Source organism: Halichoerus grypus, chromosome 7 (genome assembly GCF_964656455.1).
Source record: "Halichoerus grypus chromosome 7, mHalGry1.hap1.1, whole genome shotgun sequence".
NCBI lineage: Eukaryota > Metazoa > Chordata > Mammalia > Carnivora > Phocidae > Halichoerus > Halichoerus grypus.
The window spans coordinates 149,428,217-149,500,305 of NC_135718.1; the positions used below are offsets into that span (position 1 = coordinate 149,428,217).

A 72,089-nucleotide genomic window follows, 5' to 3' on the forward strand; every position below is an offset into this window, starting at 1 on the left:
GAATTACGTTAACTGATTTTCAAATGTTAAGCCAACCATGCATTTCTAGGATAAACTCCACTTTATTATAAAACATCATTCATTTTATAGATCACTAGATTTGATTTACTAAAACTTTTTAAAGAATTTCACATCTCTTTGTGGTAGACAGCCTCTATGATGATCAGCCTAATGATCTCTGCCTCCCTTGAGTTAACCAATACAATATTGTAGAAGAGTTGCTATGTCACTTCTGACAAATTAGCTTATAAAAAACACCATGGCTTCCACCTTGCTTGCTCTCTCTCTTGCTTGGATCACTCATGTTGAGAAAAGCCAGCTTCCATGTCATGAGCTGCCCTATGCAGAGGCCTACATGGTGAATACACTAAGGCCTTTGCCAATAGCCATATGAGTGAGATTAGCATCAGATTCTCTAGCCCTAGTCAAACCTACAGATGATTGCCATCTTGGCTATCTGATTGCAACCTCGGGAGAACCTGAGCCAGAACCATCCAGCTAAGCCATTCCATGGATTACTAATCCCTAGAAACTGTAAGAAAATAAATGTGTAGTATGCAGCAATAAAAAAATAATAATACAGGCACCATTAAATTACACAGAAACAGTTTAATCCTTTCAGGCCTTGCTTTTAAGCTTTGTTAGGTTGGACAGGAACTGCATTTAGTCTAGGCAGGTCCCTTCTTTGTACTCTACCCAACACCCTGTGAATTACAAGGTTTTCCACTCCAGACACTGTTCAATCTTTTCAGACAGTTCTTTCCTCAGCCTCAAGTGTTTTGTTCTTCACCATTTATTTTTATATTGAAGTACAGTTGACATACAATATCCCATTTTTAGGTGCACAATTTAGTGATTCAACAATTCAGACAGAAAAAGACAAATGTTACATGATTTCACTTATATGTGGAAACAAATAGCTTCTTTACACACGTGTATGCAGATCATACTCAACTGAATATTCAAAGGGGTGCTTTTGCAGATCTCTAGCCTTTTCTTCACACACCTCTCTCTTCTCTAGTATGCTACCCTATGAACTCTAGCCACCTTGGCTTCCCCGAGCTCCATCCTCTCAACTCAGGGAGATGGCCAGGTATTTCCTTTCCTCCATGCTGTGGTATGGCCTGAAAATTCTCTACAGGCAGCAACTTGGGACAACCATAGAGCTTACTTCACTTGTGCCATCTTCCAGGAATCACAGACCTTCATTGCCTGATGTCCAATGTCTTCAGTACCATTGTTTCATTTATTTTATCTGGTTTATCAGTTGTTTCAGATGGGAGGGGCAAATCTAGTCTCTGTTTATTCTGTCTTCATTAGAAATGGAAGTTCCAATAAGTTTCCCTTAAGCTCCAGAGAAAAAGAACCAAAAGGATGTGGGTATATAGAAATTTATTTTAAGGAATCAACTCCTGTAATTGTGAAGACTGGTTAAGTCCAAAATCTGCAGGTTAGTCCAGCAGGCTGGAGACCCAGGGAAGAGCCAATGTTGCAATTCAAGTTCAAAGGCCATCTGCTAACAGAAATCCTTCTTGTCCAGAAGTCAGTCTTTGTTTTACTAAGGTCTTCAACTGATTAAACAAGGCCCACCTCCATAGTGAAGGCCAATCTGCTTTACTCAAAACCCAACAATTTAAATGTTAAACTTACCCAAAAGACCCCCACAGAAACATCCAGAATGTTTGGCCAACTATCTGGGCACCATGGTCCAACCAAGTTGACACACAAAATTAACCATCACAGTAATATTTTGAAAATAAATAATTACAGGGGTTCATGGGTGACTCAGTTGGTTAAGCATCTGCCTTTGGTTCAGGTCATGATCTCAGGGTCTTGGGATTGAGCCCCACATCAGGCTCCCTGCTCAGCGGGGAGTCTGCTTCTCCCTCTGTCCCTCCCCCCCCCATAAAATCTTAAAAAACAAATACTTTGCTAGGAACCAAGATTTTCATCTTAAAAAGAGATATAAACATAAAATCAGAGAAGTATGTTATTTTTAAAAATTGGAATTAATCAGTATAAACTCATATATTTTTCTTTTTCAAAACAAACAAGATGTATTTTCTAGCTCAGTCCTCTAAAAAGGCCTAAAACCTCTAGCAATATTCCTAGTGCCCAGATTATAGCATCTAAATACCATACCCTATTATAAGGAACCAAAGTTTTTTGGAGAAATGGCTTCCTTTGTCAAGTTGGACTCCTTTCCAGTGCTGGGCACCACTGAGTACCTCTCTCTGGAAAGGGCTTACAGTCTCATTTGAAGTTTGTAGGAATTATCCACATTCAACTTGCACTAGGTTGAGTCACAGACTCTGGGAACATGGAGAGAAGAGTGTGGGTACCATGGTTCCTAGAAACTGACTCCTGGCACATCCCCTGACTACAGTCATTATTTATACTCTCATCTCAAAGAGGACTGGATCTTTCTAGAATGTGGTCTCAGCCCTGTGGTCCAAGAGTGCAGACTTAATTACACAAATTTGGATTTATAAATCTAAATTTTCATTGCAAGGATTTCCCCTAAAGTCAAAAAAGTAAATGTGTCACAATAAATGAGTTAATATATTTTATAAAGTATCTAAACTGGTATTCAAAAAAAAAAAATCTGTCTAAGGTAGGTCTGGAAATGTTCAAGTTGATCCTGAGACATCTCACCACACCAGAAGGCAAAGAAGCTACAAGGAATACTAGAGTTATGTCAGGACACAGGAGCCAAATCGGAGGGGTTCACTGGCCAAAACTAATAATGTCTGTAATGGATGGAAACACATCAAACATATTTTTAAAAATCACTGAGTTCATAATAATATTCAGGATTAGGCAGGACTTCACTGGCCACCTTTGAAGAGTGCTGGGGCAGAGCGCTTTATTCTGGAAACTGGTAAAAGGAAACATTCAAGCATTTATCCTGCTTCTGCCATATTAGGTAATCAAACAATTGATGGAAGTGTTTCTTTATAAATAATTCTTGCTAATAAATACAAAAGAAGTGATAGGAAAATCTCATTCTTCAGCCCCTAATGAAATAATGGATCTTGGAACCAGGCTCAGTAGTTGCTAAGACATTAGATGAAAGGTAGGTGGGGACTTTATGATGGCTGGATCAGGCCTACGTTAAGAACGCCAATCAGAGTGCCTGGGTGGCTCAGTCAGTTAAGCATCTGCCTTCGGCTCGGGTCATGATCTCAGGGTCCTGGGTTCGAGCCCCCTGTAGGGCTCCCCACTGAGCAGGGAGCCTGCTTCTCCCTCGAGGCTCCCCCTGCTCGTGCTCTCTTTCAGATAAATAAAAACTTAAAAAACAAAACACCAACCAATCTTCATGTCACAAAGACACTTACGTGCCTTCCAGTCAGATTCAATAGAAAATACACAGAACCATCTATAAAGTGTTTTTATGGGGGGAAAAAAAATGAACCTGAAACTGATCCTCAGATACAACTAGTTTTCATGAAATATGGAAGATAGAGGAAGCTGTTAACATGGAAATGAAATCCAAAATCTACAAAACAACACTGGAAGAATTACCAGTTTTTGCCAAAGAAATAAATACATATATTAAAAAAAAAAGGGAGGACCTGCACAAGTTAAGAAACATTTAAGAGATATAACAGTCAAGACAGTAAGTGGACTTTAAAACCTGATTCAAATGAACCAATATTAAAAAGAAATTTATGTCAACTCAGGGACATTTGAACACTTGCTGGATCTTATTTGATGACGTCTTAGTCCATTCAGGCTGCTGTAACAAAAACACCACAGACTGAGTGACTTCTAAACAGAACTTTATTTCTCCCGGTCCTGGAGGCTGGGAAGTCCAAGATCACGGCACTGGCAGATTTGGTGTCTGGTGAGTGTCCACTTCCTGGTTCACAGATGGATGGTCATCATCTCGTTGTGTCCTCAAACGGTGGAAGCAATAAGGGAGCTCCCTGGGGTCTCTTTTATAAGGACACTGATTCCATTTATGAGGACTCCACCTCCATGACCTCCCAAATACCCCACCTCCTAATATCCCATTAAGGGTTAGTGTTCAACATATGAATGCGGTGGAGGGTGGGGGGGATACAAACATTCAGTGCGTGGCAGATGATGTTAAGCATTAATTATTAAGGTTTTTAAGTTGTGTGTATATATATGCACAAACAAGGTTCTATCTTAGATGTATACTGCAGTATTACATCCAACACACAGAATTGATTATAAAATAATTCCATGGGGGCACTGAAGGTGAGAATTAAATGAAACAGGATTGGCCAATGTCAATTGTTAGAACTAACAGGTCATTATTCTATTCTCTACTACTGTGTATATTTTAAATTTTTAAGTAACAAAGTGAAAAAGAATAGGTCTCTGGATTCAGACTTTGGGTTCAATTTCCAGCTCGGCTTCTTACTAGTTTATGGACTAGACAATAAAAGTTCACACCTCATAGGAAAGTAATAAGGATTAAATGAGATGATACAGATAAACCGCTTCGAGCAGGGCCTGGCACTTGGTTAGGGCCCTCAGGTATGGGCCACAGTCACCTCTACTGGATACTCACTATGTTATGTTCATGGGATTTAATCTCTGTCAAATTTCAATCCTTTTAGAAGTATATAAATTAGGAGAAATTTTAAACTTTAAAAGGAAATCTATCAAGTCTCAGTTCAATCTCCTACACATCACCTATGTTACTCTAGATTTTGCTGTGTAAAATATGCACATTGTGAGTTCTACACATCACTGTGTAAAACAAAACAAAACTTTGCCCACTAGAAGAAAATGTGAGAAAGAACACTTCCTGAGAAGTAGAATCACTGAGATAGAAATGACAGCGCATGTGGAAACAGTGAGTCATGAGACTGTAATAATAGACTTTCTGTTCTTACGTTGTCCTGCTAACTTGGTTCAGAACTTTTAAAACACTGTCTATGTGAACATATTTGGTGTCACCACTGACTCACTGAGCTTCTGGCAAGCCTCTTAGGCCTCTCATCTTTAAGAGCGTGTAACGTAATCCTGAATTCATATATTCCGCCAGAGAACTCCTGTTAAGCCTCCTGCAGAAAGGCTTTCTCTCAAAGCGCATTACCTTGAATTCACACAGTATATTTGCTTTGTACGTCCCTCCAAATTAAGACATTATCATAAGTCACAACTGAGGACACTCCAAGTAAGAGCCAAGGTCAGAGATAACAGCATATAAGACCGAGTTGCCTCCCACTCCAATGGTGCCCTGTCCACATTCCGTTATCTGAAGGTACACCTGTATTCCCCTCCCCCCCACCTCACCACAGCCAATTTTACCCCCAAGTTCTCTTGCAGCTGCACCTAACTGGTTAATGTGACTACCCTTGGTTTATTTATACTTTGAGCCTTTACAAAAGATAAAACTTTTTATCATAAAATTCCAAAGAATGCATCATCCAAAGATTTATGAAATTCAGAGGAAAAACCCACCCGTCATGCCATCACCTTACCACAATATTTTCCTTTTTATTTCTCATTCAGCCTGAAACTCCTATTTTTAAACCAAATTATTCAGTCACTTTCTCTTTTCCCCTACACCACCCTCACTCTAGCTTTAGGAAATGCTATGAATCGGAAGGGATACAATTTAGAAAGAGCCCAATTAGGGTGGTTCTTTCCGCAGTCCGAGGTCTTTGCAAAATGGAATCATCCCCAGAATACGTGTTCCTGGGCCCCAGCTTCCTTTCCTGTTTGTGCTATTCTTCTCAAGTGAAATGTTCTTCACTCTTCGCCTCCCTTGTCTGATTTTTCAAAGCCAGAACACATCCAAACTCCTTTTCCCCTCGTCCTTGACTGCTGATTTCTAAATCAAGTCGTGATTCTCACTCCTAGCTGCACTCTGGAATCATCTAGTGCTTTTTATAAAATTAGCTACTCAGGCTCTCACCAGACTGAGAATCACCACCTCTACAACTAGAGTGTTTGTTTGTTTTAATCTCTCCAAGTGATTCAGAGAATCCGAAGTGTTTAGAAACCATTGTCCTAGCAATTCCAACAGTCCTGGTCAGGTCTTGCTAGCGCCATCTTCACTCTTACTACCATCAGTACCATTCCCTCGGTATTTCAGAGTAAAGCTCACATAAGACATACCTATTTGGTTTCCAGCTTACCCTACTCCTGGCCTCACGAACACTGGCCTCTCTGTTTTCCCCTAGTGTGTGTTCTCTTTTTTGTAACATTCCTGATCTTTTGGTTGGCCTACTTAGAGCAGTGGTTCCCAAACTTTGGTGTACATCAGAATCACCTGGAGGGTTCATGTGAACACAAGTTTCTAGGCCTCACCTACAAATGTGTGATGCAGGGATTCTGCAAATGTGCGTTTTTAACAAGTTTCCAGGTGACACTGATGTACCCAGTCAGGGGAACACACTCAGAAAATCACTGTTACAGGTCTGTTCACTAACCCTACAACTTGGGCATCACCTGGCAACTCTGATGCAGCTAAGTAACCCTTCTCCCCACAATAACCAAACTCCCTTTAATAATCCGTATCTGAATCACAATATGCATTTGATTTTAAGGCAACTAAATCCAATAGATCAGAGTTAAATTATTTGAGAGCTTACTATGAGCAAAACATGGTTCTGATTAGTAAAAACCTCACTGGTTTTTCATAATACATGTTAGAATTATTAAGGTACCTTTTTCTGTTAGAACATAAACCTCTGACCCTAATTTGAGAAAGGCATAGTAGCTCTACTCGCAAAATGACAGGGTTCTTTGTTGAGAAGTTCTGCTTTACCAAACTCCAGTTCATAATGATGACCTTTGTTTAACTTCCACTGAAGTTGATTCCTTACATTTTAGTACTAAATTATCTTTGCCTTGTTTAAGTGGGTTCGTTTTATCCCCTGAACCAGAATGCAGGCTGTGGAAGGAGAGGGCTCTGTGTGCCCAGAGTGCTGGGCATGTGATCTGCACTCGGCCCTCATTGGCTGACTCACCCCATCACTTCCCAACATGCCTTTCCTAAACTGGGGCTCTCAAGAGGGCCACGAAGTGCAAAAGCATCAGTCTCGGCCAGTAGGAAAACAGACTTCCAAGCCAACAGAATGACTTGTGTTTTAGTCACTCTCTTGGATTATGCCTTTTTCCTTGCCTCATTTTACCTGGATAACTGAGATCTGACCGTACCATGACGAATTATCAAGAGGAAACACTGCAGATAGTAAGCTGGGGTTAGCAATGAGCCCACACTGTTGCCAATAACAGCCCAAATTTTGTGGGAGAGAAGGGCTAGAAATTGGAAAATAAAATTCTTTTTGTTCATCTTCCTGTAAATGTCCCTAGTAATTCCTTTATAGATGTCAAAACTGGATCAATTTCAAGAAGCAAGAGGGAAACTGAGGAACAAAAATCAAATATATGTTCATTTGTGACTATCAGTAAAGTTCCTGACACATTTGCAAGGGTGATTTCAACCAGACTCAAGGAGATTAACTCTCATGTAAATTCTACCACACTGCTGCCAAATGATTCTAATTCATATTTTTATAACCATTTTACCCAATTCTGTATTTTCCGAATTAGAACAATTATTCAACAAGGACTCCTGAAGTTGCATCATGCTGCCACCTGGTAATTTCACAGCCCCGAGGCTACCAGACTCTCCACCCTCACTGGACCCAGTGTCCCTGGGCCGCCACTCTTCTCCAGCAAAGCCACGACCCCCATCCCATGCCGCCCGCCATCCCTTCCTGGTTTGGTGCAAGCTTAAAGATGGGGAGAGGGGAAACCGCAGATGAAGGTCCAGAAAAAATGAAATGAAGCGTACCGTTCAGGTGCTACCACCCTGTGGTTGTGTCCTCACAATCCATGTGGAGCTTGTTCTGATGGAGAACCCAAACCTCACAAGTCTTTTTGAGAAATGGAATGGACAACAACAGCAAAACTGGGCTGTTATTGAAATAAAAAGAGAAAATATGCTAGACACACTACCTACACCTTAGGACAAAAAATAAATTTAGATACAAATATCATATACTTTCTAAAAAGTGATCCTTAAAATCTATACTTTCAGAGAGAAAAGACCCACCTATAACATTCCATCTAGTGACAACTGGTCAGTGAAAGACAAAATTGACTAATTTCTTCTCTAGACATAATTTTTAGAATTTTTCATTTATTCAGAAGTTAAATTTTATGCTTTGGTCAATACTTAAATGCTATACAAAATGCACTTATAAAGCTCAATATTTTCATGCAAACTACATTTTTAACCCTTACGAATGACCAATGATCTATGGCACATATTTTAAGGAACCCTCCCCGCCCCCCCCCCCCCCCCCCCCGCCCACCTCGCCGTTTTTTCATCCTCTAGATGAACAAAGAAAACCTGAAGTGGGAGTGATTAACTCCCCGGGGGAAAGGCCAGAACTGTGTTCTTCTGAATTCCTAAGTGCCACCAAATATTTGGGTAAGAGAATAAACCAATGATATGAAACAAGGTTTCTCAACCTCAACAGTACTGACAGTGTGAGCCAGATAATTCTTTGCTGCGGGAGTCTGCCCTCTGCACCGCAGGACGTCTAGGATCATCCCTGGCCTCTCTCGTTACACGTCAGAACCACCATCCCACCATCTCGGTTGCGACATTGCCAAATGCCTCTTGCAGGGGGCATGTCATCTCTGGTTCAGAGCCACTGTTATAAAGTGATAGGAGGATACAATCCAAAGATAGGGATTCCTTCAAAACCTGTGGGGCCACCATCTCCCTGGAGTGCCAATTTGGTTTCTTGTACTATCTCAAAGTTTCTCCCAAGTTTCATATTTCCTAGTGGAATAACTTCCTCAAGGTACAAATGACACTCCAGAGACAAGAAGAAATGTTTATTTTACTGTCCAATTATTTTCTTAAAAAAATTTAATTTTTGATAAAATAAAACAAACTTTTAGTACCATAGAAACCTTTCAACACATACAAGGACATATTATTACTATGTACAACTTCAAAAACAAATGTTTCCAGCTCCAAGTACAGTGATGTTGAACACCCTGACTATACCCAAGTTGTAGGAAATTTCCTGGATGGCCAATGTTTTCCTTGGCTTGGAAAAAAATCACACAGTTAAAAAATATAAATAAGACCTTCAATGAGTTGAAAATCATAAAAATGCTTTCTGAAGCTCGGTCATCTGGATCTTGGGGAATATGGAGTAGTTGTAAGAGTTCAACAAGCAAGGTGAAACCCTGTGGATATTCAAACGTGAGTATTCCAGGAGAGGTCCTGAGGTTCACAGTTGGTCTATCAAAAATAAAAGCTATTCTTACTGTGGTGAACTTGGTTTCTGGTTCATATACCATTCTTCACCAGCTCGTGAACTCCATTCTCATCAATGATTAAAGGTGCATGGAATTCTTTATCTGCCACATAACTTTCTATTCCCTGAAAAAAGGGTTAAAATGAAACATAGTTAGAAAATTAGTGGGCACTAGTCATACAAGACTGGACTTAGTGACTATAACAAAGATTTAAAGCATAGATGCCAAAAAGTTGGATGAGATGTAGAATTTAAAACCTATTTCGTATACTTTTTAAACTGAGCTTAATGACCAATTTATAGAAGCATAAAACAAACAACAAAGAAAGGAAAATTACTCTGATTATAATTTCTAAAGTTCATAAGATGTTAGTCATTCTCCCTATCACCATTACCCAATAGAGTTAACTTTCTAAGCAGTGTGGCTGTCTCTGATGCGGAAATTAAGCAATCTGACAAGAATCTCCAGAAAAAATATTACATTATTAGAAGAGTAGGAATGCCTAAATCTCCCAGTCCTAAGTGTATGAACAAAATAACCCTTTGAGAGGAAAAATTACACTACGTTTTAAAAAGCCAGACAACCCATAAATAAAGAGAACAATCTGATGGTGGCCAGAGGGGACGGGATAAGGGGATGGGCAAAATGGATGAAGGAAAGTGGTAGGCAGAGACTTCTGGTTCCGGGATGAATAAGTCATGGGGATAAAAGGCACAGCCTAGAGAATATATACAGTCAGTGATCCCGTAATCACGTTGTGTGGTGACAGATGGTAGCTACACTTGTGAGCACAGAATGTGTAGACTTCGGGAATCACTATGTTGCACACCTGAAATTAACACTGTGGGTCAACTATATTTCAACCAAAAAAAAAAAAAGAACTAGATGATTTATCTAAAACACAAGGCTGATTTTTTTTGAAAGACCACTGCATTTCAATATGTCAATGAAATGGATAAAATATTAAACATTCTGTTCATGGCAACTAACCCACTTGTGGGACAGATGCAAAGTTGTAACAGGAATTCTCAAAAAAAAAAAGAAAAATTTCAGAACAAATGCAACTTCTTTGTTCATTCCCAGGATCAGCAGGGCAGGGCACTGGGAAATGGGCAATTCTACTTAAATATGAAACAGTCTCTGGATTCTACTTTCAAAAGAATAGGGAAAAAACAAATTGAACTTACTTCTCCAGCATAGGAGATAAGAGGAGAGATTTCACACTGAATTGGTACATCATTGGCGTCCTTCAAGCTAAGGAAAAAAAGCAAACATGTTAAAGGTTTTGCTTCTCACATTATTGCCAGAGTGAAAGTACAGACCATCACTTTCCTCTGAGAAGCTTGCAGATAATCAAATTCTCCCAGTTAGACAAACAGAATAGACTCTATCCTGATGGTCACCAAATTCCCTGAGCATCAAGTAGACACGAATTTGTCATGGTCCAGAAGACACTATTTGGATCACTTCTCGGCCTTTGGCTAAGATCAAGTGCAGAAGACACTATCTGGGACAAGTGCCAGTAATTACCAGTAGGTTTTCAAAGCACTCCACCTATACTGATATACTTATCTGCTAATGTACATCTCATTTCTTATCATTTCCAACTTTTAATGTGATAAGGAAGGGACTATTTATGGAATATAAACTATGGTTCAGGCCCACTGTTAGCTACTTTGAATCCTTCCTATTTCCTTTCAATCCTTGCCACAACCTTGAGAGTTTAAATACTACTATGGACAAACGTTCTAAAGCTGCACTATCCAAAATACACTGGCCACTAGCCACATGTGGTTACCTAAACTTAAATTAATTAAAATTTTTTAAATGAACTAAAATTTTAAAATTCAGTTCCTCAGTCATAAAAACCACATTTCAAGTGCTCAGTAGCTGCCGACTCGGACAGCAGAGCTATAGAGGATTTCCTTCCCTACAGGAAGTTCTACTGGACAGTACTATTCTTTTTTTTTTTTTTTTTTAAGATGTTATTCATTTATTTGACAGAGACACAGGGAGAGAGGGAACACAAGCAGGGGGAGTGGGAGAGGGAGAAGCAGGCTTCCCGCTGAGCAGGGAGCCCGATGTGGGGCTCGATCCCAGGGCCCTTCCTCCAGGTCACATTCTAACACATATAGCCACTCAATCCTGAGTTTCTAAAAGTTTCTAAGTTTTTAATATAAAAGCCAATAAATAGTGTTTTTAATACACTTAAAGGCATTAGATCTGTAGGTTTTTCCACCAGTAGGATACAGAGCACACAAAAACTAGTCTCGGGGCGCCTGGGTGGCTTAGTCAGTTGAGCATTCAACTCTTGATTTCAGCTCAGGTCATGATCTCGGGGTCATGGGATCGAGCCCTGAACTGGGCTCCATGCTGGCTGGGCTTGAGTCCCGCTTAAGATTCTCCCTCTCCCTCTGCCCCTCTCCTCCTGCTCATGCCCTCTCTCTTAAAACAAACAAAAAACTAGTCTCTTATAGCCTCAACTTGTAGCTGTCCTTTGTTTTACCAAATATGTATCTGAAGCTTTGGTGAAACCAACAAAATCACAGGACTTCTGAGTTTAGTGATGCCCAAACTTCCTCTGAACAGAACCATGTAGTTTGAATTCAGGGTGCTCTACATCCTACTCCCACTTACTTGTCCCACTACTTTCCACTCAAACCAGGCCAGCTGCCCACACTTTGGATTATTCCAAGTCATTCTCAACTATGGTCAAATAAAAATCTGGACTATCCAAATTATAGCCATCCTCCAAGATTTAGCCAGCCCCCCCTTTCTTTGACCATTGTATTTCATAGTGATAACTCTCATTTACTTCTATAAAAAAAATTTAATAGACATCTGCTAAGTCACTGCCTCCTAAATCATAGTAAATTATTACTTGTATCATATATTTAACACATAAACACATACTGCCTGATGATGTTACTTTTATGCATCCTGACCTCCCAGTAGGCTGTAAGAAATGACTCCTTTCTCTTGTGTAAGCTACTCCAGCACCCAGACACTAGCAGTACTGTAGGTCTGTGAGCAGGCCTACAAATGTTTGTTGGCTGAATAAATAAATGAACTATGGGGGGTAGACGGATGACAGACTAATTTGGAGAAAAGACGAATTAAAGATGGGGCACACTTCTGTCCAGGTATGTGTCAGATTCTATCAACAGAGCTCAAGAAATCTGGCCCAGACCCTTTGGGGCAGCTTGGACTCATATTAAACCAAATGGGAAAAACAAGGACCCATTCCACTGATAAGATCTAGACAGCCCAGTCCCACCAGAAGCCCTGAGGGATTTGGTGTGCCCAGGATCAGAAGGTGGTTTTGAACCCAAGGAACACATGGCTGACCAAAATATAACTTCTCCAAAAAGATACTGCAAGAAACTAAGAAAGTCACTCTTAATAAACAAGGTTGGATGCCCAGGAGGAGGAAAGACAGACGTTATCATCACCAAATGCAAAATCTCAGGAGACAGGCAACTTAAACCAATAACATATTATCCCTCAATTCTTTAGCCAAGCATACTTTCAGTAACTAACTGTTCCATAAATGCTAAGATAAAAAATAAAAATAATGTCACTTGGTCAAAACTCAGCAAGCTTGCTTCCATTCTTTGAGAATTATCTCCCAGCTGTTTCCTCCCCCTTTTTATACAAAGTACTTTCTTGTCATCTCTCACTTTTAAGTAATCTTTTTCTACTCTCGTGGGCATCCTTTAGAGATAGAAATAGTCCCTGCTTAAATTCTTAAGTCCGCGATCTCATTTGGGGCCAAATTTTGATTTCAGTTTAATTATTCTGCAAATGGCTAAAACGAAGTAAATGGGGGGGAAAGTACTAAATAAGAGAATGCAAACAAGAACTAACATTTAAAACATTCTGTATCTTTGCTGAGACAGCTGGCTGTTGATTTCACTTGTATAATTAAGAAACTATTTCACTTTTGAGGTTAAAAGCATGGTTCAGTGAGAAGGAAATTTGGGGTCAAAAATCCATTTCTCAAATTCTAAAAGCAACTTGCCTCCATGTATTAAAAATGATGGATGGGACAGAAAATAACAAAGTGGTCTGTGTCCAGGTTCTCACGGCACGAGGGCCCACAGTCACCCAGGGCTCCTCTAAGAAACTACCGGATCTGTGAGTCCACTTCCTTGTCTACAAGACAGGGCCACACACAGGAAACACTGCCACCCACAGGCACTTGTCTCCATGGGGCAAAAGTGAGTGGCATAGGTGGGGGGGGCAGATTAGAGGGACGAAAATGACATCCCTGCTACTCTACTTCTGAGATATCTCCAGATCCTTTGCCTTGTACACATTTCCCAAATTATCTTCAAAACTTAAAATTCCATCTAAACTAGTAACTTCTCAAATGTAGCAAGAACCTCAAGCTGTCTCTTTAGCTGTAAGGATAATGGCTTTCTCAAACTCTGTCAGTATCCAGGTGAGACAGGATATGTGCTACTTCCAGCTAAAAATTATCTGCCTTTCAGACAAAAAGCTTCCTTCCTTGGGAGCAAGATAGTAACAGACTAAAATTAACACCGAGAAGGGAGCTGTCAGGATGAGAAAACATTAAGAGCATCATTTTCTCCACATGAGGAGCCATCAGGTATGTTAGAGGCAGTCAGCCTTCCTACTGAGAACATATATCCAATCCAGTAAGACACAGCTTCCAAAGGTGAGGTTCCTCTAGCTTCTGCTGCAATCTGAGTTTGTTCTCCCTGGCCTGGAGCCTGCCCGACACCCTATCTATCGCTCGTCAAGTTGTCCCTACAGGCTCAAACATCCACAGTCAGGTTCTTTAGTAAAGCATGTTCCCCGTTTCCAGCATGCACCGAAACTCTGAGTTAGTGGCATCCAGAGCGATACCTGCCACCAAGAAAGCACAGTCGCCCCCACCAAGGCTGCGGCCATCCACCCCGCCCCCGCAGACCACCAAGAGGCGAGCGCTAAACTACGATGCCAGTTAGTACCGAGGGAAGCACAGCCCCGACACCATGCACTGCAGGCAGGCTGGGATATTTACTTGAGATTGACATCAGCTGTGATGGTCTCTGACTTTCCATTTGTAGCACTGCTATGTAGGAATAAATAAGCATTAATGGGAATGGAAAACAAATCAAACAATAACAATGAAGTGGAATTGCAAAATATACTTGACCGAAAGGCATGTATTTATGGTAAATTATAAACTTGGCAAAGGAAATCTGAAGGGGCCAAAACGAACTCAATGGCCAACGATGAAGCGTGAGGACAACGTGACGTGCAAAGGAGCAGGCTTGCAGGCGAGTCAGAGCCTGAGAGTGGCTCTGGACGGAGGCCGCTTACCGCAGCTCCTTCCCGGGAAAACACAGGCACGGCCAGGGAGCTCCAAGGCCCAGGGCCCTAATGTGCACCGAGGCATGCAAGCGCCCCTGGGCATGCAGCCAGCCGTTTCGTCCTCAACACAGAAATGACTGGCAGAACGTTTCTGACCTAAGTACATAAATACCACAGGATTTACAAGGGGGTAATTCTTGGTGCTCACAAAACAGAAGCCTGAGCTTAAAAGTGCTTTATCTCAGATTTAAAGAGCTAGAAGGACCTTCTTTTTTTAAGTTTTAAAAATGCCAAAACGTGTGAAGTCTGAGTACCTGGGAATGTAAGTGCCATCCCCTTCCCTTGCCGGCATCTCCCCTCTGCGACGGTGAAAGCGTCACAGAAAGAAGAGCGAGGGCCTGTCTCCCGTCCCCAGGCGGCCTGCGGCAGCACGTGTGCGGCTGCGGGGTGGGGCGCGGGGGGCCACGCACGCAGGGCCGAGCGACCGCGCCCAGTCCTCTCCCTCTCGGGGCCTGCGCACCTGACAGCCTTTACCCACGACGCACCAACGGGACGGCCTCCTGAGCACCCCTCAGCGGGACTCATACGCTGCTCAGGTGGACGTGTGTCCAAAACAGAGGATTCCTCTCTACGGGGAAGTAAAGCGATCATTCTCTCTGTAATGGGCCAGATGGCCAGATTATTTCACAGCAGGAACTGCCCACATCAGTCTTCTGCTTTTTTTAAAAAGATGTGGGAATATATCAGAGAGAGGGGAGACAGGTCCAAGAAGAAAAGGCCAGGAAGCGTTGTCCCACTGGAGAAGAGACACTGACTTACCGGGGAATGGCTGGGAGGCGAGAGCCATTTTCGTCGATGAAGTGGCCCCCTGCGTTGAGGACCCAGCAGTGATGAAGGGACAGCAAAGCATGCCTCGCAGTAGTAGGATTGTCCTTCCCGTTCTGACTGTCCGCATTCTTTAGTGGGGAAAACTCATCTTCTCGCAGCACTTCATACACCACAAACTTCCTAGAGTAGAACCACACAGAGACCACTCTAGTATGAAGTAAAACTGCAAACACGACTCCAACCCTCTCTACAGGGCTAAGCCTCTGATCCCCAATCCCACAGGCTCTCTCTCAGCTGAGTGCCAAAAGAAATAAAGCTCGTCCCTGGACTAAAGGAAGTTGGAATTCCCTTCTCCAGTGCAAAATAACAAATTATTTTCATCCCAAACTATAAAACACTTCATCTCAAGTCAGAAAGGTCAGAAATCTTAATGCAAATTACATTAGAATCTGTTCTGGGGGGAAAAAAAAAGGCAAAAAAGGATGATTTAGAAATGCATATGGGAAGATTAATCTTACAGCTAATTTGTCTTCTGCATTTTCATACTGAAACACATACCTCAACACCAAATGTGATCTTTGATGGAGAACTCTGTAATTTAAAACCATGTTCCCTGAAACATTTACTCACAGGTCCGGAAGGCATCCTACACACAAAGTGGGCCAATTCTCTATCTCAACCTTTTTAGTCTCTTAGCCAAAAGAAGTGACAATTTTAACAAAATTTCACAGTTTTGCAGGACAGTCAGTCAGATAACGGACTAACCAACATAAAGGAAACATACTCACAGGCAACTCACACCATACTCCCAGGTTGGTGGTCGCATACTAGAGAATGATAAAGAGTCTAGACAGTACACTCACAATCAGAACACCATACCTGACTACATGCTACCCAGTGTCTCCTAAAAACAGTGTCCTGCCTAACAGAGTAAAAAGCAACATTTCAAGACCCGTATCTAATCTTACTCTTGCTACTCAAAACATACTTTGCAAACTGGAAGATGTCAAAGACAAATTTTTCCATCTTTATTCCATTTGGTTTGTCTGGCTTAATTAATTGCCCCTGGGAATCCACATATGGAATCTTCTTTTGAGCCACATGGTGCTGCAACTGAGGTTCATAAATACTAAGTAGGAAAAAAAAGACATAATCACTTTCCAAAATTAAAATGCCAGAAAATCTGATAATCACACCCAAGAACAAATGCATCGACACCAGTACTAAGATTTTCAAAGTGAAGCACATCTGCTAAGTTTCAGTTCATATTTAAATATTAGACGAAGAGATTTCCCTATTCACCTCCTTAAATTTTTAAAAAATCCAATAATGATCTCCACATTAAAGAATATACACCACACAGCTCACACCAATGTCTCTCCCATAATTTTCCTGTCTTCCATAAAATGTTCTGCTCTTTGCCCCAACTTTCCCAACTGAGAGCCCTTGAAGTGTAGAATGGAAAGATGAGGATTAATAAGTTACTATGGATGAATTAAAAGCACAGTTACAGACCGCAGAGTAGAATGGGAAATATTCTGCAACTGGAGTCAATATTCTAAAGCAAAGCTAAGTAACTTTTTAAAAAATAGATTGTCATCGTGAATATCTAAAAGCTATCAAATGAAGAAGCAGATAGTGAGAATGTCCTTCATTTAACAAACCGATAGAATAAAGTAGCTCTTATTCTATTCTTTTATCCTACCATGCTAATTTCTATCCAGGGCTCAAGTTGTTTTCTTGACCCTCTAATGCACTAGTTCCTAAATGCTAGTTTGGGAACTGATTAAAATTGTGTGGGCACCTTTTCAAAAATACAGATGACCTGCATCTACCACCAGAAATTCTGATTCAGTAGATGCAGAGCAGATATCTACATTTTTTAAAGTTTCCCACTGCGGTAGAGAGACCGTGTTTCATTTCTTACTCTTTGCTTCACCAGAACCTAACATAGTTGGAGGGAAAAGAGGAAGAAAAGAAAAAGAAGAAGCGCTTTAGACTGCAGGCAATGCAGTGAAGAACGGACTTCTACAAATCTGCACCCTATAATGCATCTTCCTAAAAACAACTAAAATGTGAGATAAATTTCCATTGGATAAAGGCGATCCTCAAGGGAGAAGATGAATTCTGTAGAATTTGGCCTGGGGTGTCTTTCTACTTCTCTAGTGACTCAGTTCCTGATTAACGATAAAAGAAAAATTTTAAAAGCCCCCATCTTGCTCATACTTGACAACATCTCTCAGAAACGGTACAGTGAAGAAATGGTTGGCAATGTTCCCTGCATTGAATAGCAGGCGTCCATCCGAGCTTCGTTTCTGAGCCGTCGCCAGGGAAATCTCACTGTATTCCACCACCTGGTAGACTCCATCCACGCGGCAAACCACTCCCACTGGCTCCGTAGGGTTCGTTTTCTCTACCACCTGCCCAAAGAAAGACAGCAGGAGAAGAAATATAATCAAATGCTACACTGGCCATTTCCAAAGGCCACATCTGCAGTTTTGCTTATATTGTCTTTAAGGCAAAGGAACCTTTAACTGTGGACAACCACCTGTCCATCTTTCTATTCTTTTGACAGACTACTGTCCAACTGGAAATGAAGTAAATTACCTCCTTCCTATTTATCACCTAATGAAACTATGGAATAGAAATTTCATCATACACACAGAGCCCAGAGGAAATCACACTGGACCGGGAATAATTAAATGAGGAGTCTACCTCCCCCCCAAATATGTTTTATTTTAATTAATTTATCCTAGAAGAACCATGAGAGACAATGGACTCTGAAAAACAAACTGAGGGTTCTAGAGGGGAGGGGGTTGGGAGGATGGGTTAGCCTGGTGATGGGTATTGAGGAGGGCACGTTCTGCATGGAGCACTGGGTGTTATGCACAAACAATGAATCATGGAACACTATATCTAAAACTAATGATGTAATGTATGGGGATTAACATAACAATAAAAAAATTAAAAAAAAAAATTTATCCTTAACTACACTCAACTGCTTTGAGAATAAATGAAATGAAATTTCTCTGGGATTCACAAGACAAAGGTAAGGCATTCTGCCTCTCATTTGGTACTGTCCAAATCATTATTTCATTTGAAAATGGTGTTTCAGGTGCCTGGTTGGCTCAGTCGGTTAAGCATCTGCCTTCGGCTCGGGTCATGATCTCAGGGTCCTGGGATGGAGCCCCACATTGGACTCCCTGCTCAGTGGGGAGCCTGCTTCCCCCTCTCCCTCTGCCTGCCGCTCTGCCTACTTGTGCTCTCTCTGTCAAATAAATAAATAAAATCTTAAAAAAAAAAAAAATGAAAGAAAGAAAATGGTGTTTCTTTCGTTTTCATTCATGAATACATCATTTTCCTTGTTTTTCCGGGAGATGGCCAGGAGGTAGGGGGCATTAGACCAGGCAAGTCACTTCAATCTGGCTCCAATTTCAATCAGAAAAGCCCACCCAATATTTAGCTGTTTTGCATGTTAGACTTTATTTGAAGTAAGAGATTCTATGCTTTAAAAAAAAGTCTGAAACTAATGATGTAATGTATGGGGATTAACATAACAATAAAAAAATTAAAAAAAAAAAAAAAAAGTCTGAAAACCAGTGATTTGATAATCTAACAATGGCTCTAAGCTGGTGGGGAAGCTGAGAGAAAGGTGTATATCAAAATCACAGGGAAAAATAGGGGCGCCCGGGTGGCTCAGTTGGTCAAGAGGCTGGCTCTTGATTTTGGCTCAGGTCATGATCTCATGGGTTATGAGATCGAGTCCCACAAAGAGGCCGTGTCGCTTGAGATTCTCTGCCTCTCCCTCTCCCCCTTCCCCGGCTCATGGTCTCCACGCCCCCCTCTAAAATAAATAAATAAATCTTTAAAAAAGAAATCACAGGGAAATATAGAGTATGTAATTAAAAAAACCCTCACAAGTGACTCTGATACCCCACCACCCTAATCCAACACAGCACCGGCCTAAACTGTTTAGAAGAAAATTACCGAAGAACTGTATGTGATACACTAACATAAAATCAAGTTTCAGATGAGATGAATATCCAACTGAACAATCAAACGATAACAAGTATTTAAAGATCCTGCCTTGTTTGCCCTGTTCAGTGAGCAATTCAGCATGCTTCAGAGTAGTGTGAAAAATCTGTCCCCAATTTGAAAAGTCTATCCTAAGAAATTACATCAGTAAAGCTAAAACTTTTCTTCAACAATGGATTTTTTAAAATAAACCCAGCGGGCGGCAGCCTCCTCCAGACAATAAAGCCACTACCGCCGACTTCAGCTACCCAGCAGCGAGAGCTACAGGCCCTCATCCAGCGCAGTGAGCCAGGGCTCCTGGGTGCGCAAGGAGGCCGTGTCGCTTCACAGTGTGCCATCCTGAAAGGAGCGCAGCATTCATAAAGAGAAACTTTCTCCCAAGGAAGTGAATTAAACTGGGGGGAAACCCACAATGAAATGATTTAAATCAATCACAGACCTGTTTGCAACGATCAACTCCTCACCACCCCTCACTTCACATATTCCACAGTGGGGTCTCACTAGACAGGGGATTTGGAATAGATTCCTCTCATTCACACACACACACACACACACACGCACACGGTTTATTTTCCAGTCACTTCCACAGGCCTCTACTCCTGACCAGCCATAGATAACAAACTAAGCATATTCACACTTTACACTGCCCAAGTGTTAATCTGACAGTGAAAGATTTACTTCTTTTTTTACTTATCTTCCCGACAGAGGGAGAGAGAATCCCAAGCAGGCTCCACACCCAGCACAAAGCCCAATGCAGGGCTCGATCTCACGACCCTGAGATCATGACCTGAGCCAAAATCAAGATTCAGACGCTTAACCAACTGAGCCACCCAGGCGCCCCTGAAAGATTTACTTCTATGACAACTAGGAGCCTCCAAATATCATAAAACTCTGGATTACAAAAGAAAGCATTTGTAAACTGCCTAAGCTGGAAGTCAAGTTTATATTACACAGAAAGTTATACAGTATAAAATTAAGAAGTTTGTTTGATTTTCTCCAACTTCAATCCTGAAAAACTGAGTTCAAAGTAACACTTTAATGTCACAGTTACTGTAACTGCTTTACAAAGTGACCTTTAATTAACAGTGGTTCCTACCCTTTTAGCTTTGTACTTCTGCAAACCCCTGCACTCTCCGCCTTTTCTCAAGGCTCTTGCTCCATAGAAAATACTTAATTCCTTAATTCACAAAGACCAGAGCCTTTGAAAGAAGTAAGACAAATTATTCTACTACCACACTACGAATTTCTCCCTAATTTAGGTGTTCTTAAAAATAATTTTGATATCTTGATTTTGCAATTAAAATTAAAAGGGTGGGAGGACAGATTACATAAATGGTTTCTAACATTTCTGAAAGTCTTTAACATGTACCAGTCTTGCCATATTTCGGTTCCATCTGACTATGTAGTCGCTCATCGAGTGACTTCTACCCTATATGCCAGATACAGAGCTGAGCAGGAAGCCCGAGACGCCTGGAAAACCCACAGGTGGTGAAGGGTGACTGGTTACACCTGCATCTCCCGTGTGACCAGTAAACTCACAAAAGTTAGCACACTAATTTAAAGTTTTTAAGCTGTCAGCAAAAGCATAATCAATCTAAAGAGCTTGGTTTTATAATGTGATATCCTAAAGCTAGGAGTTGGGAAACATGAATTCTAATCCTGCTTCTGTTAATGTGATGAAGGACCTTGAGCCTGGAACTCACTTAGAACTCACTCAGGGTGCTCATTTCTGAGACTGAAGGGGTTGACCAGATGGAATTTGAATGGACTTGAAGCTCAGAGCAGTAAAATTTAAGTTTCTGATTTAGAATAAAGAGTGACACCAAGCGGAGCAAAGTCAGAAATACAGGCTAGTTCGTTTTTTTTAAAGCTTAGTAGCTACTTAACAATGTACTGTTTCTATTACGATTTAATAGCTATTTACAGTATAGAGTATTAGAACAGAGAGAGGTCTTAAATGACCAAACCAACTTTTTTATTTTCAGAGTCCAGAAGAGTCTTATTAGGTCCACCAGCTTCATCTCGCAAAACCTGCACTGGTAAATTTAGAACTCCAGCTTTTATGACTTTGCCATAGATTTACAGATAATTTTAAGAGAAATGACATCTTTATAATAGAAAATTTCCAACCAAGGCTATGGTATGTCTTTTATGGCAGTTCTCCTTTTTAAATCCAAATATTTAAAACTTATATCTGATTTGTTTTTGTCAGAAACCTGTACTGTATGGTTGTTGCTGCCGGCAGAAAGGTCTTCCCTTCATGTGAATATTGTAAAAGTATTCTCAATTTTCTCCTTAACATCCTTATGGGTTTTTTTTTTAATGTTTAACTTTGTAATCCATTTGAAATTGATTTTTCTATGAGCTTTGAGGGAGAGACTTTATTTTTAGTCAGTTATCTCATTCATTTCCCCCACCAATTTGAAATGCCATGTTTTTATATAGTGCATTCTTATATATACATGGACTTATTTCTGACAGATCTAGTCTGTTCCATTAATCTGTCATTCTATCCTGGTTTCTGTACTACACTCCGAATTATTTTTTATTTACAACCCAGTTTAGTACCTGGTAGACTGTCTCCAACCCTCTTCCTTCTTTATCACCTTTTCTCGGCATTGTCCTGGCCACCTTTACATGTTTTTTCTAAACTTTACAATCATTTTGTTAAGTGTCCCCAAAACAGTCTCATTGGGGCTTTGACCAAAATTGTGTTATACTTTAATCTGGTGAGAACTGATAGTTTTACAGATTTCCAGAAAAGCAGTATTTGTATTAGTAAATCTTCCAAAGTGTTTTCATGTTCTCTTTTATTCCTAGATATATTTCGTTAGCTACCATAAAGGCAAGTCTCCTACATCATCATCTATGCAACTAAAAAAATGCTGAAAAGAATCACCTCCCTCTATCTTCCTATCAGTACATTTGTGGTCAAAGTTATCAATCTCCTTCACTGTCCCTGACTGCACATTTCCATCTTAATCGTAAGACTATCATGAGGTGACTTGTCAAACGCCTTGCTGAAGTCTCGATCTGCTGTTCCCGCCATATTTCCCTTACCTCCTACTCCAGCAACTCTGTCATAGGAAGAAAGTGGATTAACCTCATCAAATACAACTTGATACTAATGAATCCATCCCAGGCCTAGTGATAATCATCCACTTTCCCAGGTACTTACAAATCATCCACACATATTTTTTTTTAAGATTTTACTTATTCGAGTGAGAGAGAGACAGAGACAGAGCGTGTGTGTGCGTAGGCGCAAGCAAATTGGGGAAGGGGCAATGGGAGAGGGAGAGAGAGAATCTCAGTCAGGCTTCACACTGAGCGCAGAGCCTGACATGGGGCTTGATCTCATGACCTGAGCTAAAATCAAGAATCGGACACTCAACCAACGGAGCCACCCAGGCGCCCCATCCTCACATATTTTTAAACTCTTACTTGTAATGGACAAGCATACAACAGTATTTCCAGAATCAAATGCTGCTAATTTAAGAGAAAGAGTAGGCGGGGGGTACTTTAGAGCGAAAATGGTTCTAACATATTCAAATCACCCTGATGATTCTAGTTCGTGTCCTGGAATGTATACGCTGACACAGCAAGCTCACTGATGGCCTCACTAAGTTGAGAAAGGCATTACCTTCGCACCGCAGTCCGCTCCTTTCTGAATGCAAAATCCAATGAACCGTGGGTCTGCCACTTTTACTAGGATGTTGTCAACACAATAGACATGAATGCTCCAAATGCCTCTCTGCTCCATGTCCTCCACAATATTCTGGGCTGCGAGAGCCCGATAAAGACCACCATTCCCATCTGGGAAATAAAAGAGCCCATTAGTAGTACACCAAACCCATTATGAAGGTAATCCAAAACTGGTTTACCAGGGTTAATGTTTCCAAAGGGGCGAAGATCTCTGAAAAGCAGTTCTACATCACAGGGCCAAGAAAAATAAATACCCATAAGGAAGAACTCAGGTGTCAAAAAATAATACTACGTGACTTTGAAAGTAATTTAACATAAGTATCGAGAAAATAACATTATTAATGTAGGACCAGGCAACCCAAAGACCATATTTTTCTTTTTAACTCAGACTTTTTAACAATTTAGCCTGTAATACATTGTGAAATATAAAGTTCTTTCTCAAGCAATGATTATTTCATAACATTTCAAGTTTTATTAATATTTTTATTATTCAAGTTAGCTCTGTGTTTATAGCCCCAACACTGACAATGTCACCCTTCTCAAAAATAAAAATACACAAGTTTTTTATACCAAATAACTTGTTAGGAAACCAGATTAATATGAAGACCAGATTTAAAATAAGTATAGGTAAAAGCCTCTTCTTTTCCCATCTGTTTTTAGTGCTGCTTTAATGTACTTCGTCCAACACCCTCAGCCACAGCTTAAAAAACTGGACTTCACAAATAGAGCTAAAAATAGTAGTCTTCCACTAATGAAAAAGAATTAAGTAGAAAAAAAGACTTAAGATGAAATAAAAGCCTGTATCTGGAGGCCACCACTGTTAACACTCTTATTTATTTCCTGTCAGCCTTTCCTCCAAATACTCACGTCGATATGAATCTGTCGACACATTTATTTTTACAGCTGGGATCACACGCAGGGTGGCTGCACGCGGTCACACAGGGTGCACGCACCACCCGCAGCCGTGCAGGGCAGTGGCCTCGCCACAGCGGGCACGCAGCTTCACGCTTCCCATTCTCTCCCTTAGCTACTGACACTACTTCTCTTTGTCATTTAGTATCTCCAATCAATTACAGTTTTATTACAGTTTGAGAATACTACAGATAAACTATAATTTAACCTCTTGTTTATTAAATAGCAAATGGTTTCCAATCTTTCACCGCAAGAAGTAATGTAGCCATGAAACCTGCTGATATAAGATACCAGGTAAAGAGAATGAATACTCAGTGTGCCGCTCAGGTTGTTCTCAAGGGCAGACATCCACAAAAAATATAAAAGTGTATCCATTTCACCCATGGGCATTTTCCTTTTTTTAAATCCTTGCCAAATTGCAGTAAAATCTTAAATATTAATTTTTTAACATCTAAATCACCATATTAGAAAAAAAATGAAAATGTAATGATTTATGTTACTCCCGTTTCTAGTCACCCTTAAATAAGCATGGTTACAAACCTGGAGCCATAGAAACCTTGTTCTTCTCTTCCAAAATAATTTTCCCATCAAAACTCATAGCAGGCAGCATTCCCTGCTGAAAAAAGATTACATTCTCCTTTTTTAAACCAAAGTACTTGTGCTTTGTGAAGAACTCCTTTGTAGATTCCATTGTCCTGCCACTGGTCATTATATACCTTGCAAGAGAAAAGCAGATCTTCTAAGCAACAGTGCTCTGGGAATTAGGGCAAAATTCAATCTTGTCTATTTTCTAAGCAAAAAAAAAAATCGAGCACACTGCCTCTTTGTTCTGACTTCCTTCATGCTCTTCCTGGATAAGGTAGCATTAGCTGCTATCCAAGTGCCTTTCTTCCAGTAACTTCATCAGTCCTACATATAAAATAAATCTATGTAACAATATTAAACATACCTCCTGCAACAGAAAGCCTGTAACTGGCTTAAACAAACATTTTAGAACTCTGTGAAAACTGTATTCTAAATTTAAAACTCCCATTATAAATAAATAGGGAGAAAAGGGTAAACGAATATATTCTAATGAATATATTATATCATATATATATCTTATGGTTCTTTTTACTAAAGTTTTGAAATGTAATCTGGGCTCTGCTCACCCTCCATTTAAAATCTTAAAAGTGTAATTATATTATCTGTTCTCACAAAAATCCAAACCATGCTAGTGTGGCAAAGGAGTCAAAAACTCTATTTAAAAGCACAATTAGTAACTGCAGTAGTTTTTGTCCTTACTAGAATTTATGCCACATATAAGTAGGGATTTTTGTCCATTTTGGTTGCTGATATATCCCCAGTACCTAGAAGCAGGCATTCAATATATGTTGAATGAATAAAGAAAGAAAATGGTATAATTTCCCACCATACTAGGTATCTGTTTAACAAGTTATCCCGGGTATTTTGAACTTTGAGTACAAAGAGGTGGCTAGACTGCTCTGCATAACTAGAGCACAGAGATTCTAAGTTGTGAGGAAAAGAGAAGAAAATTCAACGTGATAGTGGGAGCCAGGGCTGTAAGGAGAATATTGGCTGCTTCGAACACAGATGTCCCTCAAACATCCCCAAAGGAATCAAGATGAAAAAAAATAGTTTCTTGCCCGCCAATACCCATGTTGAGAAGAACTAGCGAAGCTGGTAAATTTACAAAAAGCCTATTTTTAAAGGCATCAGAGAGCTATAGAAGCAACATGGATTGGAACTAAAATTCAAGACAGTGGGAATCTTTCAAAGAGGAGCTAAGGATTTACAGCTGCCTTTTCCTGGGGTATCTGCTGACGTGGGATCTAGGTTAGTGGTAGGGACTCTGGGCCTGGACCAGGCAGAAGGACAGAGAAACCAGCAGAGCTTTTGTGGGTCACGTGGGGCTACAATAACAAGATTAGGGACTTGAGGGATCTCAAACACAGCTGGTTTCCCCCTCAAACCATAATTTCCAAAGCTGCTCTGGGAAAGAGATTTAAGAGCTATATCAAAAACTTTTAAAACACAAAGCAGAATTTCCCATAATCTCTTGGTGCTCGGGACACCAACACTTGCCAAGGTAGGCCGGCCCCAAGAACACAGCACTCTACTAGAGCCTGGGATTGGAGTGTGGCCCACAGCAGAGAAATCAGTGGGGCTTTCAGCTGGTGTGTATGGGAAGGGTGGGGTACGGGGAGAGCTATATAACCTGGTACTTAAGGATACGAATTTCTAGACTGTGAGAACTCCCTGAGTGAGAGCAGTGACTAAAAATAGACTCCTATCACCTTGTCATGAAATTTCAGATGCCAATGGTAAGAAGAGACCTTAGATGCTTTTGGGTGGAGGGGGAGAAGGGAGAGAGAGAGAGAAAGGGAAAGAGGGAGAGAGAGACTGGGAATCAGAACAGCAATGGACCACTCAACAATGCTAGAAACAACAGAACGATGCCTTCAAATTTCAGACAGAAACGGACTTTCAATCGGAATTTATACACAGACAAACTACCAATCAATATAAAGTTTCTACACTGAGAAAACCCAGTGAGTCCCCAAAAGTACTCAGGTAGGGATGTAAAAGCCTGAGGTGAATATATATTGTGCATTAAGACTATCGTGATCATTTATCTAGCTATAATACAGATTACTTTTAACATATATAGTAAAATGCAGCTCCTGGGGAAATCATTAGTAACAGGAAATATGTCTGCTTATGAATAAAGTGTACATGCATTTTGAATATTATAGACCGACATATGTTTAGACATTCTCCCACAATGAGGCATATCTTACCATGGAATGATGCATTTGTTGCCATGATATTTTTCAGCTAACTGTTGAAGCTTCAGGATACGCTCTGCCTGAATCTGAAAAAGCGTCTTATGAGATGGCAAACCAACATCATACATTCCCTTGGGATATGCAACACCAAGTCTCGTCCCCTGCCCGCCAGCTAGAAGAAGAACTGCCACTTTGTTCTGAGCAATCTGGAAAAGTCCTAGAAAAGAGAATACCTGTATCACAAAACCTCTGCAATTCAACATTTTAGGATTACACATACAAAAAGCAGCAGCAATGAGTCACCCTATCTGCATAAGGCATGAAGAACAAGAAATCCACATGTAATCACAGATAACTACCTTGTTAATAAAAACATTTTTACTATTAAAAAATTAAATTTATATAAACCCAACCAAACACCAAGCCGTGAATAATATGCTTTAATGAATTAATAATTCCTTTTCTGAAAATGTCAGAGGGCAAAGCCCAACAAGATGTTACAAACGTTTTGCAAGTACCTGACTACTTTACTAGATGCGGCGCGTCAAGAGAAAGACAGGATAAAAGAGGGCACCTGGGCTTGAGGATAAATGATACGCTACTAAATCACCTTTGGCCTGTAAATCCATCAGTGACACACAATTAATCAGTCAATGAGCATGCAAACAGACTAGACAAGCTACCATCCAGTGAATGAAGAGAGGTGAAACCCTCAGGAAAGCAATGCAGTACAGCGGTCGAGAAGCCAGGCTCTGATGTGAGGACACCCGGGTGTGAAAGCCAACTCAGCTGAAAAGGCTTCGGGGATCTGCCCGCAAAAGGGCAGGGCATGAGGGGGCTTTGTGGGGTGATGGAAATGCTCTATTGGGGTGGTAGTTACATGAATGTATAAATATGGCAAAAAGTCATAAAACTAGTGCATTTTCTTATATGTAATTACACGTCAATAGAATGGATTAAAATGCAGGGGTTTTGGGGGGGGGGTTGTTTTTTTTGCCAAAGGGCCATCCATCCCAGCTCACAAGGATGTGAAACTCAGAGTCTTTTTGTTGATGATTTATTTCCGTTGCCGGGAAGCCCATCTTCATCAGTTGAATACTCAGTAATAATAACCAAACATAATGCTTGAATCAAAATATTATTCTCTGAAACAAAATAATTCAAGATGGAGTTAAGATCCAAATGCAAACAAGTGAAACTGTAAATATTATTAACAACAGAGGCTCTCAGTTTGGATTTAAAAAAAAAAAAACACAAACAATTTTTGCCATAGACCGATTCTGAGAGCCACCTCATCATGCAACACTGGACCAGCTCAGCATCACAAGGCAGAGTAGCTTGTGGGGAGAGGCAACATGGAAACTGGGTCTCTGGGAAGCCAGAAAAGCTGGAAAATGCCAGATGAATCAGGCAATGGTTGACAGGATTGTTCTTGTTTTCTGAAATCCTCAGACACTCTGGGAAGGAACCTGGCCGCTGTCCAGAACTGCACGCTAGCCCAGAGGGAGCAGTGGTGGCCAATATCCATTGTTATTACTTTTTATATCCTGAGGTAATGGGGGTTTGTCTAATTTACCCACTTTGTGCCTTATGTTTTGATGGGCTGGGCTCTCCTAAAGCTAATGTGCTAGTACACCAAGCACTTAAATACTCGAAACCCGTTTTAAACTCAGAACCTTCTCCAGTCCTAAGTCTACCATCTATCTTCAGGAGTCAGTAAGTGCAGCCCAAGGACATGATCCAGCAACCATCCAGCTATCAAAAAATTTAAAAGCACATTAGATATTTCCATAATTTTCACCTTTGATATGAAGCGAAGCTTAGCTAGCTCCCTGAGACGTAATTTTCTCTTTCTTCCTGACTAGAACCGGAACTGTCTCTGTGATTTTCACCATAGCATTTCACTGTGCCTTATCAGAGTGTGAAAACAGACCCCCAAACTAGTAACTCTAAGAGGTAGGTATAATTTCTCCCATTTGAGAGATAATGGGCTCAGAGACGTTGCGGGTCCTGCCCAAGGTCCCAACGCTAGTGAATGGGAACGAGGGTGGGAAAGTCACTCCAGGCCCCGCGCCATGCACTGCGCTGCCTGCCTCTCTTCACACCCGAACACTGGCCAGATCCATCACAGCACCGGAGGTTTCAGCGGTATAAACTTCCCTTCCTTTTCTTTCCTGCCCTTTCTTCTCTTTTCCACTGAATTCGGGAGAGGTTGTGCTACCTTTTTTTTTTAATCTCTCCTACCTACCACCCTACAAGGAAAAGCTGGGTACAGTCCACATTCTCCAAAACTTGCCAAACACTGAAATTTCTAACAGCATTCCGGATCTGCATCCCCCTTCAGCAAGCACCATAACCACCATGTAACAAAGTGAGACGAAATGAAGCATTTTGAAGGGAGCAGGGAACGATAGAAGGCAGTTTTGAAAACTGTTTTACATTTGGTTATTCCCTGAGTTATCACAGAAACTATGGTCTCCAGGGAATGAGTTTAATTCTGCTGTCATCGACCCAAAAAGCATTACTTTAATAAAATACAGGTCCATAATCCCTTACCTAACCCCATGGATCAGAGTTGTTTCAGAAGGCAGAACTCTTCAAAATTTAGAAAACGAATATAGTACACATACGTTATACATTATCTCCAGCAAACCTGAGACAGTACCCTGTAATACCATTAAGTGGGATAAAGTTCACCAACAGTCTTATGTCTGTCCAAGTTCAGTTTTGCTGCAAAACGGGCTTTGCACTGCTTCAAAACTGCAGATAAATAAGTCTGGTGTCTGAACCCTCACATACCAGAGGTGTTAGAATCACAAATATTTCTAAACATCCTCAAAAAAAAGTCCCAGATAAATATTCTGGACACAGAGGCCTTTGTTTTCTTTGTACTATTTATTTTCTTCATCGAGCACATGTGTTTTAAGTTTTTCATTGTTGTTGGTTTTTTTTAAAGATCTTTTTGCGAGAGAGAGAGAAGAGAGAGCACAAGCAGGGGGAGCTGCAGGCAGAGGGAGATGCAGGCTTCCTGCTGAGCAGAGAGCCCAATGTGGGACTCGATTCCAGGACCCTGAGATCATGACCTGAGCCAAAGGCAGATGCTTAACCGACCAAGCCACCCAGGTGCCCCAAGTTGTTTCATTGTTAACGTGGCTCTAGTCATCCTTCCTGACATCCTTCTTTTACCTTCAGTCCAAAAGTCAGTGATTTCCCATAGCCACCTTACCCGGAAAAGGGAAGAGCCTGCTCCCAGGGCCAGCTCCGTGTCCCAGCTCCAGGTCACCTGATGGCCACCCAGCACCAACCAGTGCTTTCCACAGGTTCTAACCAGTTGTCACAATACCACTGTACAAACTTTTCTCTTCCTTGGATCAGTTCCTCAACCACGGCTTCATTCCAGTTTTCTGAATTTTTCAGTTTTTACAGCTCTCTAACCAGCAGCTCATGGTGGCCTCATCCTATATGCAAATAAATGTTTCCTAAGCCCCTGTCTGCCATACTTTCTTCAATCCTTTTCCCATCTATGGACCAGATGACCCATGCAATCACTACGTCTTACGAGAAGCATGGAGATTACACCTACCAGGTGTCCAATTCCAGGCAGATCTACATTTACACCTCATCTCCCTCTAATCACAACTATCACAATCCACATGTATTTACAATAAAAAGGTTTCTGCATTGACCTCTTCCTGCTTACGCATCTCACTTAAGCACACACAGAGAAAAACATGAGGAAAGAAAGCAGTCCCTAGAGTATCAAGGCAGCTGAATTTCAAGAATTCAATGCAGCTACAGATGTTAACAATATCAGATTGTGCGTTCACTGGCTGAAGCACTCATCCACCTCATCTGTGTCACTGCAATAAAACTGGATGTTTAAAAAGTGTGTAACACATAAATTAGTATCTGTCTTATAATGACAGATAAAATATTGCTTGAAATTAAGGGGGCCAATAAAATTCGGTAAACTGTTTAGTTATATGGCAATAATACCTGATTTTAAACTGTATTTGTCGTAACAAATTTTATATGGGCAGCACCGCACCTATCTGAAAAATGTTAACTAATTATAAATGTACTTAACCTACGTGACAATTAAGAAATTATGAGCTTCTCCTATCCCAAAACTTCTTCTGCAGAAATATAGGGGAAAAAAAAAGCCAAACCAGGGAAGTACGGCACTATTATCACCCTTTCCATCCTTCCACTGGAGGACAGCTCATAGCTTTCCTACAGAGGGGGCCGAAGAGAGACCAAAGCAGAGGTTTAAAAAAAATCAAGCCAGAGTGAGCAGTTTCCAGGGCTGGAGCACATCTCTCTCCTTGGAGAGTCCCGTGTCATACGCCCAACAGCGTCTGATAGTATTTACAAGAAACAGAAGAGTTTACAGTGGCCTGAAATAGGTCAAACGCTTCCTGGATAACTTCCTGCTTGGACTAGTGCCTCTCACACTCTGACCTGGGCATGTGCCTGAAATGAGGAGGATGGCACAGGTGCGTGTGAAGTACAGCACAGCCAGAACTTTCCATGTAAACTGCCAGCACTCCCAGGACACTGAGTCAGGTAAACCGGCTATTAAACTAGTGGAGATAAAGGAAGACTACCCAAGAAAATTAGTCAGAAAAGACATTTTAAGTCTTTAACTTTTAACCGTACTGTACAGGTAAAACTATTATTTTACAGATTAACTATTTCCCAAAAATGTCAAGTACAAAAAGCATACTATAAGGGAAATCACTACTTAAACCAGTTTTAGGTACTGGAGGATTATTGTGAATTTCATGAGGTATAATAATAGCATTGTGAGTAGTAAGAAAATATCCATATATGTAGAGATAAATACTGAACTCAATAAGGGTAAAAATAACATCATGTTTGAGATTTGTCTTAAAGTACTACAGTAAAGAAAAAGAAGAGGGATAAGTGAAGCAAAAGTAGCAAAATTTTGATATTTAACAAGGTGATACATATGTGGGATTCATTATACTGTTTTTATCTCTAAATATTTGTTTCAAAATATGCTTGAAATTTTTCATAACAAATTTGTAAGTAAGCTACAAAATTATGCACAAGCCATAATCCCCGTGTGTGAATCTAAGAAAATACTAGAAAATATTACTAGTGAGTATTTACCTCTGAAACGTGGGACGGCAGAGATTTTTATTTTTTCCTTTGTAGTTTTTAGTTATTTTTCCAATTTTTCTAAAATAAGTATGTGTTACTTTTAAAATAAAACAAATCTATTAAAAATATCACTGTACTAGATTCCAGAAAATGTACAGGAGATAATGTTATGAATACATTTTTTTCTAAGCAATCCACTTACTTTTCTACCACAGTGTTATATGGTAGAGAAGCACCATTCAGATTGATTCTATAAATGTCTCATAGACAAAAGAACCTAATACTGGATATTAATATGTTATTATAAAATTGGAAAACTGTTTTATGCTCAGTATAAGCATGCATTTCTTTGATAAAGATGGGGTTTTTTTTATTAAGCAAATACATTTTCCCAATGTATCTTTACTAAAATGGTATTCTCATAGAAGCTTCTAATTACTTCTCTCTCTAGATCTCAGCTTTGTAAGATAGAAATTTTTCAGTTGCTCCTCTATGTTCCATTTTCTACAACTGGCCAGAACACATTAAGAATTAAATTAGGGACGCCTAGGTGGCTCAGTTGGTTGAGCATCAGACTCCTGATTTTGGCTCAGGTCATGATCTCAGGGTTGTGGGACAGAGCCCAGCCAACACGCTCCGTGCTGGGGTCAGAGTCTGCTTGAGATTCTCTCTCTCCTTCTCTCTGCCTCCCCACCCTCCTTGCAGGTGCATGCACTAAGGGGAGCCTGGCTAGGGGTGCCTGGGTGGCTCAGTCGGTTAAGTGGCTGCCTTCGGCTCAGGTCATGATCCTGAGGTCCTGGGATCGAACCCCACGTCCAGCTCCCTGCTCAGCAGAGAGCCTGCTTCTCCCTCTCCCTCTGCCTGCCACTCTGCCTACTTGTGCTCTCTCTGTCAAATAAAAAAAAATTAAAAAAAAAAACTTAAAAAAAAAACAAAATGTAAAAAAAAAAAAAAAGGGGGGGAGCCTGGCAGGCTCAGTCGGTAGAGCATACAACTCTTGATCTCAGGGTTGTAAGTTTGAGCCTCACTTTGGGTATAGAGATTACTTAAAAAAGAATCTTAAAAAAAAAAAAAGAAAGAAAATAAGATCTCTCTTCAACAAGGAGCACAGTGCTCACTTATGTATTTATCCTTCAGAAATAATTTTCCACCCTAGGCATGAAAATGTGAAAATGTCCATTTTAGTGTCAACAGCCACCAGACATTCTAAAAATACTGTACAATGCTTTTATTCTCTCCATCTTGAGGAGGGGGACGCGAGGGGCACTGTCTGATACAACTGCCAGGATCTTCCTCCTATCTGAAATACAACAATTAGAATCTTCACAATGGCAATCTCTTCCCCTTGATAACTTACTGCAAAAACTTCATTTTGTTATGAATTTGCAAACACATGGAAGTTTCTGGCTAAGTGAATGAAAAGTTACAAAGTCAGGGCGCCTGGGTGGCTCAGTCATTAAGCGTCTGCCTTTGGCTCAGGTCATGATCCCAGGGTCCTGGGATCGAGTCCCGCATCAGGCTCCCTGCTCAGCGGGAAGCCTGCTTCTCCTCTCCCACGCCCCCTGCTTGTGTTCCCTCTCTCTCTGTGTCTCTGTCAAATAAATAAATAAAATCCTGAAAAAAAAAAAAAAGTTACAAAGTCTCCTTCTTCATCCCTACTGTTTAAGCCACAAATAAGTATTGCTCCCTTGACAATAAGCCAAAGGAAGTTTGTTTCGTACTTTCTTGTAGTATACTTGATTGAAAGAGTTCCAGATTTCAGTTTAAATGAAAAGTCATAAAGGTAGACTAGTTCCACAGATTCCAACAAAAAGGTTATCATGAAGACTCAAATTATAGGACGTTTTGACTGTTGCTCATGGTCCCCGTTATACAAGGTCAAAGCTTTGGCTTTCCATAAGAGTTCGTTGGAAGACTTCATCTGCCTAAAATCACAAGGAGAAATACAGGCAGCAGGGATACCTGAGGGTATGAAGAGCCCTGTGTGACTTTCACTCTGTTGTAGACTTTTTTAAACCCAGGGATGGAGGGGAGGATTCATGAATCCAAAGTTAGTGCTCTCTGCTCAGAAGGATCCATCTGGAAGTTACTCCCTGACAGCTCAATGGCAGAGCCCTATTCTGAGAAGATGGGTTAGCCTCTCCCAAGCCCTTGAGATCTAAAAGGGCACTTCCTAGAGATCATCCAATTATTTTCGATATTTTTTAATCTCCAAGCCCTAAAACCTGACATAAAGATCAAATACATAAAACATGTCAAACTAGCACTGCTCTTGTAGTGGGAAGATGGAGTTAGAGACAAAGATGTTTAGCATCCATTTCCCCTCCTTACATGAGACAGTCTCCCCAGCAGTGGAACCCCTAGGGTTCCTTGGAACACAGTTTGAAAATTATTAAGTCTGTATGCTCAGAGAAAGACATGGAGATGTATACTGAAGGCTGATAATGGCAATTATCTGTCCTTTTTGTGGGGACAGGGAAAGCCAAAGAATGAAAGACAAAATAAAAATGGCAATAGTGTGGTACAAATATAGACTATAAGATTTTATCTATAACATTATTGCACATCTATAAAAGTAAATATACATAATAATCAAGTAATAGGTGTAAATGTGAGCAAATAAAAACATCTGATTCAGTTAAGGGCAACTTCTCTGTAGTGTTTCTGTTATTTTTATATTTTTGCAATTAAGTACCATTCTTTACAAAGGAAAGAAAAGTATTAATCAGATCTGTTCGTCCTACGGTTGAGGACATGAGGTCCAGATCTGACAAGGACCATGTACAAACACTCAAGGGCCTGACCTGCAATATTTAGTCACTATTACTTACAGAGAAGTAGTGGGTTATAAAAACCACAGCTCTGAACTCCACCAGAAAAGGTACATTTGAGCTATTTTGCCATTCTCAAAGGCACTAATTAGAACTGGTTATGGGGACAGATTTTATGATACACTTTAGAAGATAAAATATGGGGGCAATTCAACACACATTGATCAACCAACTTCTAACTGCAAAACCCTGTTCTAAATGCCCTGTGACACCCACAGACAAGCAGGATATGGGCTGCTCTTCAGGAGTCCACAATTTCATGATGAAGACAGACACAAACAACTCTTAGTTTAAGAAAGAATGGAAGCCAAGCATGGACAAATAACTCCAACTTGGGACACTGAAGAAAAGGTCATGATCAAAAAACCTTAAGAAATGAGTGTATGTTCCCCACATGCCCCACTGCACTGCATAGCACAACTCCGGGAGACTGCCTTTCAAGGTGACCCAGCTAGACAGAGAAGGGGCAAAGGCCAGTCCAAGCCAAGGATAAGCATGAGCAATGGCAGGAAAGACATAATGTTCAGAGAAAGGTGAATTATTTGGTCCAGCTAAAATGTATGGGACAGTAGGAGCGGAGGGAAATAGAAGAGACCAGATCGGAAATACAGGCGAGGGAAGGTTTTTTGATGAAGCCAGCATAAACTGAAACATTTAACTTGTGCTTCAGGGTGGGAAATCTAGTAGAAGCATGGAAATGAGCAAGGAAAGAGACTAGAGGCACATTAAGACTTGAATGAGAAAAACCCTGAATGGGGAACAGAAATGAAAAGAGCATGTAGGCACTGAAAGGGGAGACGAGGTAGAAGTTTTAGCAACATCATCTGTCACTTTCTGATCAGTCACCTGGTTTAAGATAGGAGGAGAATCCAAAAAATCATTACATGATCCAGCTACTTTAATACCTCTGGTATATCTCATTACAAACTTTAAAATGAACATTCCACGCTCAGTACCTTCACTTTCCCAGGCTTGCAGCCGATCCTGGTCCCTGGTAGCACTGCCCAACACCTCTCGAGGGACAGGCTCCATTCGTGCATCCATCTTCTCTTGCTGAGAGGATTGGTTAAAATCTTCAATTGCCTTCTGGAAAAAGAAGTTCAGCTCCTCAAAGTTCATGGCCTGGAGCTCTGCATAAAGTTCTACCTGTTGGGCTTCATCCAGCTCATTCCAGAACTGTAGCAGGTGTTCCTGTCCAGCTTTGGACAACCTGAGTTTGAGATCGTTAACATTCATAATGCTCTGGTAGCCAAGCTTTGTGAAAATAGAGGTGTAATCTCTGCACCTGTAAACCTTAAAAAAAAAAAAAAAAAGGAATCAACAGTGGGTAAAAGTCCAACCTCAAAACCTGAGGAGCTTTTCCTACTACAAATAAGTACATTTTTTTAAAAAACTTGATGTTAAGGAAATTAACTTCTGCCTTTCCCTCACAAGAGTTGTGAGAGATCCAACTTGTAAAGACATAAACAGACATTTCTCTAAAGACATCCAGATAGCCAAGAGACATGTGAAAAGAAGCTCAACATCACTCATCACCAGAAAAAAGCAAATCAAAATTACAATTATCACCTCATACCTGTCAGAATGACTAAAATAAAAAACACAAGAAACAAGCGTTGGCAAGGATGAGGGGAACCTCATGCGCTGTTGGTGGGAACGCAAGCTGGTGCAGCCACTGTGGAAGACCGTATGGAGGTTCCTCAAAAAGTTAAAAATAGAACTACCCTATGATCCAATAATTGTACTACTGGGAATTTACAAAAAAAAAAAAAAAAACACTAACTCAAAGGGATACATATACCCTTATGGTTACTGCAACATTATTTCCAATATCCAAATTATGGAAGCAGCCCAAGAGTCCATCCACTGAGGAATAAATAAAGATGGGGTGTGTGTGTGTGTGTGTACACAATGAAGTATTATTCAGCCATAAAAAAGAATGAAATCTTACCATTTCCAACAACATGGATAGAGCTAGAGAGTACTATGCTAAGTCAATCAGAGGAAGGCAAATATATGATTTCTCATATGTGGAAATTAAGAAACAAAACAAATAGCAAAAGAAAAAAAGAGAGAGACAAACCAAGAAACAGACTTTTTCTTAACTACAGAGAACAAACTGATGGTTACCAGAGGGGAGGTAGGTGGGGGGGGAATGAGTGAAATAGGTGATGGGGACTAAAGAGGCCTCATCACAATGAGCACTGAGGAATGTATAGAACTGTTGAATCACTACACTGTACACCTGAAACTAATATAACACCATAAGTTAAATACACCAGAATTAAAATTTAAAAAAATAAAAATAAATAAAAATTTAAAAATAAACTTGTAGGACAATTAGTACTATTAACTGTAATACTAACTAGCATTATGCAGCAGGCACTGTACTAAGAACTTTACCTCCAAGGTCTCATTTAATTTTCACCAACTTTACAACAGAGGTGCTATTACCTTCCTTACTTTACCACTGAGGAGACTGAGGCACAGAGAGGCAACACAACCAGGCCAGCTGGCGGAGCTGGGATGTGAGCCCAGCAGGCGGTCCAGTTCCAGGGCTCACCCTCTGGCCTCCCCACTGCTGCCCCTGTCGTACTCCTCTGGCCGTGAGCACTTGACTTCTAAGTAACAACTGTTCTCCTTCTAGCGCTAATGAGGGAAACGATTCTGTTGTATTCAGAATAAAACAAAATCCAAGAAGATAGGAACACCTATAATCACGAAAAATACATTTTATTTCAATAGCAACTTCTACAGAGAAGCAATAAAAACATATCTATTATCTTTACTAAGAATTAAACCCTGAAGGGACAGGCAATTCACACGTAACAATCAACAGATAAGAAATGTAATACAGCAAAGTGCTAAACTGCATACTATTCAAAAATAAGAGAAAGAGGAAATATTGAATCTACTTGTCTACTATAGATAAATACAAGAGAAGGTAGGCGTTGTCTAGAAAGAGTTCACAAAGGAAGCATGATGGAGCTGTGTGCGCCTCACGTATTAACACAGATAAGATCAGAAAACAAGCAGAGTAGACCTGTGTGACGAGAGCAGTTAAGAAAGTTGGAAGTTCTACGCAGCATGATGGGAAGAGATGTAGGGTAGGACTCAAGACCATGAAGAGCCTTGAAAACCAAGCCAAGGAATTTAGACCTAACAGAGTAACAAGAAGCCCAGAGCAGATTACTCAACAGGGCCATGTCAGCATGCTTTAGAGAGACGACAGAAAGGGCAATGGCATAAAATAGATGGTAAGGAGGGACTACTAGAAGCAGGAAAACAAGTTCAAAGACAACTGCAGGTATGAAAAGCCAAAGTTCTGAGCCAGGTTAGTTGCAAAGGAAGTAAGTGTGAAAGGGAGAAATTTGAGGGTCACTGTAAAGAATCATCACCAAGTTCTAACTGCTTAGACGTGAAGGACAGGAAAAAAAGTTACCAAAAAAACAGCCTGCTATCTCCTACCATAAGAACAGTGGTAGGTAACAGACATGGTAGTTCGGAGCAATGTTCTGGAGTTCTGTGTGCCTCACCTGTAAAGTGGAATTAATAACAGTATCTATCTCATCAGGACTACTAAACATCAAACACCATTCACAAACTCAGGTTAAGAGAACCTACATCTGTTCCCTGAGGTAGCGATAATAACACCTATCGCTTACATATCACTCGTGGATGACTCAGTACAATTCTAATTGCTTTACAGACACTTGTTCATGTAATCCTCAAAACAATGCTAAGGTACTACTGCTGGGATTCCTTTACAGAGGAAGATACTGCACCAAAAGTCCCAAACTAGGAAAGTGACAGAGCCTGGATTCAAACCCTAACAACCTGACTCTTGAAGTCACACTCTTAACTGTTACGCTCTACTGCCTCTCAGGAGAAAAGACTGTGGGTGAGTGCGCGTGGGCGTGGGTGTGTAAAAGAAAGGAGCAGCAAGAGAGAGTACATTATTTATACTTTATTCAGAAATACAGACACAACTGATGTTCTTACATCTGACTCACTTTGCAGAAATGAGTTCACAAGCCAACAGAATGGAGAAAGAAAGAAAATGCACAAAACAGGCAGGGGCGGAACTTCACAGGATGAGTAAATACTTCATTTTAAAATGTATTATTACTTTTTATTCAGTAATGGGTACGGTGATCCAAATCAGAAATTGCTCAGAAAGAATTTTAACTAATGCCCACTCAAAAATACATTCAGGAAATGTTTTATCAGACAATAGAGACAGGCACATAGCTTTTATAATTTTTTTCTTTAAATAAGGTGCCCTCTAAAACTGAAGTGATAGACTGGCTTCAGGATTCTTCTTATAAAATCAACTTCAAATTAGATGAGCACGTAAGATTCAGTGTGCTATATTCCCAACTTTTATTTTTGGTTTGTTATTTAGATTTATTTCAGGGATATAATGCTTCAAGTGTGAAACGAACAGTACTACTCATGAAATCCACTTTATGAGTTACCAATGATTCCTAACAAAATTAAGGCTCCCATATGAAACAAAAATGAAACCTTATTATCAGGGTGGGACACAGTTCTACCTTGCTGTCACCTAAGACCCCTGTCCTTTCCTCCAAGCACTTCCTTTAGCCCCTCCTATCTACTGAAATCCCATTCACCCTTAAAGGCCTGCCTCACATACTCTAGCTTCAAGTGCATCTTCATTGGTTTAGGAATCAAACAAAAGTGACTTTTATTCCTGGCTCTCTTCCTTGGACCAAGTCATAGATACCTTCAACTCTGTTAATTTCATCTGCAAAATGGGAAAAATAAATTTTATTCACCAGGTTCAGAGGCATAAGTGAAGTAAGAACCAATAGAAAACAAGGCTCAAAGAGGTTCAGTAATTTGCCCAAGGCTACGTACCTAGTAGATAGAAGAACAGGAATTTTAACCCAGATAAACCTGACTCTAATGCCTATGATCTTTGCATCAGACAATAACCCTCATAAGCAGAGCAAATACTAAGAATTCAACCCAAGATCTCATTTAAGAGGCAGGAGAGCTGGTGGAAGTCAGCATCGGGCTCCGGAGCCAGCCTGGCTGGGCTCAGACCCCTGCGGCACTATTTCCTAATTCTGTGACCTTGAACAAGTTACTTAACCTTTCTGTGCCTCAATTTTTCTCTTCTGTAAAATGAGGATAAAAACAGTACTTACCTCTAAGGTTAAGAGAATTACTGAATTCAAATGAAAAGCATTTAAAACAGTACTGGACACATAAAAAGCCCTCTATAAAGATTATCAGCTACTATTATAAAAATGAAACTTGGGCTTCAGAACACTGAGCTATAGAACAGGAGGAGAGCTACTGGCTGAGTTAGGCAGTGGAGGATGAAGAGAAGTGTGAGAAAGGTACAAGAAGTGAAAGAAAACCCAGTCTGTGGCAACGGCAGGAAAAGCAGTTTAGGTAAAGAAATATACTCAAGGCACGAGGCGTCGTGCTGGAAGATGGGCAGCAAGTGGCCACAGATGAGGCTGCACGTGCTTCAGTGCTGCTACTCCTGTTCAAAGACAGATGGTGAGCCCACAACCTCACTCACGCCCATAGGTTCCTGCTCAGTTTCCTTTTCACACGCAGAGGTACGTCAACAGACAATTTATGAAGGAACATTATTTAACTTTCATGTGCCATTAATTCATTCAATATTTAATGAGCACTTACTGTCTGCCAGGCGCTGATGTAGGGGACACAGACACAGCAATGCACAAAGCGACAATGCACATGCCCACATTCCAGTGTGAGAGACAGGCAAACATATAAAATGTCAAGTAGAAGAAAGTGGGCTAAGCGGTGAAAGTGCAACGAGAGGGGGACAGTGGATATTTTAAATGGGGTGGTTAGGTGGAGCCTCTAAGACATCTGACAATCCATCCGAATGAAGAGAGAGCAAGTCAGTATCTTAGAGAGGAACATTCTAGGGACAGGACAGCAGTTCTGACACAGGAATGTGCAAGGTCAACGCAGCTGGAGCAGAGTGACTGAGCCCGAGGGACTCTAATTGAGGTGGACACTGAGCAGATCAAGCAGGGCCTTTTGGTCAAAGTAAGAACTCCAGGGTTTGGGAAGCCATTGGAGAATTTGGAGCAGGGGAGCTTCATGGTCTGATTTAGATTTCAGAAGGATCATTCGTTGTTGTGTGGAAAAATATTCTGTAATGAAGGGAAAAGTGGAAGCCAGCAGACGGCAGTCAGGGAAGTACTGCGGTAGTCTCCATGAGATGATGCTGGCTTAGAGCGGTGGTGGATGTGGGTCCTAATCCTACAGGATTAGGTCATGGGTGGAATGTGGAGACAGAGAGAAAGACAGGAATCAAGCAAAGAGGACTCCAACTGGTGGTGCCATTTACTGAAGTGGGGAAACATTAGGACAGGAGGAGATTTAGAAATATGCACGGACATGTTAAGTTGGAGGTGCCTATTAGACATACAAACAAATGCTGATGAGACAGCAGAATGTGGTAGTCTAGAGTTCGAAGGTGATACTGGAGCTAAAGAGAAAACTTTCAAGGTCATCAGCATACGTGATATTAATTATGAACTTAGATCCCCTGGCAAGTGTAGATGGATAAAAAAGCAAAGAAGTGAGAAGACTGAGCCTTGGACATGCATTAGGATATTAAAAGGCATTTCTATTGATTTATATAGATTTCAAGAGATATGATACCATTGTTTTTTAATTAAAAAAATACATCATGTAAAAAACAAAAAAAAGTTGAGACAGTTTTCTATTAAACTATTGTCCAAGGAATTGGGTCTTTCCTAAGGTCTCATCTATACTACTGTTTTTGCCCAGATTTAAGGAAGCATACTATAGCAGGAAGATCATCTGGCAACCAGGTAACTGAAGAATTGGAAGTCCTCGTTCTTGGTCCCTCCCTATCAACTGACCCTATGCAAATCATTCCACCTCCCTGTGTACACATTTCCTCATAAAGACGATAAAACCAGCCTTCCTCACACACCCTCAAATGAGAGTCAAGAGTGGAGAGTCCCTGCCTACTAAAACATATGCAAACATAGTATTATAACATTTTAAGATATAAATCAATCTTTTCCTAAGAAGTCATTAAATACCCATTCACCTTCAGATGCTTGGGAAAATGGATCCATACAAATAAGACAACTCAGGTTAAATTTTTCCCCACACAGGTGAAACTTTGATACCTGACCTTAGACCACTGGTGGTCTGCAAAGGTTGACAAGGTCACATGTGCTAAATTAATTCTGGTAAGAGGTCTGGATGTGATGTGTAATGGTAAGCAATAGTGAATACAAGAGTTAGAGTAGGATTTTTACTTTGACAAGCAAAGTCTGAAAAAGTCAAGGATCTGCTCTAAAAATGATGGCAGGATCTGGTATATGCCCATACCTAATACATCTGCATCAAAAACAATGACAAATTTGGTAAAAATCCACCATGATCAAATATACCTTTATTAAAATTTAAATGCCAGTATTAAAGAAATCCAGGATTTCCCCTCCTTTCCTGGTCTCCCTCCTGCCCCTATCTCTGCTGCTATATTATGCCCCCAAAACTGATAAGTAAACTTCTTAGAACTTTTGAAAAATAGTCTTGGAGTTGAGCCATAACCACTGAATCCTATAAGTGCTTGGCAGCAGACTATCAAGTCTTTCTTAATCCCAGCTAAGGGAGCCAGCTCACTAATAATGAGGGAATAGAAGCTGCCTTCAGCTTCCTGTAAACCCTTCGGTCCACACCTAAAGAACTTCACCTTAAAAGTCCTTAAACTAAAAGCACTACATAATGACATCTTCCTATTATCATAATCACTACTACCTCATTTCAGAATTCATAAACCGTGCACAAATAAACACAGGACAGCATCAGGCCAAACTTAATACAATCTTCAGGAAGCCATATGTTCAGCACATGTGTGCGTTCTCAGCCCTCCACTCCCATCCTCCTGCGTGGCCAAGGCAGGGGAAACCCCGCAATCTCAACCCTCTCCCACCACCGGTGTTAAAACCAACCAAACGAACAAAAAGGGGCAAGCGGGCTTTGTCCCCTCCTCACGTCCCCCGCAGGTATGTCCACTCTTCCCTGCCTACGCCCTCAGAATTCTCTCCCTCTTCTGTGCCAGACGGCCCACCCCGTTCCCAGCGGACACTTCAAACGACCACTTGTCCCCACCGGAGGCCCCCGAGCTTGCCCAAACTGTCCGCAAGGCCCCGGCCCGAGAACCGCAAGGCCCCTGCCCCCGCATCCAGGTGAGGCCCACCCCCAGCCGTTCGACAAAGCCCCATTCCACACACTGCCCCGTCCGGGTCCTCCCCAAAGCCCCCGGCCGGCTGGGGCGCGCTCCCCAGCGGGGGTCTCCGAGCACGGCAAGCGCCTGCGGGGCGCGCGGGGCGGTTCCTCGGCCAGGGCCAGGCTCGGGCGCCAAGCACCGACGTGGCCGTGGGAGCATGCGCGTGGCGGGACCGGGCCCCGGAGTCCCCTCCGGGCTGGCGGGTGACGGGGGAAGGAGACACGACTGGGCGGGGAGCCCCTCACCTCCCTCGGCGCAACGGCGACTCAGCCCGGCTCCGGCTCCCAGCGCGCGGCCACTCCTCGGCGTCCCGCGCCCGCTCCGAATATATACCCTCATCCGGGGGGCCGGGGCGGCGGGGCGGGCCGCGAGCTGGCCCGGGGAGCACGGCCCCGGCCACCCCGCCCCTCTCTCGCAGCTAAGAGTGGCTACCCGCGCCGGGAGGAGCCGCCACCGCCCGCCCGGCCACGTCAGCGCCGCGAGCACTGGCGGCGAGGCGGGCGCCGAGGGGGCGGGGACTGGCGCGTCACTCATTCCCTGGCCCAATGAGGACGGCGCTGGGAGTCCGGTCCGCGGGCGGCCCCGCCCCCCCGGCGCGCAGCGAACGCGGAGAGGTGTGCGCTGCGTCAGCTGGGAGGGGTGAGGCCGGCGCCGTGCGGTGGTCGCGTTGGCCGCTCCGTGGGGGCCCTGGCGTCGCAGCTGGCCCTGCGAGCTGCCGGCCCACGGCTCCCAGTCGTCCGCTGGCCCAGCGCCTCGGCCGTACCCCGTTAACAGAAACGGACCGCGGAGTTGGGCGGGGAGCGGTGTCATTCGGCGGGTGGATTACCGACAGGCGGCGCGGAGGGTTGCGAAATGCGGCCGTGTCTGCGCACCGACCCTGGAGGGCGGACCCGGGGCGCACTCTGACCTTGGGCTGGCTGTTGTGTCTCGGGTTAGCCGGATCCCTGCAAGGGCTCCGACTGCCTTTCTGCTTTATGGGTTTTTGGTCCCAAGCGCGAGAAGCCAGGGCCGTTTACTTTTGCACAAAACAGGCAGGAAAAGAGAGGAAAGGCAAGCAAAGGTATTATGTAATGAAAAGCGCGCCAGTGAGAAAGAGCCCAGATGTCCGTTTTGTGTGACTGTGTTACTTCCTCAGGATTCGACACGAAACTGGTGGTTGGACTGGATGACCTCCATGGCCCTTGCACGGCCCACTGTTTATAATTGCCTGTTGTATACTGTCAGTCCTGTTACATACCTTCTGTGGGTGTGCACATGCAGGTTATATGCTCAGGACGGGGGCCCGTAGAAGCTGGGTTTACATTTTGAGCTGCGTTGGGCTTTGCAGTTTTGCAAGAAGTCGGATGTATTGAAATACCAAAACACACTTAGATTTAACACAGTACCTGACATAAAGAATTTCAGGTATTCAGTTGCCTTTCCTCTACCTTAAGTACAAGAGCCTTTTCATTTACTTAATCGATTGCAAAATCCCCCACCACATTAAGTAACAGAAAAATGTACTTGGTAAGTAATGCTGGTAGATTCATATTCAGGAGGTAGAATATTCTCCTGTTTTCATGATCACAGAACTTCATTTATTTGAAAGATTTATAGTGTAGTGGTTAAGAGCAGAGGATCTGAAGACTGAATTCCAGCTTTTTTATTGAATATGATCTTTGGTAAATTAATTAGCACATGCATCAGTTTTCTCATCTATAAAATACAAGCAATAATAGAAATGCCCTTAGGGTTGTTGTGAGGATGAAACCAGTTAATACAAGTAAAGAATGTAGAACAGAATCAACACTAATAAATTTGTAATTATTGTTATTTGAGTGCTTTCCCTATGTCAGGTGCTTTTCTAGGTCCTGGATACTTTGATATACTTATCACCATCTGCAAAGCTTCTTGGCGTTTGGATCCCTGATACCATAAGGAACATTTCTCTGAAGTCCTTCATAACTGAGAAGAACAAATACACTCCCATTAATACGCTCAGGTTCTACTTAAAGAAGCCTGCCCACAACGATGTGACTGGATATAGCATTGTGACCTTTAATGAAAGAAAGAGAATTTAAGACCGTTGCTTTCTAAAAATATACTGATTGTTACTCTTCTGTGTTTCCACTCCCTGACAAAGAAATATATGAGAGTTTAGATTCGAACCAGGAGATGCAGATTCAAAATCAGAGTTCAACCTTAGAGGCTGTGTGTCCACTTAACTCTTAACCTCAATTTTCTCCATATAAAATGAGGATAATATCAACTTCACATGGGTACAGTACAAATTAAATGAGAAAGAATCTAAGAGAGTGTCTGGAGTATTAGAGGCATTCTGTAAATCTTAGATGAATGAATGAATGAAGAGCAAAGTATAATCAAAGAGGTCTTTAAATATAAAAGGTAACACTGGGGCCCAGCACAAGTGTTTTCAATGAACTATTATAAAATCAAATTTTTACTTTCACCATTTGCTAAATTCTTTTTCTAGTTACTAAGCATAAGAAGAGCCTTAATCTCGTCTTGCCAGATAAATATCCAGAAGCTTCTTACACTGAAGAGCTATTTCTGGCCTTTAAGGCATTTTTCATACACATTTGACCCTTGAACATCAAGATGGTTAGGAGCACCGACATTGGACACAGTCAAAAATCCACATATAACTTTTGACTCCCCAGAAACTTAACTAGTAGCCCGCTGCGGAGCTGAAGCTTTACTGATAACATAAACAGTCAATTAACACATATTTTGTATATGTATTATAGACTGTATTCTTATAATAAAGCTAAAGAAAATGTTACTAAGAAAATCATAAGTGGGGTGCCTGGGTAGCTCAGTCAGTTAAGCATCTGCCTTCGGCTTACAGCATGGTCCCGGGGTCCTCGGATCGAGTCCCACATGGGGCTCCCCACTCAGCAAGGAATCTGCTTCTCCTTCTGACACTCCCCCGTCTTGTGCTCTTACTCTCTCAAATAAATAAAATCTTAAAAAAAAATCATAAGTAAGGGAAAATACATTTATACTTCTATACTGGATTTATTGAAAAAAACACGTGTATAAGCAGACCTATGCAGTTCAGACCTGTGTTGTTCAAGGTTTAACTGTATATAGTCATTCAAGAGACAGTGGCAGAGAGCAAGGCAAGGATGCCCACTCTATCCGTGATTATTTAACATTACACTGAAAATATGAGCTAATGCGATGAGACAGGAGAACTCACAAGAGGCTTCAGAATTTAAAAAGAGAAAAAAAAAGTTAGAAAATAAGTACAACTCCCTTGAGATGAGGGTATACCTGGACAACCCTAGAGAATCAATGGCAAGACTAACTCAAACTATTGGATCAGGCTAAATCATAAAATATTTCAGCAAGGTAGCCGGCTGTAAAATGAACAGACAGAAGTCAATGGTTTTTAATATACACAAACAATAACCAGACAGAAGACACGATGGCAGAGAGAATGCCATTTTAATAGTAACAAAGAAAATCAGATAATTAGGTATAAATCTAACACTAAATGTGCAAAACCTGTAGGAGGGAAACTGGAAAACACTCCTACACAAAAGCCACAAAAGATCAAGGTTCACTTGATCAAATGGGAAAGCACCCTGCTTAAATTATAAATTTATAAATTAGACAAGTTGATACAAAAGTTCAGCTTGAGTTCTCATGGAAAAAGAAACATGAAAGAAGAGCTAGAAACACAGAAAAAGAAAAGTTACAATAAGAAGCCCATCTCCCATATAAAACTATTCTGTGAAGCCTCCATAAGTAAAACAATGAGGTTGTGGCACATGGATATACTGACAAGTGGAACAGACTAGATAGTCCAGAATGGGCCCCCAGGATGCATCAGAGATGTAGCAGCACAGCTCACACCCGTGGAGCAAAAAAATCAACGTTTCAGTAAATAAGACAACTGAGTAGCCATCGGGAAAAAGATAAAATGAGATCCATACTTTATCTCATCACAAGAATAAAGCGCAGATACATGAGAAATCTAAATGTAAAGCATGAAACCATACAAGTCCTACAGGAAGGCACGGGATATTATATGGCTGCCCCAAAAAAAGAAGAAAAAAAGAGTGATCTGAACTTGATAAGGGATAACTTTAAGGATATACTGTTATGTGAAAAAAAAAAAGGAAAGTGTACTACATGAGTATATACAGATGAAAGAAGGAGAAATAAGAAAAATGTACATACATCTGTGTTTTTTTTTTGCAATAGTGTATTTGCACAGCTCCCCTCCCAGCATTTGTGCTGTTGTCATACATTTTGCTTTCACAGATGTTATACATTCCACAACACATTGTAATTCATTTTGCTTAAAGAGTTTTTCCAAATTTCTTTTTAGCTGAAGTATAGTTGACACACAATATTATGTTAGTTTCAGGTGCACAACATAGTTTCGACATCTGCATACATTGCAAAATGCTCACCACCATAAGTGTAGTCACTTATAAATTCTTACAGTGTTATTGACTGTATTCCTATGCTGTACTTTACATCCCTGTGAGTTACTTATTTTGTAACTGGAAGAATGTGCCTCTTAATCCTCTTCACCTATTTATATATTTAAAAAAAACAGAAAGGATAAAGGAACATCTTCCCTGGCTTTATTTTTGTACTCCAAATTTTCCTTGGATAAACTTACTTATTTTGTAACTTGGATAAACCAGAAACCAGTAAGATTGGCTACCTACAGAGAACAGGCTGGAATCAGGCACTTCTCCATATATAACTTTCCGGATAGTTTTGACTTTTGGAACCATGTTAATGCTTTACATATTCAAAAAAATGAAATGAAATTAACAAAGAGGGAAGTTGAACCCTGAAATAGAAAACAAACGGAAGCAAATGAACCTCACTGTATCTTAAGTAACAGAACTTCTCTGAAAAGTTTCCCTGGGGAATGAACCTTAGAAACTTTTGAACACAGTAATTTTGTATGGCTTTATTGACATTGACTTAAACTACAGATATTTAAAGTGTACAATATGATGATTTTTGACATATGAATATATCTGTGAGCAGAGTATTTTAAGTATATGCCCTCAATCTAAAGACAGAGAGACCTGGAAACAAATACTAAACTCTATTAGCAGTTTGGCTTTTCACAGTGGTATGGGTTAGCAATTCTGACACTATTTTGTGTATAGTGGAGACGAGCAAATGACTAAATATATTGAAGAGAATGATTAAATTAGATTATCAGATTAGAGAAGGAAATTACAAATATGGAATGGGAGACTAGAATTACCTCTTTAGTGGCAGATTGTAAGTATAAACCCATGGTTATTAACATAAATACAGAGACAGTTATAGATTGTGTGTATACATAATAGAATTGTATATTTGGGGGAAATGCTAGCAATTACTGAATTTGAGTACAGGGCATATAACTTCTTTTTACTGCTTCACAATTTCTCTATAAGGTTGAAATTATGTAAAAATTTAAAAGTCCCATAAACGAAATGAAACTAATGGTAGAGTTCTTCATTGTCAGTGCAAACACAAAAGAAAATCCTTAAGCCACGGAGCACACAGCTCTGAAGGAAAGGATCCAGGGTGTGACAGTCACTAAATAGTTTGCCTGTCCATGTCCCATGCCCTCTAGCAGCCAGGCAGTATGCCACATCACCTGAGAAGCTAAAAATGCCACCGGCCATGCTGTTTCTGGGGGCAGCTGTGAGTCCTTGGGGCAGGAATAATGATGGGCAGTGTTTCTCTGATTGCCCACCTTCCCGTTGAAAACAGTGAGGCTTAGCTGAGCAGTACAGGAAGTGTGCAGAGTGGGATGTTCCAGAACCCGTTGATGTTTATATGGATGTCCCTGAGGTCTAACTACTCCTTAAAGAACAAACTGGCATGTGTTCATCATTTGATCAAGAACAAATAGATGTTTGTTTAAAATATGTTTATTATTCCGTGCCAGTCCTTGTGATAGGTACCAGGGGAATCAAAAGCTAGGGTTCTGTGTCCTCAAGGAAAATTTGGAGTACAAAAATAAAGCCAGGGAAGATGTTCCTTTTTCAAGTTAGAGGGCCACAATGAATGCACAATTAAAGGATTTCAGAGCTCGGAAGAGGGAGGGAATAAAGGAATGAAGAAATTTTCCGAAAGGATAGGCCAAGAGAGTTTGAGAAAGCGTTGGGAGGTAAGGGACAGTCTCACTCATTGTAGGAGGCTTGGTCCTCAGCCTTCATAATGGGACATCTGCTAGCTGGTTATTTGTTTTCCCACTGGCAACACCATTCCCTTCTCTAAATCCTATTGCCTCCTTAATGAAAGAAACCAAGGAATTTGTAGTCAGATAAAGAACTTAGAAGTGAGATACCTAAGGGTTGGTGTTAAATAAACTGTGAAATTTGAATCACCAAAAAGGAATTAAAAGGAATTATCTACCAAAGGGTAAATATTTTTAGTAGTTTACTAGTATGTATGGTCCCAGCTTGGTTTAAAAAAGTAGATAATACTTTCATTTGATAGATAAGATAGACGATAGATGGATGATAGATAGATGATAGATAGATGATAGATAGATAGGAGCTGTGTGATTTGGAAAAATCACCATAAGTCCCTGAATTTCAGTTTTCTCATCAACAAAAACGAGATAATACAATATGTCTTACAGAGTTGGAAAGAGAATTGAAAGAGAAGGGGCCTACCACACAATAGCTATTCAAGAAGGAAAATGGAGGGTGCCTGGGTGCCTCAGTTGGTTAAGCGACTGCCTTCGACTCAAGTCATGATCCTGGAGTCCAGGGATCGAGTCCCGCATCAGGCTCCGTGCTCAGCAGGGAGTCTGCTTCTCCCTCTGACCCTCCCCCCTCTCATGTGCTCTCTCTCTCAAATAAATAAATAAAATCTTTATTTAAAAAAAAAGAAGGAAAATGGTATAGTCCTCTATTAAAAACACAGAATCATGTTGAGATTCCAAGAGAGATGTTTTAAATGGGCACACAAATTCAAAAATTCAGAAGGGCATACAACAGAAGGTCTTATGCTTTGGTCTTTTAGGGACAATGGGATTATAGGCATTTTTATATTCTTTTGGATGCTTTTTTTTTCTAAAATTTTTCCTAAATTTCTTCTAAGTTTTTTTTTCTAAATTTCTAAAGTGAAAATTACTTGATAATTAGAAGAGCATATATTTCTTTTAATTTCAGAAAAGGAGGTATGCTACTTAACAACTCAAAGAACCTGCTTGTTTTTCCTGCAGTTGGTGTGGGTCATGAATGACCAAGTCTGTCCACACTTTCCAAGGCAGTACAACCAGTAATGACCCACCCAGATTTTTCGAACAGCAGACTCATGTGAGTGGGGCTCCGCCAAAGGAATGCTCCCTTCATTCTCCTGAATGCCAGGGCCTCAGGCAGGTCACTGAACTTCTAAAAGGACACAGGTTCCTTCCCGGAAGTACAGCCGATCACCAGGAGAGTTTGGCTCAGCATGAGGTTCCATAAAGCAGGCCTGAGCCTTCATGAGATCACGGTTTCCAAGAGGCAAACAGATGGGTGGTGGAGGGACTGGGGCTTTGGCTTCCTAGGACATGAGTACTTTTTCTCTCAGGAGATCATCCCGACTTAGCTCATCACTCCTCCCATGCCCTAAATTTCCTGTAGCTCAGGGTGTGTTTCAAAACACTGTGAAATAATGAATACATCCTGTTCAATTACATCTTTTTTTTTTTTTACTGAAAGCATAGCCCCTCAAAAACCGACGGCCATGTAGGAAGTACAAAAAGAACAAAGTGGAATGAGCCGGGGAGAAAGTAAACAAGAGAGTGTTGGTGAGCAATGATTAGAGAGGTGCACAGCCTCAGGACTCCACATTGAGCAGGTCTGTATGATGTGGGAGAGTGGACTTTAAATGCCATCACAGGCTGTGGGCTAGAGATTATCTGATCCAGCTCCCTTAATTCACAGATAAGGAAACCAAAGCTCCCAAAGTGAAGTGGTTTACCTAAGGACAGGATAAGTAGGTAAGTAAGAAGCAAAAGCCAGAGAAGTCATATACTGTTATATATTGTTATATAACAATACAAACACCTCACTGCCACTGAGGGCCCTGGGTCAAATATTTAATGTCTTCTCTTAGGAGCCCATTTGGCTGGATCTTTCTCCTGCACAGTCGTGCTGTCCCCAGGGGAAATTCCTCAGAAATGGCCCCCAGTGGCATCTGACCTACACTGAAACCAGAACTGTAGCATGCTTCATCCCCCACCTGCCTGCTCACCTATGTCTGGCTGACTTCGCATACCATGGTTTCTCAGATGTGAATGATTTTTCATAATGTGGTTTCTCAGGTCTACTGCTAAGGGCAGAAGCTTTGGATTGACTGTGCGTTTTAGCTCTTCTGCTTCTCAACTCAATATGCAGGACACACAGAAAGTCTATCACAAGTTATTAGCATCAGAGTTACCCCCCCTCACCTATTCCTTCTTTAGGAATCTACCGCAGATGAAATCTAGGTAAATAAGGAAATAAAACCCAGGTAAATAAGGAAAAGGTAACAAGGGGACATCGCCTCCAAGAAATCTCAGGCACAACAAAAAATTCCTCCACATTTTTTTGTTCCAGGCTCCATGACTCCATTTGGCCTGTGTTACTTAATGTTAATAGAAGAAAGACCCCAATATCTCAATGAAAGTCTCTGACAGTGCCAAATGGCTTGGCCTCCAAACTGAGTTACAAAAATATGGTCTCAACACTTACTTGGGTCCCTCCTAGCTGCTGGGTAATTATTTCCTGTGTCCCTTAACAGCATTCATTGATGCATTGACTTTGTTTTTGACAGTTTAGCATACTATTATGAGTATATAGAGCATAAGAGTATGGACTCCGAAGCCCGAGAGTTTGAGTTTGAGTCCCAGCTCTGCAGTTACTTAGCTGAATGCCCTAGATGAGTTCACCGATGTCTCTGTCCCGTCTCTTCCTAACAGTAAAATGATCATAGTGGGACCCACCACTAGTGTTGCTGTGGGGATCAATATTTTTAAAGACCTAGATGAGTTCACTGATGTCTCTGTCCCATCTCTTCCTGACTCAGAATAAAAGCTCTATAAGTTTTTGTTTAAAAAAAAAGTACTATTTCCTAAGTTTGGCTTCCTGGGTATCAGTTATTGGGAATTGAATGATGTGGCAGACAGACTCTAAGGGGACACCCATGATTCCTGCCTCCTGGATTGTATAATTCTTTCCCCTTGTGCTTGGGAAGGACCTGTGGCTTGCTTCTAACTAACAGAATAAGGAGAAGATGATGGATGTCACTCCCGTGAATATGCTATGCTGTATGACAAAAGTAATGGGTCCCGTAATTGGGTTACATTAAGACTTCTTGCAGAGGGCTCACGTTCACTCTTTGGCGGGGCCTTAAAGAAACAAAGTGCCATGAAGTGAACGGCCTACAGAGAGGGCCACATGCAGGGAGCTTCACGCATCTTCTAGGAGCTGACAGTGGCCTGGAGCCAGCAAAAATAGAAGCAAACAAACAAATCCCACGAAGTTTGCAGTCCTACAGCACAAGGAAATAAATTCCATTCCAATCCAGCCTCCAGATGAGCATGCAGCTCAGCCAGCACCTTGACTGCAGTCCAGTGAGACTCGGAAACAGAAAAGCCAGCTCAGCCCTGGCCCGTATATTGATTGCAGCCTTATGAGACACCCTGAACCAGAAGCTGAAGAGGTTGAAGAAAAACACACAACCATTGTGACGGGTCTCATTTTAAATTCATAACCACTACGCAAATACTAAATATTCTACTTCCCTAGTCCGCTCTTGTTGCCTTTCTTTTAGGTGACCATTTCACACATTTTCTCCCTCAGAACTCTATGATAACCCCCCCCACACACTCGCTCTCAGCAGATATCCTTGCGTCTCGTCGTTGAGGAAACTGAGAACTTGTCCAAGCTCCTGCCATCCCATCCATTCATCTCCCTCTATCTGTACCCATGTTTTTATTTTATCTCCAAGTATTTGGAATAAACGTCCATGGTCCAATCCCTCTACCTGTGAGCTACGGCCCATCTCCTCCTGCCCACCCAAAGGTATCATTCCAGTACTTGGCTTGCTAAAAGGTATCTCAAAATTAACATGTCTAACTGAATCCGATCCTATTATCCCACCCCATCCCACTTCTTTCAGTCTTCCTTACCTCTGTATTTACTCCATGCTCATGGTTGCTCAGGCCAAAAACCTTAGATTCATCCTTGGCACCTTCTCACATCCCAGATCCAATCTACATGTATCCCACAGGGTCTGTCTTCAACATGTACGCAGAATCCTACCTGTTCTCACCACTGCTTTCTCTCATCCTAGTCTGGTCATCATCGCTTCCCTGGATCGTGGCAGGAGCCTCCCAGCAGGCCTCCTTGCTTCTATCCTCACCTCTCTCCAGGCCATTCCCAATGGAGCCGCCAGAATGATCGCTGGAGTTACATCACTCCTCTGCTCAAAACCTTCTAATGGCTTCTCATCTCAGTTGGAGTAAAATGCAAAATCGTCAAACAACCCTCAAGATCCAACAGGGTCGCCCACACACACACTTCTCTCCCTAACTTCTCCCTTTGTGTTCTCCATATCCTGCCCTGCTTCACCAGACTCCAGCCACACTGGAGCTTAGAATCGGTCCTGAGAGCAGTGGGAAGCTTCTGATGAGTTCTGTAAGCCATGCTTCTGTCTTCTCCGCCTATAATGTGGGACGAAAGATGGAAGATGTCACGGCCTATGTGCCCCATGGGCATCAGTCTCTTCTATCATAAAACTGTTGTGATGAGCCTTGCTGCCTCCAGCAAGGGCACAAAAGTCCCCTTTGCATAGCTGGTATTGCTTGGCGCTCCTTCCTATTTTCCTTTTTTGTGGTGAAAAAAAAAAAAAAAAAAAAGATTAAAAGCAGAAAATTCAAATACCAGAAATTTTTAGTATTTTTAGAAGCTCTTCTTAATTTTATCATACAAGTATTACAAACATTAAAATTCAGAGTGAAAAAAAGAGAGAAAGAAAGAAGAGAGGGAATGGGGGAGGGAGGAAAGAAGGAGGGAGGGGAGAGGGAGAGAGGAAGGAAGGAGCAAAGAAAAAGGTAGAGACAAAAGGGAAAGAAAATCACCCAAGGGCCTGCCATATAAAATAGTTCTTATTCACAATTATGGTTTCTAAGTACTTTTTTAAACTACCACCACCCGGGCCCTGCTCAGGGGACTGGGAGGAGCAGCACCTTCTCAGAAATAATTTCGTGTAGCTCATCACACCCTGTGCTAGCTGAGCTCACTTCTCACCCACAAGTTTTAGAACAGACATCCTGGAGTCTGCTTATGAACCCACGACTTTCCTGGCATTTCATGCGACTAACTTCTGACTAGACTTGTCTTGGCCATAAGGCTGCTATCAAAAAAGATTCTGGTTCTTCTCTTGATGAGAAAAGAATAAATTCAGTTGTGCTGTATTTTCAGCAGTTATAATGAATAAGTGATAAAACATGAACGGGAGGGGCGCCTGGGTGGCTCAGTCGTTAGGCGTCTGCCTTCAGCTCGGGTCGTCGTCCCAGGGTCCTGGGATCGAGCCCCGCATCGAGCTCCCTGCTCGGCGGGGAGTCTGCTTCTCCCTCTCCCACTCCCCCTGCTTGTGTTCCCTCTCTCGCTATGTCTCTCTCTGTCAAATAAATAAAATCTTAAAAAAAAAAAAAAACATGAACGGGACACCCAAGAATAGAATAAATCCTGTTGGGGTGCCTGGCTGGCTCAGGTCAGGGGAGCATGCAACTCTTGATCTCAGGGTTGTGAGTTCAAGCCCCACGTTGGATGTAGAGATTACTTAAAAATTTAAATTTAAATTTAAATTAAAAAAAAAAACACAGAATAAATCCTTTTGATTGAAGTGAACATAAAAACTCTTCCACTCATAAGAATCCCTGATTAAATTACATGATGATTCAGTTCCACTGATATCCCTTTGAGCTTTTTAAAGTTTGGTGTGGGGGCAGCTGGGTGGCCAGTCGGTTGAGTGTCTGACTCTTGGTTTCAGCTCAGGTCCTGATCTCAGGGTCGTGGAATCAGCGGGCTCCACTTCAGCATGGAGTCTGCTTGAGATTCTCTCTTCCTCCCCTTCTGCCCCTCCTCCTGTAAGTAAGTAAGTAAGTAAGTAAGTAAATAAATAAATAAATAAATAAATAAATAAATAAATAAATAAATATTGTTGTGTCCTTTTATTTACATATTTGGTGCTGAATATGCTATCCTGTTGATATTAGGTTTTATTAGGTTCTATTACCTCTACTTTTTAAAGCTATGATATTTTGCTTAGAAGTCATATCTTTTTAAGTAACTGTTTAAAGATTATTATTTGTTGTTAGTCACAAAAGACAATAGTTGTAGGCCACAATTTGGTACCCAGAAATAGTAATTTGCTGAAAAGTAATTTAGAAATATGAAAATATAAATGGAACTTTGCAAATGGCAGTTGGTGATTCACCTGATTAGAACTGGTTTGGATTATTTTTAGGATAAAGCAAGCAAGCACCAAATTAACAAACAGTGTGAAGTATTGCCAATTATGTGCTCGGAAGTTTTCTGACCACAAAAATTAAGAACATTTTCTAGTAATCATTCTGCCTATTTTTTCCATCACCCATTCTCTTCACAATTAATCCAATAAAAGTGCCTACCAACTATGTCCTAAACATGATTTATTGTTCCAAGATTGGCAGATTTCCAAAATTTCAATATTAAATATATTGACAACATTTGATATGCACAGCAAAGTACATTTTGGACAAATTTCACCCAAAATTTTCTTAAATAATGTATGCAAGGGGCACCTGGGTGGCTCAGTCGTTAAGCGTCTGCCTTCGGCTCAGGTCATGGTCCCAGTGTCCTGGGATTGAGCCCCGCATCGGGCTCCCTGCTCAGCAGGAGGCCTGCTTCTCCCTCTCCTACTCCCCCTGCTTGTGTTCCCTCTCTCACTGTGTCTCTCTCTGTCAAATAAATAAATAAAATATTAAAAAATAATAATAATAATGTATGCAAATCCTTTAGTAATTTACAAACGAAACTATAGATAAGTTTCCATTATTTCTTAGATCTTGGAAATATTAAGGGACTTTTGCAAGGTGCTCTTCATTTTTCCTGTGGTTTCTCCTGTCTGGTGTCCCCTCCTTTTAGCCTGTGGTACGCCCCTTACGATTTCCCAAAGCAGGCCTGTTAGCAACGACTTCTCTAAGACTTTCTTAATCTGGGGATGTTTTTAATGTGCCTTCATTTTTGGAGGCCTAGTTCTCCCGCATATGAAGGCCACCCATTTATTTCTGAGCAAATTTGCTGATTCTACAGACAATGCCATTGGATGTGGGTTTCTCGCTTTCCACCCAGATCAGTGCAGCTTGAGGCTGCTGGTGCTCCCAGCCAGCTGGTGCTCCCAGCCAGCCGCTGCTCCGTGGCACCTCCAAGCCGGTGGGGCTGGGAGAAGCATCCCGCGCAAGAACACTGCGGCTGCTCGCTGTGTGTGCAGCAGTTCAAGGTCAGCAGAGTCTCATAAATACATGCTTCTTAATTTGCTGTCTGTGCTCTTTTACCAGAGCCCTGAAATCATTGTTTTTCAACATTTTTGCCCAGTTTTATAGTTGTTTTTTTGAGGGAGAGGATTTGCTGCCAGAAAGGCTGCTCTCAGATTCATACAAAATAGATTCTCAAAGGGTTGAATCTTAGAACAGCCCTTGATTTATAATTTTGGCAGCTTGGGGCAGCAGTGGTGATGGTCCTATCCTATCAAAGAAGCTTATTGCTCTAGACGGTCTCATTGTTACTTAATTTTTCCTGATAGAAGCTATATGCTTCTATCTATATTCAGATATATTTATATCTGAGATATATAAAAGATATATCTCAGAGATATTCCTTTTTTATCAGAGATAATAGGGGACGTATTTTACTGAGCACATACCAGGTTATTGGCCTGATACACTCTCACATGTACGATTTCTCTTTAAAATAATGATTTTAGGCTCTTTATAACGATAAGTGCAACATGTACTTGTTTTTGAAAGTTTGACAAATACAGAAAAGATTCCCCTCTCCAGAAATATTTTATAATGCCACCTAGAGAAAGACGTACTTGACACGCTAGTCTACTTCCCCTGCCCCTCCCCTCTCTACGTGTGTGTGTGTCCGTGTACCTGTCGTGATTTTAGCTGTAGAAGGTGAGAAACAAATCTCCTGCTGCTCTCCTTGTAAGATCATTGCCCTCTCCTCAGGAGACATATCTAGAAAAAAGTTGCCACGGCCGATGTCAAAGAGGTTACAGCCTGTGTTCTCTCCTAGGATTTTTAGGGTTTCAGGTGTCACAGTTAGGTCTTTCATCCATTTTGTGTTTATTTTTGTGTGTGGCGTATGAAAATGGTGCAGTTTCACTCTTTTGCATGTGGCTGTCCAGTTTTCCCAACACCATTTGTTGAAGAGAGGCCTTTTTCCCGTTGCATATACTTGCCTCCTTTGTCGAAGAGTAATTGACCATATAATCATGGGTTTATTTCGGGGCTCTCTTTTCCGTCCCACTGATCTATGTGTCTATTTTTTATGCCAGTAAAAATGGCATAAAAATGCCATTTTGATGTTTTGGTTTCTACATCTTTGTAATATAACGTGAAGTCCAGAATTGTGATGTCTCCAGCTTTGCTTTTCTTTTTCAAGATTGCTTTGGCTATTCGGGGTCTTTTGTGGTTCCCTACAAATATTACAACTGTTTGTTCAAGCTCTGTGAAAAATACTATTGGGATTTTGATACATATTAAATGTGTAGATTGCTTTGGGTACTACAGACATTTTAGCAATGTTTGTTCTTCCAGTCCAAGAGCATGGAATGTCTTTCCATTTCTTTGTGTCCTCTTTAATTTCTTTCATCAATGTTTTATAGTTTTCAGAGTACAGGTCTTTCACCTCTTTGGTTAGGTTTATTCCTAGGTATCTTATTATTTTTCACGCAATTGTAAATAGAAAGGAAACAATGAACAAAACTAAAAGATAACCTACTGAATGGGAGAAGATATTGGCAAATGACATATCCAATAAAGGGTTAGCATCCAAAATATATAAGGATATATTTTGAATATATATATTTGGATATATATTTGAGTTATAAAACTCAACACCCAAAAAACAATCTAATTAAAAATGGGCAGAAGACATGAACAGACATTTCTTCAAAGACATACAAATGGCCGACACATGAAAAAATACTCAACATCACTCAGCATCAGGGAAATATAAATCAAAACTATGAGATATAACCACACACATGTCAGAATGGCTAAAATCAAAAACACAAGAAACAACAGGGATTGGCGAGGATGAGGGGAATCCTCGTGCACTGTTGGTGGGAATGCAAACTGGTGCAGCCACTCTGGAAAACAATATGGAGGTTCCTCAAAAAGTTAAAAAATAAAACTACTCTAAGATCCAGCAATCGCAGTACCAGGTATTTACCCAAAGAATGTAAGAGCACTAATTCAAAGGGATACATACATACACTCCTAGGTTTATAGCAGCATTATTTACAATAGCCAAGATATGGAAGCAGTCCAAGTGTCCATCAGTTGATGAATGAATAAAGAAGATGTGGTATATGTATACAATGGAATATTACTCAGCCATCAAAAACAATGAAATTTGCTATTTGCAGTGACATGGATGGAGCTAGAGAGTATCATGCTAAGCGAAGTATGTAAGAGAAAGACAAATACCACATGATTTCACTCCTATGTGGAATTTAAGAAACAAAACAGACGAGCAAAGGGAAGGACACAAACCAAGAAACAAACTCTTACCTATAGTGAACAGAAGGGAGGTGGGTGGGGGGAGGGGTGGAACAGGTGATGGGGATGAAGGCATGCACTTGTTGTGATGAGCACCAGGTGTTGTGTGAAAGTGTTGAATCACTATATTGTACACCTGCAACTAATATTACACTGTATGGTAACTGGAATTAAAATAAAATTAAAAAAATAAAAAGATCGTTGACCTCTTCCAAGCTTCTGAGGCTTGTAAAAATCTTTGTTCTTATCCCAGCTGCTGGGGGTAGAAGAGAAAGCCACACCACCCTTGAGCTCGAGCACTACAACATACATTTTGGTGACACAAAGAAAAAGCAAAGATTTTGCTCTTTTAGGACAAACCAGACGTTTAGCTCCAACAAGTTATATTGTTCTTTGTATGCAAAGTTTATCGTCACTGTGGATACATATTTTATCCTCTAAGAAATTTTTTTAATATAAATATGGATTGAGCTGCTTTGCTCTTAAAAATTATTGTTGACTCCATCAGGAGAAAGCGTGGACCAGAGGAAAAAAGAATTTTAATCTGAGCTGGTGCTTCTCCTTTTTAGGAAACAAAAAGTAATTTACAGCCAGGCCCAGGAAAAAGCAAATGCTTCAAGAACCAAGGTAGGTTATTCAGAAGAAGCAGCCAGATCAGCAATCTTGAAGGTTTTGTTTTGCTTTTTCACTTTAGATGTAAGGTTCCCAGGCCCGGGAGGGAGGCTGCTCTTGGTTCGTTAGCATGGAGCTCATCCTTTAGGTGAGGTCAGCAGGAAATCGTTGGCTGCTCTCACCAGGGCGGAAGCTGAATAGAAACTGGAGCATCCCTGCCTCTCCATCATCCACACTCTAGAAAGGGGAGCTGGTTCTTCCCCCAGGAAGGACACTGAGTGGGAGAGAGCCATCATTTGCATCTAGCCGAAGCCTGGGCGCTCCCCTTAAATGCTGAGGACAGGACTGAGAAGAAAAAGTTCCTTCCCCAGTAGGTGGGACGGAATTTCCCCAGAGAACAGGAGCCTGGGGGGCACTCAGCTGAGAGACTCTGAAGGCGAGGCTCTAAGAGAACAGTAACTGAGGGAAGAGGGAAGAAGGTGTTTATGAAGACCTAGATCCGTCAGTGTGCGGACCCTGGGGAGGTTCTGCTCCGGACTCCATCCTAGGGAAGGGATCAGTCTAAGAGGCATGTGGGTACTACACCAGAGTTGAAAACTGTATCAGAGGGACCCAATATGTGCCCCAATGTACTGAGGCTTTTTAACCTCCAGAAATCAACATATTTTTATTATCCCAATAAAATCAGCTCAAAGGCAGAAAACCAGGTGACCACCTGACGCTCTCTACCTAACATGTTCTTCAGTCTACAGGGCCGTTCGGCTCCTTACTCCACACACTGATCGGTATCTCTACATAGCCCGAAGACCCATTAAATTGCTTCCCCAAAGAAAAGATGAATTCTAATGAGAGCTATAAAGTGCAGCTTATAAAACCGTTAACACTTTTACAACCTGTGATGGACACTGAAAAGCTCTTTCACAATTATTTGAGGTTCCCTGGCTTCTTGTTCAGGGCTTATACCCAGGATCTTAATGATCCCGTCTAGAATATATACCTTTTAAATTCGATGGCAATGATCCGGGGTCCTGGGATCGAGTCCTGCATCGGGGTCCTTGCTCAGCGAGGAGCCTGCTTCTCCCTCTGCTGCTCCCCCTGCTTGTGCTCTCTCTCTCTCATTCTCTCTCTCGTGCTCTCTCTCTCAAATAAATAAATAAAATTTTAAATAATAATAATAAATTCTATGACGATTTTATGACAATGTCTTTAGATAGGAAATATCCAAATAGGAAAATATCCAAACAGGAAATGTAACTGCCATATAGAATACACGTTCCCTGGACCAGAAAGCGGAGGTTTGTGGTATCCTGTGGGCTCAGGCTGGACTTGGGGCCGGGCTGCTAACTCAGCGTGGCCAGGAAAACCTGCTCTCTTCTACAGATGGGTTTTGAGCTCTCGTCAGGTTGTTCTCACAGAGCTAACAGTCACTGGGCTTACCCTTTACAGAGAACTTTATTTTTCCATCAAAAGGCTGTGGTTTCAAGTTGCTAAGGAACTTTGGAAGGGCTGAGCACGGAGGGGTGTGGGAATAATGAGAGGCCTGGGAACCCAGACAACCAGAAGTTTGAGACGCGTCACAGTTGGATCCAATTCATGCCCGTCATTACTCACCTCTTGTTTTCCCTTGAAAACTGAAAAATTAAGGTCCCAGATCATGTTCCTGGAACTCAAAGAAATATCATGAGTAATGAGTAAGTGTGAATTTTACCCAAGAAATGTCGTCTATCTACGTAGAGCATGTGGACGTGGGGTACATACAGGAAATTACTCAGTTTCATTAAAGCCAATTGTGAAAAGTATAATTAAAGAGAGACTTAGGGCTTGAAATTCTGGCCACACTGGGGATAGACTGAATGAGGCCAGAGCATTTCACTCTTGACATATTAACCAGCTGAAGAAACAATTGGCCCCCACAGGCCCACACCCACATCAACAGTGAAATATTCTTTGTAAATTAATCATCTACCAACTTACCGAGTTTCTCATCCTAAAGTAGTAATTCCCTTTCACCTATTCACACAGCTATAAGCTATAAGCAAAATGAAGGGCTCATTATCTTGGAAGGAAAAGGTATTATTAAAATCCCCAACCAAACTCTTGTCCACATCCACACTTAAACCTGACAGTGAAATTGTATTAATGAGGTTAGCTTTAATATATAGTAATTTTTATGTGAAATAAAAATTTGATGGCTGCAATATTTATTTTTTGTCCACAACATCAAAGAGTAAAAATATATAATTTAGGGGCGCCTGGGCAGCTCAGTCAGTTGAGCGGCTGATTCTTGATTTCGGCTCTGGTCATGATCTCAGGGTTGTGAGATCGAGCCCGGCATCAGGCTCTGTGCTCAGCGGGGACTCTGCTTGGGATTCTCTCCCTCCGCCCCTCCCCCTGCGCTTCCCCCTCAAATAAATAAAATTTTTAAAAATATATATAATTTATATTTAATCATTCTTTGACAGGCTTGAGAACTTAATGAGAAGAATAAAAACAATGGGGCACCTGGGTGGCTCAGTGGATTAAGCGTCTGACTCTTGATTTTGGCTCAGGTCATGATCTGAGGGATTGAGCCCCGAGTTGGGCTTTGGGCTAGGTGTGGAGCCTGCTTAAGATTCTCTCTCTCCCTCTCCCTCTGCCCCCCCACCTCTCAAGTGTGTGCTCACTCTCTTGCTCTCTCTCAAAAAAGAAAAAAGAAAAAAGTTACCTAGCACCAAAGCACCAACCTCCAAGTTCTCTTTCTTGGCTATAATCTGAAAGTCGGATGCTAAGGTGCTTGAGGGGAATGCAGCAATGATAAGAGAGTGTTCTACAAGCTGGGAACCATCTCTGATTCCAAGTGTTGAGGGGGAAGGCTTAGTCCCTGCTCCTGAGGTTCTATGTGAAAGGAGCTCCCTTAATCTCATCTTGCCGTTGCTCTCTCCCCTTACTCATTTCCAGAGGAACAGGAGTGAACTAGTGACAGGTAAATCTGGGCACAGGAACGGGGCATGCGTAGTTCTTGCTTCTGCAGATGTCAGCCATTTGGTAAGCTTCTACACCTGCAGGAGGAGGCTGCCCCTGCGTGTTAAGTCTGTCCAGGTGTCTGGTGCAACGTTAGGACGCTTGTTGGAGCCACGCACCTAAACTACATTCTCCAGCTGTCAGCCAACAGGGCTTGACGACTTCATATCGTTAAGCTCAGGACTTGGCTCAGAAGAGAGGGCTGGTTTCTTCTGAAGCTCCCTCACGCCCTGGCAGAAATAATCATAGCATTCCTCTGATAACATGTCCTTTCAGCTATAAGATAAGACACAGTCGCCGCTCTTAGAGGTCTCCCAGTGGGAATGGGAAGAAACCGAGGAACGTTATTTAGTGTGAAGAAATGCAAATAGAGGTGGAGCACAAGAGTCACTGGGACATGAAGGGAGGAGTAGCTGACTCAGTCTAGCAACCGCATGTTGACAAAGATGGGGGTACATGGGCTGATGGTGGAAGGATGAGCAGTTGCCGGCCAAGCGGTGAGGCACAGAAACGGAGGGAGCACTTCCAGCAGACACTGTAATGCTGGCCCTAACCCCCCGGGGTAGAGCTGGGCAGGCGGAGTAGAGTTTGGTAAACGTGGGAAGCAACTGGAATGCTTGTTAAAAACACCGATGACCGGGCTCTACCACAAATGCACTGACCCAGAAGGAGTAACCTGGGGATGTGTATTTTTAATCAGCACGCCAGGTAGTTTTTGGATCAAGAAAGTTTAGGAATCACTGCCTAAATTTGGGGAGCCATTGAAGGGCTTCAAGGGTTGGAGGAATCAGATCAGAACAGAATTTTTAACTCTGTTAGGATGATGGAACTTGAAGGCGGGAAGATCTCTATAATAGTTTCAACAAGAGACTACAAGGGTCCCAAATATGCAGCTGACAATGGTATGAAGTTCAATGACATAAATAAGAGATACTTAAGGTGTTAGAGGGGCAGGACTTAACTGACTGCACGTTGAGAGCGAGGGAGAAGACCTAGAGGTCTCTGGCATTTCTGATTCAGGTCGCTGGGTGGATGAGCTATTCCCAGGAGACAGAATACGGTTAGATATCTCCTCAGCTCATGAGGACTGGCCCTTCTGTAAGCACTGTCCCCTCTCCAAAGGAAGAGTCCACAATAGTCTTTGTATTGAGTGTTGTTTGATAGCTGATCATATGTTATTGATCTAGAATGGACACTTAAAACCCCTGTGCTAGTTACACACTGTCTTCTGGTCTTTTGTGACGGGCTTACCGAAAGCCAGAGTTTTTCAATGTGGCTGGAGTTTTAACTGACTATGGGCAGTCATATCCCATCAGTGGATGGAGAAGCAGAGGGAAGACAGTCGTAGTAATAGTACCAGCAGGAAGAGGAGGACGAGGAGGAGAATAAAGCGGACACACCCTCAAAGTAGCAGAGAGGAAGAAATGAATCAGAGAAAGCACTGGCACCTTCCCAGTTTCTGGGTCCTACCCCGTGTGAGACCGGGCTGCGTGGTTACTCTTGTACTCCATCAACTCGACTGTGGCCTTAGATAAATGCTTTGGGGTTTTGGTCTATTCAACTCAGCTAGTACTACTTTGCTATTTGCAATACAGGCATAAAGACAGCATATTGGGTTGGGGACATAGGGAGATTTTAGGTATCCACAGGACATTCAAATGGAGTCATCTAGTAAGATGTTTGACATGTTAAGTCCAGTGCACAAAAAAAAAAGGGGGGTGAATGGTTGGGATGAAATAAATATTTGCCTGTGTTTGGCATAAAAGTTGAGGCTGAATGAGAATGGCTGTGGTCACCTAGATAGATCATGAGGAAAGAGATAAAAAATATAAGCTATCTAGCACACCTGGGTGGCTCAGTTGTTAAGCGTCTGCCTTCGGCTCAGGTCATGAACCCAGGGTGCTGGGATCGAGCCCCGCATTGGGCTCCCTGTTCCGCGGGAAGCCTGCTTCTCCCTCTGCCCCTCCCCCTGCTTGTGTTCCTTCTCTCGCTGTGTCTCTCTCTCTCTCTGTCAAATAAATAAATAAAATCTTTAAAAATAATAATAAATTAAAAAATTAAAAATATATATATAAACTATCTAGACACTAAATGATTGTAGAGGAAAGTTAAAGACTTCTTACTTCTGAGGGAGAGAAATTGTCCTTTGGGTGTTATGGCTAAAAACAGAATTTTCCATAACTCTTAGAATTATGAATAATCATATTAAGTATGATTAAGGTCTATAAACATTATAATTAATCTAATAATGCTAGAAGTAATGAGTAATGACAGACCTTATTAGAGAGAAACCTCCACACTGAATTTCACAGAATAGTATTATCCCAGATGAGCAAGAATACCCTCGCTCATGCCTTCCATTTCCATTCAGGAAAAATCAACTACTAGTGGACAACTTTGATGACCCCATCACCCACTTCCCAGAAGGCAGAAATTCAGGATGTAACACAACTGACTTTGCTAAAGAAACTGGGAAAGATTTCTTAGTTTAACTACAAATGGGGATCAGAACGCCTCAGTGAGTCAAAAACTTTACCGCACCTCATAAATCAGCAGCGGCCCTGGGATTTCGTCTGGGATGATTTCCAAACATGTGTTAAGCATTATTTGTCATGGAACTTTGTGCAATAAAAAGTTTATTTTTTTGTTAAATGATCACTAGGACATTTGTCAATTATGATGGTTCTTTGGATCCTACTGCTCCTTCCTTTTCCTCTTAAAGTCACACATTCCAATTAAAATATTTTTTGGAAGTTTGGGCCCTAAAACACATGCCATTTTCAGCATGCCATTCCTCTGCCCCCAAATCCATATTTAGTGACACAGTAAAAATACAGGAAGGGGGTGCCTGGCTGGCTCAAGTGGGGGAGCAAGCAACTCTTGATGTCTGAGTTGTGAGTTTGAGCCCCACATTAGGTGTAGAGATTACTTAAAAATAAAAAAAAATTTTTTTAAATCTTAAAAAAAAAGACAGGAAGGAAACATACTGTTTTTTCCAAATTTTCCTTGAGCATGGAATTTATAAGAAAAAATATAATTTGAAACAGAATCTTAAAAAATCTATCATGGGTCTGTACATTGTTAGCAATTAACATTAAATTTTTGAGGAATAGTCTTGGAGAGAGTTGGTTAATGTTTTGTATATTTATTATTCTGTCAGGCATGTTCAGGTACTTAGTAATTATAATTCTTTCCTCATCAATCATAACTGAGGGATGCAAATGCCAACACATACAGTCCAGTCAACATTGTTTCCCCAACAAAACGCACTTTTAAAGAAGTGTTAGCATTTATTAAATTGCAAGACTAGGGACAGATTTGGTTATACAATCCAAACCAGTTTTCCCCAAACTGTTCTGCAGGACATGAACATCCCACGAATTTTAAATAGACATTAAAGGGACGCCTGGTGGCTCAGTCGGTTGAGCATCCAACACTTGATTTCGGCTCAGGTTGCGATCTCAGGGTTGTGAGATCGCAACCCCACATAGGGTTCTGCACTCATCGTGGAGTCTGCTTGTCCCTCTCCCCCTGCTCCTCCCACCCCCCGTTTGTGTGCTTTCTCTCTCTAATAAGTAAGTAAAATCTTTAAAAAAATAGACATTAAATACCAAAGAGTCTTGACTGGGTCCTGGGTAGTGGGGGGATAAGGTTATGAAAGACATTGAGACAATGGAGAAAAACTGAATATGGGCTATACATTGGGGACTTCTGCAACAACACCAAATTCTGAGAGTGTGATAAGGAATCACGGTTACAGAGGGAAATGTCTACTCGTAGGAGAAGCATTCTGGAGTCCTTAGGGGTTGAATGTCATGACACCTGCAACTTTCAAATAGTTCAGAAAAAAGGTTATGTTTACCTATGGCTATAAAAGGGGAAGAGCAAGGGGTAAAATAAATGGCCAAACATTAACAACAGGTGAGTCTAGATGAAGAGTATGTTGAGACAACTTCCAACTCTGTTTAAATAGGCTTCTGTGTACGACCGCTCTGAGGCACCTGGGGGAAAGCACGCAGTACCTGCAGCCTATGCAACCTCGGGCTATTAGCCTACCCCGCTCCCCGAAGCTGCTCCTGATACCATACAGCATGCACGCTCCAAGGAGATACTATCTGAACCGAACACTAGGAAGCCCTCCTCTGATGTTGGCTTGTTCAGTTCCTGCTTAACTGATCTTTTGGCTTTCATTCTTAAAGATGAGTCTTCACAGGCTCGATCCTTGCTCTCATGACACTTAAACATGTTTTTAAATGCACTTAAACATGGCTTACCTTTTTAAGGGAAAAAAAAAAAAGTATAATGGCATATTAGGCTCCCAAGAAGCTCTCTACGGCCGCATCTGTCCACTCAGGTGACCAAATGTGTTTGTGAGCTTTGTAAATTGCCCATTTTTACCTAAAACGCAGCTTTTTTTTAAAAGATTTTATTTATTAAAAAAATTTTTATTTGAGAGAAAGCATGAGCGGGGGGGGGGGGTCAGAGGGAGAGGGAGAAGCAGACTCCCCACTGAGCAGGGAGCCCACCATTGGGGCTCAATCCCAGGAACCCTGGATCATGACCAGAGCTGAAGGCAGACGCTTAACCAACTGAGCCACCCAGGCACCCCAAAAACGCAGTTTTGAGCTTCATCTTCAAAAGGTATTAAAAAATCTCAACTTTATTTTCCTTAATCTATCACTGGTCTCTCTTTCAAGGATTGTGGTCTTAAAAATGTAGATGTTCTAATTATAAAGCAGTCATTTTTTGCTTCTGGTCTGCTGAATATTTTCCAACAGAAACATCAGTAATATGCCTCACTGCCTTACAATCTCAATTGAACAGGTTTGTTCAGAGGTTCTTCTCCCAGAGCATCTTGCCAGATCTTCATTAATCCGGGAGATTTAGCTGGTATTTAAATATGCAGCCGTCATCACTTACTTTCCTTTGAATTGACCTGAGCATTATTTTTATTTCATATGTAAATATACTGAAGCATAATACAGACATTATATGTAATTTATAAAACACACAAATATAATTTATTAATTCCCATAATAGGTACAATAAATGGAAAATGGACCTTTGAAAATGGCTTAATGATTACGTGTTGCAAACTCCCTCATACTCCACCGTATAAGTCAAGAATTCTTATTAAAAATTGCAGAATATGGCATCTGGGTGGCTCAGTTGTTAAGCGTCTGCCTTCAGCTCGGGTCATGATCCCAGGGTCCTGGGATCAAGCCCCATATGGGGCTCCCTGCTCAGCGGAAAGCCTGCTTCTCCCTCTCCTACTCCCCCTACTTGTGTTCCCTCTCTCACTGTCAAATAAATAAATAAAATCTTAAAAAAAAAATTGCAGAATAGTGGAGAAGTACAGTAAAAACATCCTGTATTCATAAACTGGAAATTTGCTTAGCAAATTTATGTTAAGAAGGGACCCCAGGACTTCGTTCAGATATGCAATTTCATGCAGAAGGAAATCTAAAAGGTGACAATTGAGCTGTTTGAAAAGATTAACAGGATTTCATCACCCAGATAAGATGCGGGGACAGAGAACTGAATGGCATTTTAGTTAAGAGGCTTGATACACAGCAAAAAGCATGGAATCTGTAGAATGGGTAGTTTGGTATCGATGGAAGCATACAGTATGAATACAGAGACAGGAGATGAAGTAGGATTTATAGGTGGAGCCAGATTGTGAAGTTTTAGGTGCCAATCTAAGGGGATTAGATACTATTTTGAAGGCAAATGGGAGCAGGGAGCAGCATGATCACGCTCACTGTTCATCATGCAGACAGTCAGCTCTATGAAGGAGAGACTGGCGCACAGGAGACCGTGAAGAAGACATGGGGAGCCCGTAAGAAGCTACAGCACAGAGGGACAGACGAAGGACTAGACTAAGTGGTAGGAGAGGAAAGGAGAGGAGAAAGAGGAGAGGAGAAAGGAGAGGAAAAAGGAGAGGAGAGGAGAGGAGAGGAGAAAGGAAAGGAGAGGAGAGGAGAAAGGAGAGGAGAGGAGAAAGGAGAGGAGAGGAGAAAGGAGAGGAGAGGAGAGGAGAAAGGAGAGGAGAGGAGAGGAGAAAGGAGAGGAGAGGAGAGGAGAAAGGAGAGGAGAGGAGAGGAGAGGAGAAAGGAGAGGAGAGGAGAGGAGAGGAGAAAGGAGAGGAGAGGAGAGAGGAGAAAGGAGAGGAGAGGAGAGGAGAAAGGAGAGGAGAGAGGAGAAAGGAAAGAGGAGAGGAGAAAGGAGAAAGGAAAAAGGAGAGGAGAGGGAAAAGGGAAAAGGGGAAAGGGAAAAGGAAAGGAAAAGGAAAGGAAAAGGAAAGGAAAAGGAAAAGGAAAAGGAAAGGAAAGGAAAGGAAAGGAAAGGAAAGGAAAGGAAAGGAAAGGAAAGGAAAGGAAAGAGGAATCTGAGAGGAGTTGCCAGGTTGACTGGAAGGTGATCTAGCGGGGGGTGTTCCTACCAACCCTAGGAAGTAAGATGTCCATTTCCCCAACCAGACAATGGAGTGAACACTAGGTACCCTCCTCTGCAAGCCTGTGAGGACAAAGTGTGTGGGGAGGGCGGGGCGAGGTATCACACAAGAAGTATTTAGTACAGAGTCTGGCACAAAGTAAGTGCTCAGTTAGCTGCTAGGATTATTGCAGCCATCGGGGGGGGGGGGGGGTGCTGAGAAGGACTCCCAGGCAGCTCTTGAACCTGGCCTACTTCTGAGTTCAATCTTAGCCCAGTGCTTCTCCGACGGTGGTCTCCACACCACCACCAGCAGCAGCGTCACCTGGGGACTGGTCAGAAGTGCAAACTCACAGGCCCCCCAAGAACTACAGTCATAAACTAGGGCTGAGGTCCAGCGATTTGTGATCTGACCAGCCCTCCCAGTTACATGCGTTAAGGAACCGCAGATGTAAACACCTGTTTTCTCTGGTCTGAGGGGGTGCCTCGCAACACTACCTTTCACTGGAACTGCTCGCCCAGCCCGGTCCAGTCCAGAGGCTTCCTGCAAACATGCCGCGCCCAGACACACTGGTGTAGCACTAACCACCTCTGAGTCTTAAGAGAAACTGGGCAAGTTTGTGTTCCCTACCTGGGCCTGAAGCTCCATCTGTAAACTACCTAAACCAGTACTGTCACCTAGGAGACGCTCCGTAACTGAGGACTGTTCGATGGTAACTACTGAACCTACTATCTGATTTGATTCTACTATAAACATGATAGTATAAAAATACTACCACTGTCAGAAATTAAATCACTTGTCGCTTGATGAAAGCCATCCAACCTGATAAAATAACCAAGATTAGAACACAAATCTCCCAACTATGAATTCTGCTTCTTTTATTAGGTAAGTCTGTTTCTACAGTTTCAAGAACATTCATTCCAAAATAAAAAGTTCCATTTCAGTACTGTCAGTGTGATGTACTACCATCGACATCCACAAAAGACCGTATTCTTTAGAAATGGATGGTTGAGGCCACGTGGAAATTTTTCAGTGGTAGCTTTCAGTAAAAATTAAATCATAAAATAAGTATACTTACCTATTATCTAAACTTTAATATTTACACTAACTGCAGGAATAGTTGAAAGGAAAAAAACAACTCTTTTATTTTTAAGCTTTATTTTATCACCCTTATGAAACACACATCAGAAAGCATATCAACAGTGCATCTTAGGGTCAGTCAGTTTACAACAAAACTGAACAAGGCAATTGTGTTTACAGAAAAAGTTTTCAGCAAAAAACTACACGCAATACAGTCCATTGAAACGCAGTGTCCGTACTTTTTAGGTATACAGGAAAGTGAAAAATAAAAGTTCTTTGCTACTTAGCAAGAAAAAACAAGTCTAAAAGACTTGAATAGGAATCAGGGATTTAGGGATTTCAGAAAAGAACTTCTTGGTACTGATACACATCTACATTTATAGTCCCATTTACTTTGAAAAAAACAACAAAAACTCACAAACAATAAGACATCACCAAGAACAGAGAACCATAGTGCCAAGAAATGCCAAGACCAATAGGCTACTGAAACAACTGGTAGAAATGTTACAGACTATTCACTGTGTACTGTAATATTCTTGTAGTTCTGAGGTGAAGGTAAACCAACAGGAGAGAATACTCCTTATAACTGGCTTTGGTTTTGAGTGATCTTTCACATTTTTTCTAACCACACCTTCTTATCAAAAACATAGCAATTACATGTTACTGAGGGAAAAGAGGAGTAGATTTTAATCCTCATAACCAACCTCTCCAGTGCTGATATAGGAAGCCATGAGCTGTTACCATCTATTGATCATAACTGGATTTCTAAGAGTGATCAAAAAGGTAACAAAGATGGAGCCCTTTCTGGGAAAAAAAACCCCTTCTACCCCAGATTTGACACTGTTAAGAGGATATAAAGGAATGTTAAATCATTTAAGATTTTCTCAACAAAGAATTAGAATGAAAAGAGTAAATCCTGCCGGAAAAGATATTAACAGCTTTACATTCTGCAAAGTAAATATTCTACAGAGATGCAGCTTTAACTTTTTTTTTAATTATAATAAATAAACACTACTTACTTCCATAAGGTGCTAGAACTCTGAGGCAAGTGCATACTGATACCCACTGCACCCAATGTGCAAAGGGAAATTCGGAGATGGCTAATCCCGTTTCTTTCTGATCCTGGATTTGCATGAGTATTGATGCACACCAAACACACAAAAACTGGAGTTTAAATATTTATTTTTAAAAATTAGGTCAAACTGAATATGGATACCTAATCTGGTTGTCTATGCTCTTAAAATGATTTTCTGGGGAAACGACGATGAGGAATGTGTAGGAAAGGCAATGTTCATGCTACGGGTACCACACCTGCATTTTTACAAAGAAATGATCACTTTTTGATCATAAACTAGATGGAAGATTATGAATACCAGTAAGGAAGCTGTTTTCCTCCGCTCACCTTTCTATTTTATGACTTTTCTTTTTCTTCTTTACTCTTAAATTTGGCAGATTTCTGACAACCCATGCTAACAAAATAATACAGCCATCCATAATTCCAATAACCAAAGCGATTCTGTGTCTGTATGCATGATTTAGAACACCGTCACCACGTCTGCTCTCACACACTCCTGACATCGTGAATACCAGTAAGAGGTGAGCCTAGAAGGGGAAGGCAATTGCAACGGGGGGGGGGGGGAGCAGGGGAGTAACTACATATAATTCTCTTGCCGACAATCAGGAGTCTAACAAAATAAGCTCTTTTCTGCACAACAAGGATTAATGGTCGGTTAAGGCTTGCCTCTATGAACCTACGTACAGTTTCCTTTAGGATACTGTGGAAGCTACTCTGTTTAATGGGAAATAACACTCAGGCAATCATCTGATAAGCTTCCCATGAATTCCAGCATTTATGGTGAGATAAACATAACCCCATGATTATGACAACTGTCTGAAAAGCACAAACAGAGCGAATCTAAAACATTAATCCTCATAGGCAATGCAAGGAACAACAAAGTGCTGAGCTGTAGGAAGATGAATAAAAACTTTTTACCAGGAAAACAAAAGGTTGTATAGACTTTATATCTTATATCCTGAAGATCACCTTAATTACACCTATAAAATATATAAT

General features: G+C 41.4%; 2 protein-coding genes and 1 long non-coding RNA gene across 12 annotated transcripts in view; all 3 read right to left on the reverse strand.

Moving 5' to 3' along the window:
• Positions 1 to 589: 589 nt before the first annotated feature.
• Positions 590 to 43,562, reverse strand: UAP1 (UDP-N-acetylglucosamine pyrophosphorylase 1). 9 transcript variants are annotated; one of them, XR_013449983.1, is made up of 13 exons: positions 43,352 to 43,555; positions 35,776 to 36,112; positions 26,874 to 27,078; positions 24,613 to 24,788; positions 23,099 to 23,271; positions 17,650 to 17,843; positions 16,412 to 16,552; positions 15,415 to 15,603; positions 14,303 to 14,353; positions 10,461 to 10,527; positions 9,283 to 9,397; positions 7,787 to 7,908; positions 590 to 1,590 (listed from the first exon to the last, which is right to left on the reverse strand). XR_013449983.1 is itself a non-coding variant. In XM_078078420.1 (12 exons), exons 2-11 carry the CDS (start codon positions 36,053 to 36,055, stop codon positions 9,305 to 9,307), a joined length of 1,569 nt encoding a protein of 522 aa, XP_077934546.1. In that variant the 5' UTR covers positions 36,056 to 36,112; positions 43,352 to 43,555; the 3' UTR covers positions 3,766 to 7,908; positions 9,283 to 9,304. The 9 variants fall into 9 exon arrangements, 6 of the variants coding, with proteins under 6 accessions (XP_077934546.1, XP_077934548.1, XP_035959384.1 ...); XR_013449982.1 differs by lacking the exon at positions 590 to 1,590 and adding an exon at positions 3,766 to 3,899; XR_013449981.1 differs by lacking the exon at positions 590 to 1,590 and adding an exon at positions 3,766 to 7,355.
• A 2,909-nt stretch (positions 43,563 to 46,471) lies between these two features.
• Positions 46,472 to 55,504, reverse strand: LOC144382631 (uncharacterized). Its single transcript, XR_013449984.1, has 2 exons — positions 55,013 to 55,504; positions 46,472 to 53,943 (listed from the first exon to the last, which is right to left on the reverse strand). It is a non-coding gene; the product is annotated as an uncharacterized LOC144382631 (long non-coding RNA).
• Positions 55,505 to 70,079: 14,575 nt separating this feature from the next.
• UHMK1 (U2AF homology motif kinase 1) overlaps positions 70,080 to 72,089 on the reverse strand; it is a 23,124-nt gene continuing 21,114 nt past the window's right edge. For both annotated transcript variants that reach the window (XM_078078426.1, XM_036103492.2), the window contains one exon: positions 70,080 to 72,089. This exon is cut by the window's right edge. The gene's annotated coding sequence lies outside the window, so the exon portion shown is untranslated.

Bases quoted from the DNA above. Each gene is read 5' to 3' on its own strand.
- UAP1 (XM_078078420.1), bottom strand. From the start codon at position 36,055: ATGAATGTTAACGATCTCAAACTCAGGTTGTCCAAAGCTGGACAGGAA. The intron at 16,553-17,649 runs GTATGAGCAAGA...TTTCCTACTTAG, and splicing joins TTTCTGAGAGATGTTGTCAA to TATTTATGAACCTCAGTTGC. The intron at 10,528-14,302 runs GTAAATATCCCA...TTTTTTCCTTAG, and splicing joins ACAGCTGATGTCAATCTCAA to CTTGAAGGACGCCAATGATG.